This window comes from Medicago truncatula, chromosome 8 (assembly GCF_003473485.1).
Source record: "Medicago truncatula cultivar Jemalong A17 chromosome 8, MtrunA17r5.0-ANR, whole genome shotgun sequence".
In the NCBI taxonomy this organism is placed as follows: domain Eukaryota; kingdom Viridiplantae; phylum Streptophyta; class Magnoliopsida; order Fabales; family Fabaceae; genus Medicago; species Medicago truncatula.
The window spans coordinates 7,188,096-7,249,043 of record NC_053049.1 but is presented as its reverse complement, the minus strand read 5'-3'; the positions used below and the strand labels follow the sequence as shown (position 1 = coordinate 7,249,043).

The 60,948-nt window shown below is 31.5% G+C and overlaps 10 protein-coding genes across 10 annotated transcripts in view; 4 read left to right on the top strand and 6 right to left on the bottom strand.

Moving 5' to 3' along the window:
• Positions 1-1,110: 1,110 nt before the first annotated feature.
• On the top strand, positions 1,111-3,062 carry LOC11424347 (S-adenosyl-L-methionine:benzoic acid/salicylic acid carboxyl methyltransferase 3). Its single transcript, XM_003627235.4, has 4 exons — positions 1,111-1,296; positions 1,533-1,937; positions 2,048-2,305; positions 2,531-3,062. Exons 1-4 carry the CDS (start codon positions 1,222-1,224, stop codon positions 2,864-2,866), a joined length of 1,074 nt encoding a protein of 357 aa, XP_003627283.1. The 5' UTR covers positions 1,111-1,221; the 3' UTR covers positions 2,867-3,062.
• Positions 3,063-3,460: 398 nt separating this feature from the next.
• Positions 3,461-7,786, top strand: LOC11422017 (S-adenosyl-L-methionine:benzoic acid/salicylic acid carboxyl methyltransferase 2). Its single transcript, XM_003627234.4, has 4 exons — positions 3,461-3,611; positions 6,007-6,411; positions 7,083-7,340; positions 7,422-7,786. Exons 1-4 carry the CDS (start codon positions 3,537-3,539, stop codon positions 7,764-7,766), a joined length of 1,083 nt encoding a protein of 360 aa, XP_003627282.1. The 5' UTR covers positions 3,461-3,536; the 3' UTR covers positions 7,767-7,786.
• Positions 7,787-12,045: 4,259 nt separating this feature from the next.
• Positions 12,046-13,018, bottom strand: LOC11423984 (germin-like protein subfamily 3 member 1). The gene has a single exon (XM_003627232.4). The coding sequence runs from the start codon at positions 12,906-12,908 to the stop codon at positions 12,279-12,281; it is 630 nt and encodes a 209-aa protein (XP_003627280.1). The 5' UTR covers positions 12,909-13,018; the 3' UTR covers positions 12,046-12,278.
• A 3,359-nt stretch (positions 13,019-16,377) lies between these two features.
• On the bottom strand, positions 16,378-17,255 carry LOC11423983 (auxin-binding protein ABP19a). Its single transcript, XM_003627231.3, has one exon. The coding sequence runs from the start codon at positions 17,203-17,205 to the stop codon at positions 16,576-16,578; it is 630 nt and encodes a 209-aa protein (XP_003627279.1). The 5' UTR covers positions 17,206-17,255; the 3' UTR covers positions 16,378-16,575.
• An 8,268-nt stretch (positions 17,256-25,523) lies between these two features.
• On the top strand, positions 25,524-26,460 carry LOC11423982 (serine/threonine-protein kinase BRI1-like 2). Its single transcript, XM_024772840.2, has one exon. It carries the CDS (start codon positions 25,801-25,803, stop codon positions 26,458-26,460), a length of 660 nt encoding a protein of 219 aa, XP_024628608.1. The 5' UTR covers positions 25,524-25,800.
• A 1,875-nt stretch (positions 26,461-28,335) lies between these two features.
• On the bottom strand, positions 28,336-29,212 carry LOC11419922 (germin-like protein subfamily 3 member 1). Its single transcript, XM_003627229.4, has one exon. It carries the CDS (start codon positions 29,162-29,164, stop codon positions 28,535-28,537), a length of 630 nt encoding a protein of 209 aa, XP_003627277.1. The 5' UTR covers positions 29,165-29,212; the 3' UTR covers positions 28,336-28,534.
• A 4,029-nt stretch (positions 29,213-33,241) lies between these two features.
• On the bottom strand, positions 33,242-34,060 carry LOC11419921 (auxin-binding protein ABP19b). Its single transcript, XM_003627227.4, has one exon. It carries the CDS (start codon positions 33,996-33,998, stop codon positions 33,375-33,377), a length of 624 nt encoding a protein of 207 aa, XP_003627275.1. The 5' UTR covers positions 33,999-34,060; the 3' UTR covers positions 33,242-33,374.
• A 4,784-nt stretch (positions 34,061-38,844) lies between these two features.
• LOC11429465 (germin-like protein subfamily 3 member 1) lies at positions 38,845-39,895 on the bottom strand. Its single transcript, XM_003627225.3, has one exon. It carries the CDS (start codon positions 39,824-39,826, stop codon positions 39,200-39,202), a length of 627 nt encoding a protein of 208 aa, XP_003627273.1. The 5' UTR covers positions 39,827-39,895; the 3' UTR covers positions 38,845-39,199.
• Positions 39,896-52,389: 12,494 nt separating this feature from the next.
• LOC11429462 (growth-regulating factor 5) lies at positions 52,390-54,800 on the top strand. Its single transcript, XM_003627222.4, has 4 exons — positions 52,390-52,925; positions 53,057-53,558; positions 53,828-54,180; positions 54,369-54,800. The coding sequence occupies exons 1-4, from the start codon at positions 52,742-52,744 to the stop codon at positions 54,374-54,376; spliced, it is 1,047 nt and encodes a 348-aa protein (XP_003627270.3). The 5' UTR covers positions 52,390-52,741; the 3' UTR covers positions 54,377-54,800.
• Positions 54,801-60,623: 5,823 nt separating this feature from the next.
• LOC11424343 (glyceraldehyde-3-phosphate dehydrogenase, testis-specific) overlaps positions 60,624-60,948 on the bottom strand; it is a 1,367-nt gene continuing 1,042 nt past the window's right edge. Inside the window, exon 1 of the mRNA XM_003627219.3 lies at positions 60,624-60,948. This exon is cut by the window's right edge and continues 1,042 nt beyond it. The gene's annotated coding sequence lies outside the window, so the exon portion shown is untranslated.

The window sequence follows — 60,948 nt, the reverse complement described above, 5'->3', positions numbered from 1 at the left end:
AATTTACTTTAACCGTTTTTCTGTTTAGATCTGTAAGCAAAACAAATTACAATTTCAGAAACTTATAATTTTGCTAATCAAATTGCTTAGTTAATTGTAATTTACTTATCAATTCATTAATTAATTGATTAATCTTGATTTTGTTCGTTGTATATTAATAAAAAAATATAGTCAAATTATGATAAATCAACGGTGAACATTGTCAAATAGATCATCTATTATAGGACGAAGGGACTATGTGACTTTGATAAATGACTTTAATCAATTTCAATTAATATATATCTTAGCGTCCCTTCCTATATTTTGAGCAAGATTCACTTGATTATGCTCACAACAATTTAGCAAAGTAAACCAAGACCAATTTTATTAGTTCAATGTCTCCTTTATCAAACACATGACCCTAATCTCTTGGACAATTAGTGTCATCACTAAAATTTTTTCACAACTAAATAATCTAGTATCTCAAAAAACAATTATTTTGTAAACAAGTATTCTATGTCCACTATTAAAAATCTAGGGTTAAAAGTGATTTATTCCTTGAGTTCAATTCAGTATTGAGCAAGTAACGAAAATCATTAAACTTGAATGTCGATTTATTCCGTGTCGGTTGTTACAGAAGTGAGTTCAATTCAAGTTGGTTATGGAGCGATGTATGATATTTCTTTAGTAACATTTTTTTTTTTAATATGATACAAAAGCATCGATAAACTAACAAGAAATCCATTAATAAAGTAAACTGCATGTTGTTTAACAAATTGTATCGAAGTGCTAAAAAATAAGCTAAGATAGTACTATCAAATAATGAATTGAAGCAACATAAGAGACAAAAGCCTATAAAAGCATCTGATGTGAGAGAGTACTTGGATTAAAAAAGTTTGCTTTCGTCAACGAAAAAAGGAAAAAGACAATAAAAGCATGTGAGGTGACAGAATATCTTGATCAAGAGTTTAAAATTAAGGGTGTCCAAATTTTAATTGATATTTTTCAGTGTATGACCTGTGATTATGACATTATTTTTTTTTAAGTCAATGTTAGGTATTATTCTAGTATAGTTCAATTTTTATTTTTTTTTGAGGAAAGTATAGTTCAATTTTTAGTGATCACGATATCATTATAACATCACATCTATATATGTGTTAGTTGTTTGACCTATCATTAAGCACACAAGAACACTCCATCAAAAGACTTAGAAAGGAAAAACTAAAGCTAATAGAAACAAGAATGGACCTGGGGCAGGTAGTGCACATGAATGGAGGTGATGGAGAAACAAGCTATGCAAAAAACTCATTTCATCAGGTATTAGTTTTTTTTTTTTTTGTTTAACAACAAATTTTATTTAAAAACTCAATCCCTACTCAGGACGAATAGTACAAACTAAAACATAAGATGTTAGTTAATTAGTTAATGCCTATGGTTAATTTAAAATGAGTAATTTTGTTATCATTTGAATCCATACCATGAAAGATTAGTTATGAAAAATTAAAAACTATTTTTAAGTGATTTTAAATATTTTCTTTATTATGTTGTTGTAGGGAAATGCAGTTTCTTTGACAAAGCCAATAAGAGATGAAGCCATAACAAGCCTCTACTCCAAAACACTTTTCAAAAGCCTTGCAATTGCAGATTTAGGTTGTTCTTCTGGACCAAACACTTTGTTTGTGGTATCAGATATTATCATGGTTGTGGAGAAGCTTTGCCAACAATTGAACCATTCATCTCCCGAGTACAAGATATTTTTTAATGATGTTTCTGGAAATGACTTCAACAACATATTTAAGTCACTTGACAACTTTAAAGAGAAACTGCAAGATGAAATCAAAACTAAAATGAGTTCTTGCTACTTTTTTGGGGTTCCTGGTTCTTTCTATAGTAGAGTTTTTCCTAATCGAAGTTTACATTTCATTCATTCCTCTCACAGCCTTCAGTGGCTATCAAAGGTAAATATTGTTACCTGATTTTTTATATTGTGTTTCTTGTATATTTTTGTGTGCCGTTTCTTAATTTATACCTTAGGAAACACCTTGTATTTTTTATGGGGAATTATTAGGTTCCGGAGGGTATAGAGAACAATAAGAGCAACATTTACATCAACTACACAAGTCCCTCAAATGTTGTCAAAGCATACTATGATCAATTTAAAAGAGACTTCTCGGTTTTTCTCAAGTGTCGTGCAGAGGAACTAGTTGAAGGGGGTTGCATGGTTCTAACAATGCCAGGAAGAAGAAATGAAGATCCATGTGACATAAAATATTGTTGCTACTATTGGGAGCTTTTAGCTGCTGTTCTTAATGGCATGGTCTTAGAGGTATATATATATAAGCATCCTATAAATGAAAAAGAAGTCTTCCTATAAAAGATAAATAACCTATTTATCTGGCTCCTTAGAGCATAACTTCGGTTAGCAGGGATATTACATTGTTATATGCAGGGATCGGAGTTCGAACCTAAAACACTCTACTTAGATTTTTATTTAGAGTAGAAGTTGATTTGTGTTAGTCTATAATATGAATATGGTTTTTGTATGCAACAGGGGATTATAAAGGAAGATCAAGTGAATACTTTTAATGTCCCTCAATATTATCCATCACCATATGAAGTTGAGTTAGAAGTTCTCAATGAAGGATCATTTGCCATCAATCGTTTGGAGTTGTTTGAAGCGTATGTAGATGGTTCTAATCATCATGAATATGTATATAATGCTGCACGATTAATGAGAGCTATGGCTGAACCATTGGTAGTTAGCCACTTTGGTGAGGATATAATCGAAGAGATTTTTAGCCGTCACCAAAAAATCATAATTGATAAATTACCCAAAGAGAAATTGAAGGCCGTTAAAGTTATCATATCATTGACTAGAAAAGCATAATAAGCAAGAAGTTTGTTTTTTCTAGTTTGTATTATTTTGATTAAAAAAAGATATTGAAAGTCATTGTGACGGATTGTTTGTTTGTAGATACTCATATTTAAAGTGTCTTTCAATGAGATTCAAACCTTAGTTCATCATGTCCGTTCATTAAACTCAATTCGAATTGGTTGGATTGTTTTGCTTGATTTTTTTATAAGTAATTATTTCTAATAAATATTATGCCAATGAGCATTGATATTTTTTGGACAAAAATCATCTTGGAGTCATTTATCTTATTTATTTATAGCATTTTAGTCTTTTTATTTATTTTTTCTTATTTAGGTCATTCATATATATATATTTTGTTCAAATATGTTAATGTGGTTGTGACACTAAATTTCTTACGTAGATTAAGATAAAAAATAATTAAATTTATTTATAGTTTTTATTATAAAAAATATATAAATTAAAGGAGAAGAATATCTACATCTAAAACCCAGCCAATAATGGTAGGTACAATAAAGTTAATAGATATTGTTTAAAAAAGTAAAAATAACAGGGATGGCCCCATTGATGTAGCACTCGCAATAATGGTTAGTGTACACATTACTCAACATATCTTTTAAATGATAGTGCACATTACACAACATAAATTTATATCTAGAGAGAAATAAAGCTAAAAGAAGCAAGAATGGACGTGGGGAAGATAGTGCACATGAATGGAGGCGATGGGAAAACAAGTTATGCAAACAACTCATTTTTCCAGGTACATACATATATACACACACAGATTAGATCGGTTGACTCTACAATTAGACTTTTTTTTATCACTCTATATGATTAGACTTACTCTAAGTTTTACCTCTTAATTATATTACTAATTATTTAACATTTCCCTCTCTTTTATTAATCTAAATAGATCGGGTATTGATGTTATCACCAAGCTTGGGTTTTCTGGTGACTATAGTCATGGTGGTGATTTTAGCATTGAGATGATATTTATTATAGCATTTGCATAACTTGTGTTCGTATTACTTGATGATATATACAACATACCCTAAATAACATTTTTGAACTTTCAAACTTTTGTTTTTCATTTCCATAAAAAAAAAAAAAAAAATCACATATTTAGTTTCTTTTGCCAAGTCAACGTATATTTTTAAGTGATTTTTTTTATATTATGTTTAAAATATCATAAAAACATTCTACAAAAAATTAGTCTAAAATTTATTTTTATAATCCATATTTTCGTTATTATTTTTATCTTAAACTTTTGGACATTTAAAAAATTCATGTTTAATTCATCTCATATAAAAATAAAAATAAAGTACAGGGCAACATTTATAGTTTTTTAAACATGTCTCCTAAAAACCATTAAAAAATATCTATGGTGATTTATCAGTAGAGAGTAAAATTGCTCGCAAGATAGATTTGTTGAACCAAAACAAATTTTAAAATATTTCAGAGATAAAAATATATTTCACCTTATTTTGTATTTCAAAAATAGCATGAAGAACTAATTTATAATGTACAACTACTACAATGGACCACCAACCCCACCACCACCACCCATCACCATAGATTTTAGGTTTAAATATGTATTTTATCCTTGCAATTATGGATCGTTTAAAAATCGGTCCCTGTATTCGCTAATCCTTGCAAACTAGTCTTGCATTCTTTAATCGTTTAAAATTTCATCCTTTGACCCAGTCAATGACTGCCACGTCATTAATTTGATGACGTGGCTCTGGTAATTGGTCAACCCACACGTGAAATGACAATTTTACCCCTATATATCTTCATCTTTTTTTTTTTTTAGGGACCTATCTTCATCTTCTTCTCACCCGTATTCTTTCATTTCTTCTTCTTCTCCAAACACAAATCACAACTCACCCTCTTCTTCTTCTCCTAACTTTCCCATACATACCCACCAATTCATTCACGACATGAACATGATTCTTAAAACCCATCTCCAAAACATGACAATGAACAATTTTACAATGACCAACACTTCCAATTTTCGAACAAGACTTAATTATCAAAGGTAATGTAAACCCATTAGGTAAATGATATATATTAACAGCATAATTATAATACCCATGTGATACATTGGCTCTAATGATAGAATTACATACAAGATTTGAAAGGGATTAAATGGCTTTCTCTAGCTTCCATCAGACACATGTAAACTTTGTTTTCCGATTTCAATTGTTAGAGCCAGTTTTCATGTTCATTTTCGTTACTGTGTTTAAAGTTCATGCCTTCATCGATTAGAGGTTCCACTTTATTCATCTTCAATTTAACAAGTTGGCTCTACATTACTCAAATGATTGAGGTATTAGTAGCTTGCACGGTTAGTTTTATAGGCAACACTGTATTTGATATTAAATTTGATTGGTGTGGGGAAGAAACTTATTCAAGAGGCACTTATGGTGGCCCAATAATTACCAGCAAAACCTTGAATTCAAACCTCTATTTCGGTGTTGGTTTTATGTAAATGATATTGGGTATGTTTGAAAATGTTGGGTATTATTCACGTAGGAGAAATAAGATGAGGATATAGAATAACAGTGCTAGATCTACAGAAAAGAAATGAAGAGAAGAGAAGAGGGTTGAATGGTTTAAGCGTTGGAAAATTGAAGAAAATAAGAAGGATGATGAGGTTATTTTTGTCCATTCTTATGCCATTTTGCTAATTTGATGATCTGACAGTGATTAACTGGGTCAAAGGATGAAATTTTAAATGATTAAAGAATGCAAGGCTAGTTTACAAGGATTAGCGAATATAGAGATCAATTTTTAAACGACCTCTAATTGCAAGATGAAATACATATTTAAGCTTAGATTTTATTATGTATATATATACCTTACACTAACTAGGAATTAGTCGGATAAGATTTAGTTAGTTAGTTAGATAAAAATTAACTTTATCACATGATTTACTTGTTAGTCAAGTAACCTTAGTTAGTTAGCTTAAATCCTCTCTATACATAGGATTACGCCACTTTATATAATTTCATTCATATTCTCTCATTGTTATTCATCTCACACTTAGAGTTTAGCTTTTCAATCCAACAACATATCAATGATTGCATTGAAAATAATTGGTAATTTGTAATGTCTCGCGCCGTGCTAAACATTTTCTTTTTATGTCATTATAGGGAAAGGGAATTTCTTTAACAAAACATATAAGAGAGGAAGCCATAACTAGCCTCTACTCCAGCACACTTCCCAGAAGCCTTGCAATTGCAGATCTGGGTTGTTCTTGTGGACAAAACACTTTGTCTGTGGTGTCAGAAATCATCATGGTTGTGGAGAAGCTTTGCCAACAATTGAAATATGCATCTCCCGAATACAAGATCTTTTTTAACGATCTTTCAGGGAATGACTTCAACAACATTTTTAAGTCACTTGATAGCTTTAAACATAAACTACTTGATGAAATCAAAACTGAAATGAGCCCTTGCTACTTCTTTGGTGTTCCTGGTTCTTTCTATGATAGAGTTTTTCCTGATCGAAGTCTGCATTTCGTCCACTGCTCTTACAGTCTTCACTGGCTATCAAAGGTTTATATTATTATCTGAAAAAATTATATTGTGTTTCTTGTATATTTACACATGCTCTTGCTTAATTGATATCCCTGGAAACACCTTGTTTCTCTAAGAAAATTATAATATGATATAATATGTCCTGAAAATGTTCGATAGAGTTTGTAGAGTTTCCCCTCAATCGTTTTTTATCAACACTTCTAGATATAAATTATTGTCCTAAGTTGTTTTTCGCTTATGCATAATTTTCATATTGTCATTTTCCATTTGATTGTACACACAAATATACGTAGAATCTTATAAAATACTTCTTCTGAAATAAAATATAAACAAATTAAAGCGGTGGTTGAAAAATCAATGCATCTGGTTAAAAATTTGGCTCACAAAAATTAACTCATCAGGTGCCCTTGTTTGATTCATTTCAGAGGGAGTAAGTTTTTATTTAATTAAAAATAATTAGTTTGTATATCTAAATACTCATATCATCGCGTATAGACTAGCTAGTAAACAATTTAATTAGTAACATTTTCATGATTCAGTAACAATTTTCAAGTGTTATTAAATGTCAATTATGTTGTAGTGCAGTGATATACATACATGCAAGCACACGATTGAATCTATAGATGCAAACATATGATATACATATATGAACCTATGTCTAATTGATTTTTATTTGTTTGGTTAATTAGGTTCCCGAAGGTATAGATAACAATAAGGGTAACATTTACATCAGCGACACAAGTCCCTCAAATGTCGTCAAGGCTTACTACGAGCAATTTCAAAGAGACTTGTCGATTTTTCTCAAGTGTCGCGCAAAGGAATTGGTTGAAGGGGGTCGCATTGTTCTAACGATGGTTGGAAGAAGAAATGAAGATCCATGTGACGTGGAATATTGTTGCGACGATTGGGATTTTTTGGCTACTGCTCTTAATGATATGGTGTTGCAGGTATAGACATCATTTTCCTATATGAAAAATGAGTTATATAGGAAAATTATTTGTGTTTGTCCTTAATATTGTATGCTACAGGGGATTATAAGGGAAGATCAAGTGAATACTTTTAACATCCCGCACTATTATCCGTCTCCGAATGAAGTGGAATTGGAAGTTGTCAATGAAGGATCGTTTGTCATCAATCACATTGAGTTGTTTGAAACAGAATCAAATACTTCTAATGATGAAAGTGATTATGATAATGAATATGATGTTGCAGGGTGCATTAGAGCTGTGGTTGAACCTTTGCTAGTTAGTCACTTTGGTGAAGCTATCATTGAAGAAGTTTTTAGCCGTTATAAGGAATTATTGATTGATCAAATATCCAAGGAGAGAATGAATTCCGTTAATGTTACCATATCATTGACTAGAAAATCATAATAAGCAAGAAGTTTGCATTATGTTGTTTATGTTTATGGTTAAAAATAAATTGAAAGTTGATGTGGTGGTTTTGTCTGCTACTCTGCTTGATTATTCTTGTTATAATTACTTTTTAACAAGTGGAAGTCCTACAAAAAAATCCAAATTAAGAGAACCTATTTTTTCATGCATCTTCCGACCTTCTCACGCGCCTTACTTTTGGATTACAAAATCTAAAAAATAGAGGGTTTATTAAAACGCGTTTTACACTTTCATGATGTAAAATCTAAATTCCGATAAGAGAACGTGCAAGAAACAAGTAAGGTGTGATAAAAAATTATCTTTCATTAATTTTATTAGAAATCTTGGCAAGATTTGTTGAAAAGGGAACGAGTGAACGGATGCTATAAGGAGTTTCTTTTCTACTAAAAAATAAACGATGTTCATTCATTAAAATTGATAGAGTACATCGATGCATTACAAATTCAAATTTACCAATAACAAAAAAGAATGAATGTGGAACAAAATCACATCATCCATGTTAATAGCATTAACAGCAAAATATCTAAGCCTATATATATATATATATATATAGTCAATTTGTTATTGTGGTGAGATTTGAATTCTATCTTTGTCGCTTCATTTCAGAACTCTTTTGCCTCAAATACTAAAACAATTACAAACATTCAGTTTGGTTGGTAAATACGTGGGTTTGATAACCCTATTTTCCCATATAAAGTCATACACAAATATATCCTTCATTTGACGGTATATAAAAAAAAAATAAAAAAAAAGAAACTCTTTCATTCGAACTTCACATTCCAATCATATGTTCATCACCATATGCCACTGTTCCATTTCATAAATAAATAAAACTTATCTTTTGAAGCAATAGAAGATCTATTAATAACTTTTGAAGCTAGATGAAATCGGAAATAGGGAACTTCTACGGTGCAGTTAGAAAATTAACTTTTTGAAAAAATTATTTTGTTTAGGCAATAGTATAACTGTCGATGTCATATCAACTAGTGTCCTGTTTGTGAACCACTCTAAAACTAAACTTTATCTTATTACAAATCAATCCTCATACAAAATATTAAGAGGAATTTCAATCTTAGTGCACAAATGAAAATCTATGTCTAATTTTGATTTAATCAGGAATACAATTGCAATAAGTAAAGATATAATAATACATCTTATGGGAAAATGTCTAATACGCCATATAATCTGACGTGACATGAATTAAACGCACAAATGATCAATGATTCACCATTTAACGTCACCAGAAAATCATTTGCATGACTTCACCATAGAATTTTCCTATATCTATTAATCGTGTAGAATGAGAATATGCTTGTTGAATCAAGTAATCCAAGAAACATGTTAAGTTCTGTCCATTTGAATTAATAAGGATCAAATTGATTCGTGGTTTTGTTTCCTTGACATCTAGGTCGATATTTTTAAGAAAAAATCAATGGTGAAGTCCCATGTATATATATATCCTTCATTTGAACTTCCAAATCTTCACGATGTCACTCCCATATCTTGGATATTAAATAAATTTTATATATCATTTGAAATAATAAAAAATCAAGGAAGAAAGAGACTGAAAATAACACAATACGGGTTTTTTATGTCATGATGCAATTTGAAAGTAGTGTAGGTTAAAAATATTTAACTAATATAGGTAAAGCTATCTACATATATTTTTCTTTCTTTTTATTTTTTTGACAAATAGTCTAGTGAGTGTAGAGAAATGGATGATTTTAAATTTAAATTTTTGTGAGGTTGTGTTAGATCCAACCTCGATTTTTAAGATGGTATTGTAGCTGTTGTGAATCCGGTTCCAAACTCACACCAATGAAATAAACATTGATGTGTGGAGCAAGAGATAGTGGTAATCAATGAGAACAAATGGTCTCCAAACAAACAACAACAAAGCAGCCCTAGACTAGTGTATAGCAAAACCACACAAAGAGATAACAAACCATAAACAAGATAAGTGATAAAAGGAAGAACAAAACACCGAGAAGATTGTTGACCCAGTTCAGCCAATATGGCCTAATCTGGGGGAGAGAGCAGCTCTCCAATCCAATATGAGAAAGTGTTACAAAAGGTTACAAGAACTCTAGCCTTCAAGCTTTACACATGAACAAACCCTATATTCTACCCTTTGGTGTTTCCCCACTCTCACAATATGAACCCTAAAACCCAAGGTGATTACAATGTTTTTCCCAACCCAAGAGACACTCTCAACAAAGACACTCAACCCATTGGTTCCCTCCTTTGCTATCCAAGTTCTCTCTCTAAGCTCTTCCAAGCTCTCTTTCAAAAAAGCACAAGAACACAATATATACTAGTCTTCCTCTGAAGAAATCGTGCCACGATTTCCCAAGATCGTGTCACGATTTGCATCTGATCCAAGGTAGACAAGTCCTTATCAGGGATACTTAACGAGCAAGTTTCTGAATCGTGTCACGATTTTCCAAGATCGTGTCACGATTTGGCGTCCTGCAAACTAGCTCATGGCTCCCTTGAAATCGTGTCACGATGCCAAAATCGTGTCACTATTTCTCTGTTCTTCCAGACCACAAATTTGAAGTCAATATCAACAGTAGCCTTATTAAGATTCATTTGGCCACCTGCTATCAGGTTTTCGCTATCAAACCACCCACCATTTATGTCCAGGAACCAAGTTTAACAGTGCTGATTGAGAGGGGTTGTGTTAAAAGTCTCGTATCGAATAGGAGATGGTCTGACAATATATTTATAAATGGGAGCAATTATCACCTCACAAGCCAGTATCAAATATTCTTTTAGTTATCTATTAAGTTTGTTTCTTTTAAAGACTTCATAAATACTCCCTCCATCCCAAAACGTAAACAAAAAATGGTCAATAAAAATTAATGTATTTGATTGACGAAGGGAGTAATGTTTCGCCCACCACCCCACACACACAACGCCCCTGCATGCATGCCACTTTAACTTTTTCGTCCAAACGTTATCTTCAGCTTTAATTCAAAGAGCACATTTGTTAGAACAAATTTAAACCATTTCCTTTTTTAGGGAGGTTCAAAACCAACTCTCTTTTTCTTTTTTTATATGAATGAAATGAAAGGGGCAAAATCAGCTTTAATTCAATATCTTTTTGCTTTATTTCACATCAAATACGCGTCATGGGCCTACTTTGGAATAAAATAATATTTCGAATATCACATTATTGCAAATATAATAACATAAACAACTACAGTTATCCCTGTGTGTTTAAATTTTTTGACTAAATAAGTTGGTTAAACTAACTAAATAGAGAATCGCCCTGCTATGATCTTGTTTGAATCATACTCTAATCAAATTTGTTGTGAATCAAGTTGAACCTATTCAATTGGAGGGATTGTACTCCCTCCAATCACTCTTTCAAGTTCATTCATTAACTCGTGTTGTTGGACTATAGTTTAGATACATCAATTCATTAATGAACTTAAAAAATGAAAATTTGCAAATTTATTCATAACAATGATTAGAGGATAGTAATTGCATTTCGACTAATTCAATCAGATTTCATAATTTTGTATATTTATGTAGTATTTCACAATTTCTATTAGTTCTTTAGTTCAATTAAAGCATCCACAATAGAGACATCCGTTTTTTTATACTTAAATGAGTCTCATGTATAGATATCACTTATTTATAATTGTTTCATAGTAGTATCTAATAAGAACTTAATCCCTCCAACCCAGCATCTCATAGAAATTTCTTAAATGAGACTTACTAATCAACTATCGATAACTTTATATCATTATATATTAATTTTTTGGTTAATTAAGTTTTTGGTCCCTATAAATATCTGCAATTTTGTTTTTAGTCCCTATAAAATTTTCCGTCAGCATTTTTAGTCCCTATAAAAAATTTCCATCAACATTTTTAATCCCTAAAATGCTTAAGGAAAATGTCACAGGGACTAAAAAGTGTGATTTTATTTTGTAGGGACTAAAAACAAAACTGTGAATATTTATAGGGACTAAAAACTTAATTAACCCAAAAAATTTAATATTTAAAATGTGTGGATCCCACTTAAGAATGAGGGTCTTAAGCGAGACCTCAGGTCTTGTAAGACCTCGAAAAAATTCTCTTCAATAGGATACCTGATAGGCACCGGATCTTAAAAGATTAAGAGTGTATCATTAAAGATGGTCTTATAATTGAACCGATTGAACTAATTGATTCAATTTTACAAACATTAATATCGTCATCTATAGTCATTGCCCATAGCTAAAAGGATAGAAGTCAAAAAAGAGAGACATGAACCAAGAAATGTGTGACACAATTTATTGTTTCATTAATATAAGTAGCTTGCTCGCTAAATCATCCAACCGCATATCTTGACATTTGAGATAGGTATAACATAGAAATCAATAAAATAAAACACACACGTACACATACAAACAAATGCATCACTTAAAGGTGATGAATTATTGGAACAAACAATACAAGAAAGAGTTGAGTATGATCATAAGCAATAATATCCTAATATACCTAACCTCTTCCACCAAACCGAGCCTTTAGCTTCTTCACTTGAGCAAGATCAAGAAAAGTAGTTTGTGCCACTAACTCAGAAGGTAAATTATTGGAAAACAAAAGAAGATCAAGTAATTGAGCACCAGGATTTGCACTACTAAAAGTAAGAAAAGCAGTAGCTTTTCCCTTACCAGAATTAACTTGAAAATGCAACATCCCTTGGGGAAAAACCATAAGATCACCCGGTTTCAACGTTTTTGAATAAACTGCAGTAGTTGTTAGAAACCCAGCAGTTATTTCACCATGAACCATAATCAATAATTCGGTAGCGCCAGGATGAGTATGCATTGGAATAGATCCGCCTTTTGCTATGTCTAACCGCGCCGCGGAGATTCCAAGATCGTTAAGAGCTGGAAAATCGGTGACAAACGCCGAGGTAAGTGCAGCGTTGAAAGAGTTGTTAGTGTTTCCGGCTACAAAGCCGTGAAAGACGAAATCGTCCGATGTGATGTTTGCAAGAGGCATGCAGTGATAGCCTGTAGGTGTTTCTGGAGCTTTTATATCTCCTACACAAAAATCATGAACAGAAGCATAGGAAGTGGTGGATGAGAGGAGAGTGAAAAGGAAAAGTATAGGAGTAATCTTCATCTTATTATTGGATGATGATTGTTAATGATTAGATAGATGTGGTATGATGGAACGTTGGTATTGGCTAGCTATATATATATATAGAGCTGTTCTTGCAAGGATTGGAAGAAAGAATGAAAGAAAATAAATGAGACAATATAAAATATCTATTACACATTCCAGTCACTATTATAATATTATAAATAAAAATATATTTTTTAGGTTCATTCAATAAATGATATATATAATCTATTAATAGTGACCGAATGGTGTAAGATATAGGAAGTGGTGTGATAGTTTGACTAATAGTTTTCAACAAAATTTTCTTTTTTAAAAAGCAATCAAGTTAAAGAAAGAAAGCAACTATGCCTCACGAGTTTCTTAACTTCTTCAAATAATGTTAAATATGAATCATGGATGTTTCAAAAACTATTAACCTAATGAAAGGCCAGTAAAAAAACAAAATATAGAAAGATAAAGGATAAAGGATAAATTGCCGGTAAAAATGATAGTTTTTAACGTTGAAAAACAAAGAGTAAAAAATTTTATGTGTCAAAATGGCTCAAAAAATAAGAGCCAAAATCGCACGATCAGATATCAAAACAAGCTTGTAACATTTTTTTTAAGAGACTTTAAAGAGGAGCACACTCCCAGATCCCAAACCAATACCACTAGGTCAACCTAAGTGGGATACCAAGCTTTTAACATTAGTTTATATAAGCATTAATATTGATAATTAGTCCCCTAATAAATTATCAACAAGATCACAATCAACCATGAGAATCAGGAGACAAGATCACCCTACACAACCTGGTGGGCTAAAGGTGACTCTCCTTCATAAAGGTAAAGAAAGGAAGATGATGAGTCATGACACAAACACTCATGCATGCATAGATATCAATAATTGACGGTCATGCTATTCAGTATTCTCTGCTGATCTCTCGTCATTATTTAACACGTAACTTATCTAAATTATACTCCATGTAAACGGTGGTGTTTGATTACAGTGCATGACATGATCAGATCATGCAAAAATTATATGGAAATACTTACAAAAATGAGAAATGACTTACCAAATTATGTGTTCTTTATTTATATAAAATTAAACATTAAATTCTTAAATTGTTTATTTATATGAAATATAATAAAAGGGGGAAATTTTAACTTATACAAAATTGAAAAACTAAATTTCTTGTTAACTTAATTTTGGAAGGTTTAGAGTTGAGATGAGAATAGAATGTCGATTGACACAAGACTTTATTTTATTTGAGATTAAAAGACCAATATGGAAGAAAAAAAGTATTATGGAGAAGATGAAAAAGAATTATAAATGAAATTATTCTCCTCAGTCTAGCTCAGTCGGTAAAGACATTGTATTATATATCAAAAGTGGGTCTTTAGACTTAGATTTCTCACTTATTCATCTGAATATTGAAATTCTAATTAAACCTTGAATTGCTTGAAGAAAAAAAAGGTCCACTATTACCAAAACTAAAAATTAAAAAAATAATTGAAGAATATGATATTTGAACTTTGTAACTTATGTTTACAACACAAAAACTCGTAACACACAACTAACTTGTAACTTATACCTAGTATGAACCTCTAAAAAATGGTCTAATAGTAGTCTTTTACTATTTTTTTTTTTAGTGAAAAGTAAATTTTAAAACAGTACAATAATTGAGAACAAAAATAATATTTTATTAAAACCTATAAATGAAGTTCAAACTAGGCATATACAGACATATATAGACATCCGTTAGCTAGTTGACGTGTTGATACATGGGGTTTCTACAATAATTCACAATTTAATGTATTTTTTTTTCTATATTCGTATTTTAAACTAATAAGAGTCTCTTGTTATAGATTAAGATAAAAGTGATTTTTACATTGAATAATTTAAAAATTATTTTTTAGAGATTTTATAAAGAAAAAATCAGAATTTATTTTACGTTTGTTTACCGTGATAAAAATTATTTTTTTTTTATCAAAAAAAAAAAAAGTAATTTAGTTTGTTTGGACACAACTATATAAAATGGATTTTTTGCTGCAATTGGTTCAATCTTTTGACCCTTATTTTCTCTCTCTTCTCATTTGAATCTGATTGTCAAGTTTATAGTGTTGGGTTCAATTGTTAGCTATTGGAGAAGTCCTACGTCACTTAGTATGGTGAAGCATGGGAAAGACAAGATCATGTATTGGACCTAGATTTCTTTGTTTTTAGACGCACCAATTAGTACCACTTTAAACTTATATCTGACTTAGTTTAAATATTTGTTTTGTGAGAGTGATGCTGTAGTGGGGCATTGGGGTGAGAATGAGAGAAGTCTATGTGTTGTAAAAAAAATTACATAGTAATAATTCTTTGGTTGTCGGTTTAGACAACGATCATGATTTTTTCTCCAATTTTGAAGTTTCCACGTTATATTCTTGTGTTATGATTATGCTTATTTTTCTTCTTCAGCTCTGTTATTTCTTAACAGTTGTATCAAGAGCTTCTGGTTGGTGAGATATCATAAGTCTTAGTATGTTATGTGGTTGCAGCATTGTCTGATCTTCACATAAAAAAAAAAAAAGTGATATTGTGAAGGTGCTAAAGAAGGGTGGTACTGTGCAGCTGATGTGTTTTATTCATGCGCAATCAAATTTGACATAGAGAAGTTTGATGGAATAATCAACTTTGACTTGTGGAAAGCACAAGTCAAGTATGTGTTGAAACAATCAGAATTACACAAGGCGCTGAAAGGAAACACTTCCAACATGGAGGCCGATAAGTGGGAGGGACTAGATTTGAGAGTTACAAGTGCGATTCGTCTATGTTTGGCAAAGAATGTTCTTGCGAATGTGCAGAATCTGTCATCAGCCAAAGAACTCTAGAAAAAACTCGAATGTATTAATATTGATCATCTTAGTACTTTAGCAATTCCACGATTTTGCGCACTCGCAAACCAATTTATGGTTTCCACACTCTTAAGGTTGATGCACCGAAGCAATGGCAATGAGATTAGAACCAACTACCAAGTAGAGGCTGACTCAATCGTCTTACGAATAATTTTTCTTGTTGATATATAAGTAAGGTTTTAATGAATAAATTATAGCCCACTACTTTGAATTGTATTCTGATGTTATCCACATCATGTAAAATTTTCTAACTTCTAACACCCAAAAATGGTAAATAAGTCTAAGTTGCATAGTCTATTGAATTATTAGTTCAACTAGTTAAATCTAAAATAAAATGGGTTAGAAATCATAGTCGCATCGAAGTCATTTTGAATAAGGTTGAACCAATTGAATCGTAATAATTTAATAAGATTTGTTTTTGCAATTACTTTTTTTATTTATAGATTAATCATTTAGTTCAATTGTGATTCAAGTGATTGACCTAATTAAATCATAATCTCCAGGTCGTGCTCATTCAATCTTCAATTCAATTTTAAATGTTGCCATAATTCAACAAAAAATTAGGAGACAGGTTGAGAGATAGAAAGAGGAACCAAGAAATGTATCACACACAATTTATTACTTCATTATCACAAGTAACCATATATCATAACATTTGGAATAGCTAAAACATAGAATAAAATAAAATAACACACACACACAATCAAATCCACCACTAGGTGATTATTGGAATAAACATTTACACAAGGAGAGTGGGTTATGATCATGACCAAACAATATCATATCCCTACCCTCTTCCACCAAAACGTGCCTTTAGCTTCTGCACTTGTGCAAGATCAAGGAAAGTAGTTTGTGCCACCAATTCAGAAGGTAAATTATTCGAAAACAAAAGAAGATCAAGTAATTGAGCACCAGGGTTAGCACTACTAAATGTAAGAAAAGCAGTAGCTTTTCCCTTACCAGTGTTAATTTGAAAATGCAACATCCCCTGTGGAAAAACCATAAGATCACCCGGTTTCAACGTCTTAGAATAAACTGAGGTAGGTGTCAGAAATCCAGCGGTTATTTCACCTTGAACTATTATCAATAATTCGGTAGCACCGGGATGAGTATGCATTGGAATTGAACCATTTTCGGCTATGTCTAACCGCGCTGCTGAGATTCCTAGTCCGTTAAGGCCTGGAAATTCAGTGACGAATGCGGAGGTAAGTGCAGCGTTGAAAGAGTTGTTGGTGTTTCCGGCTACGAAGCCATGAAAGACAAAATCGTCTGATGTGATATTTGCTAGGGGTTTGCACTGATAGCCTGAAGGGGTATCTGGAGCCTTTAAATCTGCTACACAAAAATCATTGACAGAAGCTTGGGAAGTAGTGAATGAAAGAAAAAAGAAAAGAAAAACTATGTGAATAATCTTCATCTTATTATTGGATGATGATTTTTGATTATTGAACTTGGTATGAGGAAACGATGGAATTGGCAAGCTATTTATAGGGAGGTAGAGAGGGAGGGAAATGTAAAAAATATTATATGTGAAATAAGAAGAATTTATAAAAAATTATCCGAAAAAAACAAAGGAATGATAATGTCTAATTATAGTAACTCATGTTTGTCCTATGGAAAACGTTACCTTCTTAATGATTCAAATTTTATAAAAGTCAGCTTACCTGTAAGAAGATCCAAATATAATACAGTCTGACCATATAATATAGGCCCAAGCATATGAAATAAAAACTACATATAGCAATGATAATACAGCAATGACGGTCCCAGTTCATATGCCACCAATACGATTCCATTTTTTTAGTAATATAATGTAAATTATTTCAAAAAAAATAATATAAGATAAATCAGTACGTAAACCATATGATCTCATGGATAATAATATATTCCAACTTACTAATATAAACCAACTAAACAATATAGGTGAATGAGCAAATTAGCAAATCATAGTATTTTAATTCTGCTGACTTTTTTTAAAAAAAATAAACGATATTCATTCATTTTAATTTATAGAGTATATCGATATAATATAAATTTAAAGTCTCTAAAAACAAAAAGGATAAATCACAACATTCATGTTAACATAAAACTGCAAAGTATTTATGCCTACAAACCTGACTATATTCAAATCTCTGGAATACTCATGTCTTCGGATTTGCACCTAATCAAAGCTAATATTTCAACCTCAATCAAATAAACACGACATTAAGATGGAAAATCAAAATAAACAGAGTCATGCAAAGACGATGAAATCACAAAAACAAACGAAAGAACAATAAAAAAATATATGGAAATCACTTATTCAACTAGAAAAGAAAGAAAAACAATTCGGATGGGTGATTTTAGGTTAGAATTGACCCTAAATCATTCATCTTCAATAGACAAGAAGAAGAAATGGGTGACGACTAGGGATTCTAGTGAATTTTGTTGACACATTATCACTCATTTTTTAGTCAATTTAAATTAATAAGGTTTTATTTTTGACAAATTAAATTAATAAAATTTTTATTTAATAAATTATAACTAAAAATTTATTTAACATATCTATAGTCTTCTATTTGTTTGCATTTTTTTATATATTTCCATATTGGTTCTCTTTATTTTATCTATGTTTTACTTAGTGACACTTTTTTTTTTTAACAAATTTACTTAGAGATACCTATATCGTTATATAAATTTCTCTTTTCTTTTTCTTTCTTGTGAGCCGTCACCAAAACTCTAGTTTCTTCTCCCTCATCTATCAAGTAGAGGTGTTTTAGAGTCAGTTTTTAACCCTAAATCACCCATCTAACTCGCTTTTTTATTTTCTTTTAATTGAAATAAGTGATTTTCACATCTATTTTGTTTTTTATTTTGTGATTTCGCCGTCATAGTGCGACATTGGTTTGTTCGTCGTCTTTGTGCAACATTGTTTGTCTTATTTGTTTCATGCAGGTATTTGTTCGGTTTAGATTGTCATATCCGCTTCGACCAGTGCAGATTCAATCTATGACTTTGCGTCGTCCACGTTGCAGATCTAGAGACATGGGTATTCCGGATACTTGAATATAGTCATATAAGTATGTTTTTGTACTTTGTTGTTTTATGATATTAACATGGATGTTATGAGTTTGTTCGCAAATTCATTCTTTTTCTTTTTATCGAATTAGTATTGTATCGATGAACTCTATCAATTTGAATGAATGCATATCATTTATTTTTGTCAATATATATATATATATATATATATATATATATATATCGTGTATCAATGATTGGTTTTTGGGTCATCATGAGCTTAGCTCAGTGGGTAGGAACAATGCATAATATATACTGGGTTGAACCCCGACCACCACCAAAAATGATTAGTTTTTAGACGTCTTTCCAACAAAAAAAAAAATAATATAGGAGGTCATATTTGAATAAACAAAATAATTAATCGTTTATAATATACAAAGGATGTTTTTACTTCATAATATATATATATTATAAGCTTATCAATATAAATATTTCTATATACTTTTTTAAAACAAAAAAAAAACATTTATATTTAATATATTTTTAAGTTGTTTCTATAAACTATTCTGTAAAATTATGGAACTAAACTTAGATGTTATAAATTATTTTCATAGGTTCTAACAAACATTATCACAAATACTACCATATATTATATATAAATGAATTAAAATAAGTCAGTCTAATTTTGCATACTCTTTGTAACGAAAACATAAACAAAAGATGTTCTAAAAGTAAAAAAAATTGAGGGCAAGACTATTTGACGCTTTGATCCTCTTTATGTCTATATTTTTGTTAGAAATGGAGTATTTGTTTTTGGTTTATTTCAATGAATTTTAAAAAAAGAAAAATTTGGTCAAGAGAATTTAAAAAAAAAAATAGGGGAGTATTTCAAAATAATTTATTCTTAGCAATAATTAATCCCCATGTTTTTTTTTATCAATAATCCTCCATATATTTTGTATATTTTATATAGAGAAATGATATTTGTACATCCACTTTGTGACAACATTTTAACAACTTTTTTCTTTAAAAAAACATTTTAACAACTTTCTCTCTCATACTCACATTATCTTCTTATTCTCTATCTTCCTTTTTCTCTCTCCATTCTCTATCTTAATTTACGTAGAGTTGTATAATTTGCAAACTCAGTTTATATACCCTACGTAAATTCAGTTTATCTTCAATGTTTTTAAAACAATGCATACATATATGTTGTCTTATTTCATGTAAGGTTACAATAAGTGAGTCAACATATGTTCTTTCATTTCATGTAAACTCTAAAATTAGAATTTTAAACAACATTTAAGTGAATTCAATTTGTGTACACAAAGAGTATTAATAAAAGACCCTGTAGTCTAATCTTTCATTGAGATTGATTGCACGTCTATGGATGTTTGAGTTAGTTGTGTGTGACAGATGAAGATTTAGAGTAAAGATTTGAAAAAGAATAAAAAAAATTGTCACGGAATGATTTTATTTTTTAAGGATCAGCCACAAATCTTTTTGAAATGACGTTTTATTAATTTATTGCAATAAGATTGGTCAAGTGACGATTTGTATAAATTTAAATTATCTTCATAGTCTTTTACTTAATTTTCACTAACTAATTCAGTTTTCCTCAAAAAAAAAATTAACTAATTTTGTTATAATAAAGGCAATAATTTTTCCTCAACAAGCATGCTATTATGTCATTTTGAATTGAGGAGTGTTAGCGCACAATTAGGGATGATAACAAGTATTCTTTGAGTAGGTACTATACAGTGGCGGAGTCTGGAAATTTATGGAGATTGGGCAAAAAATTTATCGCAAATTCACATGCGACATAATATATCAACAATCATAAATTGAAACTTTTTTTTTAATTTTAATTTTAATTAAAAAAATCGAAATAAAATAGGTTTTATCATTTAGTCAACAAAAGTACAATTTAAAATAAGATTATTAATTGAAATTGATCATATAATATACGTGAAGTCTGAAAATTGGCCCTGTAATTAAATAACATGTATTCTTACCATGTAACTCAAGATTTTTATTATTTATAACTCTGTAATATATGCGAAGTCCAAAAAAGAAACCGAGAGATTCAATTTTTTTCATGATTTGTTAGAGGCGAGTTAAGAATGTTAAAATATGGCTTTACACTAAAAATATATAAATTTTCGACATACGACAAATTAATTATGAATTTTTAAAGTGTCAAAAGCTCAAAAAACAAAACAATGGAAATCTCGACCTATAAATCGAATTTTGAGCTCATTATTTGCATAGACATCTATAAAAAAATACATAAAACGGATCTGTAAAGTTTCATTGCATTTCGAAGTCGTTTAAATTTATTTTGATTTTTCAATCAAAACATGCAAAATTGAAATTTTGTTCCGCGTAAGCGTATACTCACAAGTCAAATTTAGTTCCCTAATTTTGTAGGCATGACTAGAACATGATAAGAACCTTCACAATGAAATTTTGTAGTCTTTAAACGAGATACAAATTAATTATAAATTGTTTAAGAAATTAATTAATGCAAGGTGTGTGGTGAGATGTGTCGATGGCTGAAGAACTTCCTGAAATCCAACATGGGAGTTGCACCGTAATCTTTCAGCAAGGTTTTGACGTGGAGAAATTCTTGGAAAGGTCTAGTTTCAAGTGAAGTATACTCTTTATGGTGGAGTATGATTGTCAGTATAAACAATGGAAGCGAAAGATGAAACTCGTACAATCAAGGTGGAGATTGTTGGGTTTGATTGTCAAGTTTCTTAAATAAATAAGGAGGTTAAAAAATATTTGCTATTGGAAAAGTCCTACATCGCTTAGTGTGGTGAAGCAATGGGAGGACCATGACTATATATTGGACCTAGGTTCTTTGTTTGTAGATGCACCAGTCAGTAGCACTTTAAGCTTATATCTGACTTAGTTTAAATATTTGCTTTGTGAGAGTATGATTGTACTGGAGCATTGGGGTGAGAGTGAGAGAAGTCTATGTGTTGTAAAAAAAATCCCATAGTAATCATTTTCTGGTTGTCGGTTTAGACAACGGTCGTGGTTTTTTATCCAGTTTTAAAGTTTCCACGTTATATATTAGAGATATAGATTATTAGCATATTAGTCCTAGTAGAGAGTAGTATAAATAACTTGTAACCACCCCATTAGAGGGTACTTTTCTCATTTTGTAATATTCCATTTTCATCAATAGAAAGAGTTTCTTAGTTTTCTCTCCTTCTTTCCATGGATACCATGTTTCCTAACATGGTATCAGAGCATGATTGGTATCCACCTTGAACAATTTTTCCGCTGCATTTTCTCGAGAAAAGTTCATTTTTCTCGTGTTGTTTTCCTTTTCTTCTTCGTTCTGATTTTTCTCTTTTATCACTTCATTTTCTTCATTTTCCTTTGTCTTGTACTCGAATCGTTTTTCTGTTATTGATTTGTTCGATCGATTTCTCTTTTGATCTGCATCTCAATTTCATTCGATTCTTTTACATCTTTTTGTTCGATCGATTGCTTCGTGATTCCGTTTGTGTCTTTTTCCCAAATCTTAGGGTTTGCGATTCAGTTACAATGGCGATTTCCTTTTCTCTCTCGATCAATTTTCTTTGTTCGTTCTTCTTTGTTCTGTTAGTTTTGGTTCAATTTCCCACGTGATTCAAAAGTCTTGATCGAATTCTTACTCGATCGCAATTTCCAGTTTCGATTCGAATCCGTGATTCAATTTTATTTTTTTTTGCGATTCCTCTTCATTAAAATTTTCGATTCGGCTCAGAGTCGTCTTTTTCGCATTGATTCTATGTGTCGTTGATATTTCATCTTCTTCCCTGTTTCATTATTGTATTGTATTGAGAATTCGGTTTCTCATAAGCGAGTTTTATTGTAACTGCAGTTTATGACTATTGTGCTCACAAGATGTTTGTAGCAAGTCCTCACTGCAAACATATTGATTCTTGGTTCATGATTCTTTTGATGAAGTTCTATGTTCTGCTATTTAGACAAGGCTGCAATTAGTTCATTTTCTCTGGTTGTATACAATTGTGCATGTGGTGCAGATAGAGTTGGATTCTATTACCTTGATATTTTGGTGTTTTTTGGTCCTTATTGCATATTACGTTCAGTTTGATGGTGATGGTTGTTGGTAACACTGCAATTTGTTCTGATCCAACATTGCATTGGACTTGCTTTGAGGTGCTGTTGTTGACTGCTGCATGACGTTATTGGTCTATGCGTGCATTTTCTTGTGAACCTCTTCATCACTACTACATTTTTGGAGCAGTTCATGTTAAGGTACTCTTATATGATGATTGAAGATTGGCGGTCCCAGACTTATGTGTATGGCTATGTTGTTGCAGTGTTATGTAAGGATCTTCCTTTCACGTATAGTTTTTTTGATGCATTCTTTGGGATCCAATTACAGCTTGGTTGTTTGTTCTACATTCTCTTTGGATATCATTGGTTTTGGCATACTTCTTTGTTTCTTTTATGGTGTTGCTATCACACTTGGTAGTCTTATAGATATTGCATACTGGTGGGCTAAGTTTTGTTTGGCATTTGATTGCTTATCATGGTGTTGGATCTGATATGGTCAAGCATTTTTTGAATAGTAATTGAAGAAGCCTTTAGTACACTCCAAGCTGTTCAGATGGTTTCTCTATATTCTTGTGTGTGAAAGGAACAAATGAAATTGTGAGGCTGATTAGGCATTTTGTTAGTGTTGCATGCTATTCCAACACAGTACAGTGCTTCATATTGCTACTGCATTTTGTTCATTGGCTATGGATTTATTTCTTGATGGCTTAGGATCGTTTTTGGAAGCCTTGGTTTGATATCTGAAGCATGGGATTGTTCCTGGATCGTTGATGAATTTTTGGGCAGACCGTTAAAGCATCTTCTTGAGTTCATTTTGATGTCTCTTAGCTGCATTTTGGTTTTATTTTGTGCAGCATTACTGCTGCATTTTTTTTTTTCTGGTTTTGGCTATGTTGGTATTTTCTTAAGCTTCATTGTTGGAAGTATTGATTTGTTGGCCTATGGTTTGAATGCATCAACATGGATTTGTTTTCTATGGTTTGAAGACACCTCACATGGCTATGCATCTCTATTGGCTTGCATTTGGTTTTTCTTGTCTCGGCTCGGCATTGGAGCGCATCTCTTTTTTAACTTTGGAACCTTGGTCTTGTTGCTTCATGGTACCTTTGATGTGCAGTTTGTTCAACATATGACCTCCTTCCATTGTAAACTTTGGCCCTTCCTTGCACTTTTTCTTTTGGATATCATCATTGATTTTAGATATCCTTACTCTTCTTGTCTTGTGCTTCTGTTCATGATGGTTAAGCTATGTTGATAAGCTTCTGTCATGAATGGTTAAGCGTCGTTGTGCTTCTGTCCAAGGATGGTTAAGCGTCATTTTCTTCTTCTTCTTGTGCTTCTGTCTTGAGTTATTGAGAACTCTTGATGGTTAAGCATTGTGCCTTTTAAGGCTTTGTTGATGATTGGCTTCTACCGGATGGTGGTTAAGCGTTGGTTTGCTGCTTCTTCCTCCAAGGTGATTACACCTTGAGTTGTGGTTTCCTCTTGTTGGATAAGCCTTTGATTGTTGCTATGTTCTTGGCCAATGTATTTCTGGCATCTTTCCTTGTATTTTCTCATTTCAAGTTGGAAGTGTTTTGAACACCTTCCAACTTGAGGGGGACTATTAGAGATATAGATTAGTAGCATATTAGTCCTAGTAGAGAGTAGTATAAATAACTTGTAACCACCCCATTAGAGGGTACTTTTCTCATTTTGTAATATTCCATTTTCATCAATAGAAAGAGTTTCTTAGTTTTCTCTCCTTCTTTTCATGGATACCATGTTTCCTAACATTATATTCTTATATTGTGATTGTGCTTATTTTTCTTCTTCAGCACTTTGTTTCCTAACATATAGGATTTTATTGAACACTGTTAATCTTTTGTATTGGCAGTAACACCGTTGAACGAACAGCACCATCCCTAAAGGCCTTCGAAGAAATTGGGTACAACAAGAGAGGTGTACGAAGAGAATTGGAGGAATGGAAATCTCCATCACGTTCCAACCATAATTTCACTCAATAAAATTTGACTGTGTTTTACAATTGTATGCGTATTTAGAAAATAAGTTAAAGAACAATTACTTCTGTCTTGAACGATGCAACTGCCATCAGGAATATCTCCCTAGAAATTTGTTTCAGTTTGTGTTTAGTGATATTATTTTTGCAGTGCCGCATTAATTTACGTTGTCGTCGTGACATTTTGAAGATGAACAATATATATATAAGGCTTAAATAAGAAAAAGGTCCCTGTAAGTTCGCGCATTTTTTGTTTTAGTTCCTGTATCTTTTTTTGTTGCGAAACAACCCCTGTATTTACTTAACATTTTGACATTCGTCCCCGCCGTCCGTTTCCGTCAAAAAAACGCTTCGCTGGCTAACGGACTAATATGTGGCATATGATGAGTTGGCAATTGGTTATTAGAGAGACTAAAACCAAAAATGCAAATTTACATAGGGATGAAAATAAAAAACATAATCATCAAAATTTGAATTTTAAAACTTATTATTTCCACCTTCTTCCTCACTATGTTATTTCTCTCTTCTTCATTTCTGCCATTCCCACCCTTCGATAGCTTTGCGCCCTAACACCAAAAACTCATTTCATGGAACAATGTATTCTCATTCCATTTGTCAATCATCATCAAATGAGTTGTCAATATGTGGTTGTAGAAAAATTATGAGGATGTTCATCTCCAATTCGCATGTCATGCTGCTACAACATGGAAAATTGATAAAGAGAAAGAGCCATTATGCATTAATATTGCAACATTTCAGAGGTAATTGAGAAAGCTTAAATTCTCACAGTTGATTGAAGCAACCAATGGCTTCTCAGCAGCAAGCCTCATTGGTTGTGGTGGTTTTGGTGAAGTGTTTAAGGCCACACTCAAAGACGGAACATGTGTCGCGATAAAGAAGCTCATTCGACTGAGTTGCCAAGGTGATAGAGAATTCATGGCTAAGATGGAAACCTTAGAAAAAATCAAGTATAAAAACCTTGTCCCTTTATTGGGATACTGCAAAGTAGGAGAAGAGAGGCTACTTGTTTATGAATACATGGAATATGGAAGCCTAGAAGAGATGCTCCACAGAAGAATAAAGACATGTGATCGACGAATTTTAACATGGGAAGAAAGGAAGAAGATTGCAAGAGGTGCTGCTAAAGGACTTTGTTTTCTGCATCATAATTGCATCCCTCACATCATACACAAAGACATGAAGTCAAGCAATGTATTACTTGACAATGAAATGGAGTCAAGAGTCTTGGATTTCGGAATGGCAAGACTAATAAGTGCACTTGATACACATCTCAGTGTAAGCACACTAGCAGGAACACCTGGATATGTTCCACCAAAGTATTACCAAAGTTTCAGGTGCACTGCAAAGGGTGATGTTTATTCATTTGGTGTTGTAATGATGGAACTTCTTAATGGGAAAAGGCCTGGTGATAAGGAGGATTTTGGTGACACAAACTTGGTTGGATGGGCTAAGATTAAGGTGCGCGAGGGGAAACAAATGGAAGTAATTATCACTGATTTGCTTTTGGAGACTCAAGGAGGAACAAATGAAGCAGAACTTAAAGAAGTAATTGGCACTTATAGGCAACTCATTTGATGATGAATGAGAAATGGAATGAGAAGACATCGTTGAAGGAAATGAGGTTTGAGTTTTTGGGCACAAGCAATTAAAGAACTAACAAATAGAGGAAGAAGAAGGAAAGAACAGAGAGAGGAAGAAGAAGGAAAGACTGGTTTTTAAAATTTAAAAATTGATGATTACGTTTTTTTAAATTAGTCCCTATGTTAAATTGCATTTTTGGTTTTAGTCCCTATATTAACCCCAGTCATCAACTAGTGCCAACTCACGAAGTGCCACGTATTGCTCCGTTAGCAAGGTCATCATTTTTTCACGGAATTGGACGGCAGGGACTAGATCCAAAACGTTTGGTAAATACAGGGTTTGTCTCGCAACAAAAAAACTTACAGGGACTAAAACCAAAAATGCGCCAACTTACAGAGACCTTTTACTTATTTAAGCCTATATATAATATATGACTCTTTATAATCATTGTTTTTGCATATACAAGAACCTTAATCTCTATATGACCATTTTACTATAAGCTTCTTAGCTGCCCCTGCACAACATCCAGGTTGGTAGTGGTACACACTACTATGCATTTGAATTTTGGCTAAAATATGGTTTTAGCCCCTGCAAATATGCCTCGTTTTGGTTTTAGTCCCTGTAAACAAAATTTTTTGTTTTTGGTCCCTGCAAAAAATTTCAAAAACAAAAAAAAAATTCAAGGACCTTTTTTAAAAACAAAATATTTTGCAGGGACCAAAAACTACAAAATTGGTTCAGTTATAATGTAACACGTATGCAAATCATCACAAAAGTGGGGCTAGGGACTATTTTCAAAAACAAATTATTTAGCAGGGACCAAAAACAAAATTTTCTTTTTACAGAGACTAAAACCAAAACGAGACATATTTGCAGGGACTAAAACCATATTTTAGCCTTGAATTTTCTATGACCTAATTTTACAGTTTGCACTAATGGTTGCTGCATGTTCATGGCAGATGAGCTCTTCTATCAAGTTGGTCAGATATTTATTGTGTTTGACATACAATATGTGAAATTTGAATTAAACTTGTTTGATTTGTTTTATACTTCTGTCACGTACGCACTTTGCTATGAATTGCTCACGATTTTGCGCAAACAAATTCATTAAAATACCGCGAATCAGTACTCGCAAACCAATTTACCGTTTCCACACTCTCGAGGTTGATGCACCGAAGCAATGGCAATGAGATTAGAACCAACTACCAAGTAGAGGCTGACTCAATCGTCTTACGCCTAGTTTTGCTTGTTGATATATAAGTAAGGTTTTAATGAATAAATTATGAGTTGTGTTATATGAACATCCATACATGTGACAACTTTTGTGACAATCAAAATTTTGCAAAAGAAATGAGATAGTGACACAAAAACCAAAGCAATAGAGAGAGAGTAAAAAATTAATGTGAGTATGAGAGATAAAGTTGTCACAAAAGTTGTTAAAAATTATTGTTCAAATATCATTTCTCATAAATTATAGCCCACTACTTTGAATTGTATTGTGATGTTATCCACATCATGTAAAATTTTCTAACTTCTAACACCCAAAAATGGTAAATAAGTCTAAGTTGCATATTCTATTAAATTATTAGTTCAACTAGTTAAATCTAAAATAAAATGGGTTAGAAATCATAGTCGCATCGAAGTCATTTTGAATAAGGTTGAACCGATTGAATCGTAATAATTTAATAAGATTTGTTTTTGCAATTACTTTTTTTATTTATAGATTAATCATTTAGTTCAATTGTGATTCAAGTGATTGAGCTAATTAAATCATAATCTCCAGGTCGTGCTCATTCAATCTTCAATTCAATTTTAAATGTTGCCATAATTCAACAAAAAAATTAGGAGACAGGTTGAGAGATAGAAAGAGGAACCAAGAAATGTATCACACACAATTTATTACTTCATTATCACAAGTAACCATATATCATAACATTTGGAATAGCTAAAACATAGAATAAAATAAAATAACACAGACACACAATCAAATCCACCACTAGGTGATTATTGGAATAAACATTTACACAAGGAGAGTGGGTTATGATCATGACCAAACAATATCATATCCCTACCCTCTTCCACCAAAACGTGCCTTTAGCTTCTGCACTTGTGCAAGATCAAGGAAAGTAGTTTGTGCCACCAATTGAGAAGGTAAATTATTCGAAAACAAAAGAAGATCAAGTAATTGAGCACCAGGGTTAGCACTACTAAAAGTAAGAAAAGCAGTTGCTTTTCCCTTACCAGTGTTAATTTGAAAATGCAACATCCCTTGTGGAAAAACCATAAGATCACCCGGTTTCAACGTCTTAGAATAAACTGCGGTAGGTGTCAGAAATCCAGCGGTTATTTCACCTTGAACTATTATCAATAATTCGGTAGCACCAGGATGAGTATGCATTGGAATTGAACCATTTTCCGCTATGTCTAACCGCGCTGCTGAGATTCCTAGTCCATTAAGGCCTGGAAAATCAGTGACGAATGCGGAGGTAAGTGCAGCGTTGAAAGAGTTGTTGGTGTTTCCAGCTTTGAAGCCATGAAAGACAAAATCGTCTGATGTGATATTTGCTAGGGGTTTGCAGTGATAGCCTGAAGGGGTATCTGGAGCCTTTAAATCTGCTACACAAAAATCATTGACAGAAGCTTGGGAAGTAGTGAATGAAAGAAAAGAGAAAAGAAAAACTATGTGAATAATCTTCATCTTATTATTGGATGATGATTATTGATTATTGAACTTGGTATGAGGGAACGATGGAATTGGCAAGCTATTTATAGGGAGGTAGAGAGGGAGGGAAATGTAAAAAATATAATATGTGATATAAGAAGAATTTATAAAAAAATTATCCGAAAAAAACAAAGGATTGATAATGTCTAAATTATAGTAACTCATGTTTGTCCTATGGAAAACGTTACCTTCTTGATGATTCAAATTTTATAAAATTCAGCTTACCTGTAAGAAGATCCAAATATAATACAGTCTGACCATATAATATAGGCCCAAGCATATGAAATAAAAACTACATATAGCAATGATAATAAAGCAATGACGGTCCCAGTTCATATGCCACCAATGCGTCTTCATTTTTTTAGTAATATAATGTAAATTATTTCAAAAAAAGTAATATAATATAAATCAGTACGTAAACCATATGATCTCGTGGATATTTGGATCAAATAAACACCACATTAAGACGAAAAATTAAAATAAATAGAGTCGTGTAAAGACGATGAAATCACAAAAACAAACAAAAGAAGAATAAAAAATATATGGAAATCATTTATTCAACTAGAAAAGAAGGAAAAATAATTCCGATGAATGATTTTATGTTAGAACTTAGAATAGACCCTAAACCATCCCTCTTCAATAGACAAGAAGAAGAAAGGGGTGATGGCCAGAGATTTTAGTGAATTTTGTTGACACATTATCACTCATTTTTTAGTCATTTAAATTAATAAGGTTTTATTTTTGACAAATTTAATTAATAAAAAATTTATTTAATAAATTATAACTAAAAATTAATTTAACATATCTACGGTCTTCTATTTGTTTGCATTTTTTTTATATATTTCCATATTGATTCTCTATTTTATCTATGTTTTACTTAGTGACACTTTTTTTTTTTTGACAAATTTACTTAGAGATACCTATATCGTTCTATAAACTCTCTTTTCTCTTTCTTTCTTGTGAGACGTCACTAAAACTGTAGTTTCTTCTCCCATATTTATCAAATAGAGGTGATTTAGAGTCAATTTTTGACCCTAAATCACCCTTCTAACTCGCTTTTTTCTTTCCTTTTAATTGTAATAAGTGATTTTCACATCTATTTTGTTTTTTATTTTGTGATTTTGTCGTCATAGTGCGACGTTGGTTTGTTAGTCGTCTTTGTGCAACATTGTTTGTCTTTCTTGTTTCATGCAAGTATTTGTTCGGTTTAGATTGTCATATCTGCTTCGACTAGTGCAGATTCATTCTATGACTTTGCGTCGTCCATGTTGCAGATCCGGAGACATGGGTATTCCGGATACTTGAATATAGTTACATGAGTAGGTTTTTGTACTTTGTTGTTTTATGATATTAACATGGATGCTATGAGTTTGTTCGCAAATTCATCCTTTTTATTTTTATCGAATTTGTATTGTATCGATGAACTCTATCAATTTGAATAAATGCTTATCATTTATTTTTGTCAATATATATATATATATATATATATATATATATATATATATATATATATCTTTATCGCGTATCAATGATTAGTTTTTGGGTCCTCGTGAACTTAACTCAAAGGGTAGGGACGATGCATAATATATACAGGGTTGAACCCCGACCACCACCAAAAATGATTAGTTTTTGGATGTCTTTCCAACAACAACAAAAAATATAGGAGGTGATATTTGAATAAACAAAATAATTAATCGTTTATAATATATAAAGGATTTTTTTACTTCATAATATATATATATATATATATATATATAAAGCTTATCGATATAAATATTTCTATATACTTTTTTAAAACAAAAAAAACATTTATATTTAATATATTTTTTAAGTTGTTTCTATAAACTATTCTGAAAAATTATGGAATTAAACTTAGATGTTATAAATTATTTTCATAGGTTCTAACAAACATTATCACAAATACTATTATATATTATATATAAATGAATTAAAATAAGTCAGTCTAATTTTGCATACTCTTTGTAACGAAAACATAAACAAAAGATGTTCTAAAATTAAAAAAATTGAGAGCAAAACTATTTGACGCTTTGATCCTCTTTATGTCTATATTTTGTTAGAAATGGAGTATTTGTTTTTGGTTTATTTCAATGAATTTTAAAAAAAGAAAAATTTGGTCAAGAGAATTTAAAATAAATAGGGGAGTATTTCAAAATAATTTATTCTTAGCAATAATTAATCCCCATGTATTATTTTATTTTATTTTTACCAATAAACCCCCATATATTTTGTATATTTTATATATATCATATATCCATAATATCATAATCATGTCCTTCGAGATGACCCCACACAACCTGGCGAGCGATCTCTTCTTCGTGAAGGATGTATTTCATACAAGTCCCTTGGTCCACGTGATGATCTTCTGCTAATCTCATCAAGATTTGGTACGTAATGATTATTAGGTAAATATATTTATATATATACACACGATATAAACGGTGGTGTTTAATTGCACGACATTAGATATTACAAAAATTATATTGAAATAGTAATACACCCTAAAAAAAACTTAAATAAGAAAATCAAAGATTAAAAAATATTGGGTTGTAATTTTACTAATTAAAATATTTATATTTTTTCTAGAATAACCCCTAAAATGCTGGTTACATCCGGAAATGAAAAATATACCCATAAAAAGTAATAAATTTTCAATGGTATTCAAAATCCAATCGCAAATCTAGAATGTGTCGTTCTCTCCATCTCTAGAAACCAAAAGCATTCATCTCCATTAGATTCAAACACTTGTCTTCACTATCGTTCAACCCCTTAAGTGTTCATCTCCATTTATGCAATATTTCAAGAACGCGGTGTATCAAGTTTTAAGCACTTCACTTTACATTAGCCCATGTAAACTCGATTTACATAGCCTACGTAAACTCGATTTACGTAAATTATGTGAACTCAGTTTACATATATATCAAGTATCTTAATTTACTTAGAGTTGTAATTTGCAAACTCAGTTTATATACCCTACTTAAATTCAGTTTACCTGTTAAGAGTCACACATCGGTTAGGAGTTGGCTTGACAATTTGTTTATAAGTGGGGGCAATCATCACCTCACAAGCCGGTTTTGTAGGGTTGTGTTAGACCCAACCACCATTTCTAATATTACCTTCAATGTTTTTAAAGCAATACATACACATATGTTGTCTTATTTCACGTAAGGTTACAATAAGTGAGTCAACATATGTTCTTTCAATTCATGTAAACTCTAAAATTAGAATTTTAAGCAACACTTAAGTGAATTCAGTTCGTGTACACAAAGAGTAATAATAAAAGATCCTGTAGTCTAATCTTTCATTGAGATTGATTGCACGTGGATGTTTGAGTTGTATGTGACAGAAGTGAGATGAAGGTTTAGAATAAAGATTTAAAAAAGATTAAAAAAAAATTGTCACGGAATGATTTTATTTTTTAAGGATCAGCCACAAATCTTTTTGAAATGACTTTTTATTAATTTATTGCAATAAGATTGGTCAAGTGACGATTTGTATAAATTTAAATTATCTTCATAGTCGTTTACTTAATTTTCATTAACTAATTCAGTTTTCCTCAAAAGAAAAATTAACTAATTTTGTTATAATAAAGGCAATAATTTTTCCTCAACAAGCATGCTATTATGTCATTTTGAATTGAGGAGTGTTAACGCACAATTAGGGATGACGACAAGTATTCTTTGAGTAGATACTATAGTTTTCATCTCTATACCTTTATAAATAAATTCCCACCCGAACACATACCCTCATGGGTAATAACTAATAAGTTTGGTGCTAGCCATATACGAAGGACACTTATCCACTCTTATTACCCGTACTTTAACAACAGAAAGATAATATTTACTAATTTTGCAGGTAATATTAGAACCATGGCTGGATAGAAAATTAGTAAAATGCATAGGGATTGGATAGGAATCATACTTTTAACAACCAAAGGAAAAATATAATTTGATCCAATATATATATATATATGTTAATCTGCAAACCATGGCCAAATTAATTACAAACTTGGCATTAGGGACTGAAACAGAAAAATGAAGAAAACAAACACACAACTTTTATTAGTGGAATTCAATGACAAAACAATTACCAAACCTTACTACTACTTGTCAAAACAACAAACAACATTGGTTTGGATAATAAAACAAGAAAACTAAGTACTTAAACCCTAGCCACTCCCACCAAAAATAGCCTTAAGCTTTTTAACTTGAGCAGGATCAAGCAAAGTGCTCTTTATCAAATTAGCAGAACTCAAATTATTTCCAAACAAAGCAAGATCAAGAACTTGTGAACCAGGGTTTTCACTACTAAAAGTAAGATAAGCAGAAGCTTTATTCCTTCCAGCATTATATTGAAAATGCAACAAACCTTGTGGAAGAACCAAAATTTGACCTTTTGAAAGTGTCTTGATAAAAACAGTATTATCAGAAGAAATAAAACCAGCAGTTATACGACCTTGTACTACAATCATTAACTCCGAAGCGCCGCGATGTGAATGCATTGGTATTATACCTCCAACGTCTAGGTCTAATTTTGCTGCTGATAAACCAAGACCATTAACAGCTGGAAATTGATTAACAAATGCAGGAGTTATTGAAAATTTGAAAAAATTTGTTGAAGTGTTTCCTGAATTGAAGTTGGAGTAAACAAAGTCATTGATTGTTACTGATTTTTTGCAAGGGTAGCCTGAAGGAGTTTGTGAAGAAGATAAATCTGCTACACAGAAGTCTAGTACAGAAGCATTGGTTGTGGAATGTGAGAGAAGGGTTAAGAGGAAAATAATGAAAATCATTTTGAGTTTAGATGGATTAATAATGTGTTGGTATTGGTAAGTGAATAGAAATGTGGGGTTGGTAAGGTGTTATATAGTAATGCTTGCATAATTAAGAATTAATATTGCAATGTTTGAGCCTAAAGATATGGTGATTGGTTTAATTATAATGCATGCATTAGGCCTAGTTGTGCATGTAAAAGACCTTCAACGTAACGTTAACATGAGTTAAATATTGATTTGACAAGTCAAACTAGATCTTATGACTTATGAGACTATAACTTAGAGGACAATACTTAAACTAGCACTGGGGTTATTGCATTGCATGAATTCATCATTTCATGTGAAATTTTCACGTGAGAGGGCAAAATTTGATTCCTCATCGTTCAAAATGAAAGTGAATTGGATTATGGTGGATAAAATATATAATAGCTCATGAATTTATGGTGTTTAAATGTAAAGTGTTGACAAAACTATCTATTTTTTTTAGAGAAATAAAACTATCTATTTGGTTATCTGATGAATATAAAATTACATAACCTAGCTTATGAATGTTATAATTTGTTCGACTCAAATATAAGCAAAAAGATAGTTTTTGGATTACTAACGTTAAATGTGCATAAAAAACATTTATTTGAGTCAAACAAATTTAGACACTCTTTTGCTTATAATCTAGTAAACTACAATAAACTATAAACTCAAATATTACATAGATAGCATATCAAAAAATGACATAAGTTCGTGAGAGAATAACTATTAAAAAGTTATATGAGATTATACGATATAAGTCACTCACTATAAATTAGTGGTTTGACCTTATCAAACATACACATGTTTAATTATTATCACCGTCTCTAAATATAAGAAGGGTTAAAAAAAAAATCTTTATCCATTTTTATAAGACATTCAAAATTTGACTGCACTAATTATTTCTTTATTATTGTACACCCCTAAGTTTTCTTATATTTTAGGAGAGGATTATCATACCCTTGGTTATTTGACAATTTTCAATTAATATTTTTTTTTGAACAAGCAATTTTCAATTAATATAATAAATTTAGGGTGAGGGGGTGTGGCATCAAGGTCAAGGTAAGGAAAATCTTAAGTCGTGAAGAATACTAAAAAAGATTTAGATTTACATCCCTTTAAAAATACTAAGGTTGTTCAAACCAAAAACATCTCAATACAAAGCTTGTCATTTTACCATTAGATTAAACTCTTAAGAGTTTTCATATGACATCTTTTACTGCAACTTGAAATTAATATCATGACGAATATATAAACTAATTATATCTTCTGAAAGATCAACTTGTAAAACTATATCAATTATTAACAAATTAATTTTAATATTTTTTTCTTTTGAGGAATTTTTTTTTTTCTTAATTCCCTTGATTTAATAAATAGAGTCATATACTACTTAACAATGGAGCTAGTTTTTGGTAAATTTAAGTAACTAAATTGTCAAACTTTCATTTTTTTTAAAACTAAAATATTGATTTAGTCCTAAGTACAGCCTTTAATATTGTCACACTAACGCACATGTATACCAAGGCCCAAGGGTGACCATTAAGACTTTCTAATATTTTCAACTTTTTCTAAATTTTAAGTTTAGTTTAGATCTTAAAGCTAGTGGGATGGCTACGAAGGCATTACTTTCGATTTGACGTCAATTACAGGTTGATATCCTTTTATTTTTGGTACAACAGATTGACACAGGGCCGGCCCTAGGGCATAGGCCACGAGTGCGACGGTCTAGGGCCCTTGCTGGTAGGGGGTTCAAAAAAAAATTAAGGTGAGGGTGTTTATAGAAATATTTGGATTTTAGGGGGTATATATAGTAAACTTCTCTAAAAAGGTCCAATCTTTGACATGTTATAGAAATGGACTGAAATCTATTAATGTTTTTTGCCCTATTAGTGAGATTTGCTATATATATCCCATGCAGCACAAAAATTTCTATATACACCCTCCTATAAAAAAAATTGGTTGTTCTTAATAATATGTTTGAAAATTTATTATCGAAGAAATTAGTGATATTTTATTGGGCCCTTTGTTCTTAATAATGTGCTTCGCTAATATTAAAAATATCGACGATATTTATTATCCAAGAAATTGAGATAATTTTCATTACAAAGTAAATTCTATTTTATTTGATAATGGGGTGCTAAAATTTCAGTCTGCTTCGGATGTGCTATTTTTCTCTACTTGTACGATATTTCATTTTGTTTTGGTGTATATATAGTATTTAATTTATTTTCAGATGTTATCTAAAAAAACATTTATTTGGTAGTGAAAAGTGAAATAAAAAAACACAACAATGACCTAAAAAAAATTATAATGTATTATGTAAGGGCCCTATTTTTATATTATGCATAAGGCCCGTAAAACGCTAGGAACGGCCCTGGATTAACATACCCTTTATCTTTTATTAAAAGGGTGTTTAAGGAGCATTACTCATCTTTTATTACTTTAGATTTGTTGGGAAAAATATACATGGAGAAAAATAAAAGAACATAAAAACAACAGATAAGACTATAACGTTAAAACTTTAAGAGAAAAATCATGGTTGTTGTCTAACGTTAGACAACTAGATAATAACACTGTGTGCAAATTGTTACAACACAATTGGGAAAAATTAGAATTTTGAAGGCTACTTTAATGCTTTTTTAACTTATATCCGATCTCAAAGTGATTTTTCACAAGAGCTTACTTGTTGGTGTGTCAGTGTAGAGGAATCTTAGTTGGTTAAAGTGACTGTGTTTTGAATTGTAAAATTAGGCAATTTTCTTTTGTTTATTTGGGTCTTCCAATTAGTGGGGATGAGGAAAATCATATTAGGATATGTGTGTCATTAGAGAGGGGGTGGAGGGAGGGGAAGCGAGTTGGTCTAAGGAAGGGGTGAGTCGCAGAATTGATGATGGAGAAAGTACACCTTTTAGGTGTGATCCTTGATTGCATGGAGCGTGTTTGAGGTCTAGATTTATGCGTCTATTTTATTTATGTATTGATAGGTGTGTTAGTGTTACGGAGATGAGGAGGCAAGGATGAGGGGTTGATGGACAAGCGTGGCGGTCGAGAAGGCAATTCCTTACGTGAGTGGAAGAACAGTTGTCATTGTCTTTCTCTTTTAGATGACATTTTCTTGCTAGATGAAGTTTTGGATAAATGGGTTTGGACTCATAATCATCTTGATGGTTACTCGATGAAGGATATATCATCTTGGTGTGCTGCATGCCGAATATTTACTATGTTCATGAGGGTGCGAGAAGGAGAAACAATTATTCATCTTGTCCTTGATTGTGATTTCTTCAAAGGCATTTGGCACCCTTTCCTAAAGTGGCTGCGAATTTCTACGGTAAATCACTCTAATGTTGACAAGCATGCTCTACAATTTGGTGGTTCTCGTGGGTTTAGGAAAGATATTTAGTGTTGTTTTTAGGTATTTTGGTTGGCTTTTATCTGAATTATTTGAAAGGAGCGCAATGACTGTATTTTTCACAATAAAGAATTAATGTTGAAGCGGCTTCTGGATTGTGTTAATCTTCACTCTTGGTGGTGGCTAAAGACGCACATATTATTGATTTTGTTGACTTTCATTCATGGTGGTCTAAACCATTGGTTTGTATGGGTCATAATATGAGCTAGGGTCTTGTTAACGAGTGCCCCCAGGGCACTCTTTAAGGATTACAAAATAAGGTTATCAAAATCGAGACTTCCAGTCGAAAGGAAGTAGCAAAATCGGGACTCGTAAAATCGCAATCAAAATTAAAGGATTTTACTCAAGGACTTTTGTAGAATCAGGACCATTTAAATGCCTTAACCAGTGTCCCGGAGGCACCGGTTAACATTTCTCTAGGAGCTAAGTTTCATTTTAATTTCAAACAGAAAAATCCAAGACAGTTTGGTCTTTAACATAAAAATAAATTGAAGTTGCACTTACAGACGGCATGTATTGTTATTGTGCTAACATCAACTAAGATAGAGGATTCTTTGTTTGTACCATCAAATATCAAATGGGTGCTCTGTTCTAGATATTTTGCTCCAGCATTTTAGTTTCTGCGACCGTTTGGCGTCCTACACACAATTTTAGTTCTTATAAATTACGTTATATCATTTGCAAATTGGTGCATGCATATCAGTTAAATAATTGTGCTGTCAGTTAAGAAAGTGTGTGGCCTAGTTTTGGATCAAATTACAATTTGCATGTCACGCATTTATCAGTCGTATTCCAATTTATGGCAGTGGTCAAATGAATTGCTAATTCTCAAAAACAATGATAATGCAAGTGATCATCATGTTTTTAAATCAAGAAAATTAAAGTAAACAAACTATTCAAAAATTGGTGTATATTTTGAATAGTTTACTTTACTTTACTATTCAAAGTAAAGTTTTTTTACTTTGAAATGTTCGCTATAAAACCAATCATCAAGTTAACGGTAGAACATTTGTTTTTATATTTATCTGATTGCTTCTCAAATAAGCGACTTAGGGAATAAAAAAAAAAAATAGGGGGAGATTGAATTTACCAACTCTCCCAATCATATTGGTAAATTAAGTTCAAATTTTAACACTCATGAAAATTTCATAAAATATATATATATATATATATATATATATATATTTGTCATTTTATATAAATATTAGCTGTTAATTTATATACAACATGTTGCACCCATTGTTGGAGTGGGGCCAAATTGAATTAGGACAACTATCATCTTTAGAAAAGAGAAATCAATAAGATAAAACTTTATCTCAACATAACAGTGACATGCAGGTTATATATCAACATGGGAAATTGGATCAAATTGTCCTTCAAAATATATAGCTACACAAATTAATCTCAACATATAGTTGTGGAACAGACAAATGGAAAAAATAAAACCATACTCACAAATTTATTACTTCACATTGATACAAGGAATTCAATTACATACAAGGAACTAATGAACTCAAAAAAAGAAAGAAAAAAAAAAAATAAGAAAATTGGTTGAATCAAATAACAACTATCAATGAACATAAAATATAAGCATACTGTTCCGGTACACCAAAAAATTCCACATTACTTCAGAATCAAGGTCAATGGTAGTTTATAAAAACATCTACACTTCTTAGTCCACTCAGATGCCTTTTACAAAGAGCAAAACCGTGCGGACTTACACAGTACCTCAAACCAGAAGATACCTCGGAAATGTGACTTGAGGTCGGAACACATATATAGTTACTTAACCACTGCCACCAAGAATACTCTTAAGCTTCTTGACAAGAACAGGATCAAGGAAAGTGGTCTTAGTGATCAAAGGAGTAGAGAAGTTACTTGCAAAAAGTGCAAAATCAAGAATCTGAAGTCCAGGACTAGCACTACTAAAAACAGCAAAAGCAACAGCATTTCTCTTACCAGCAGTAGCTTGAAAATGCAACAAACCTTGTGGAAAAACCATAAGCTCACCTTTCTTCAATGTCTTGATATAAACAGTGTTAGCTGATGAAACAAATCCAGCAGTGATGTGACCTTGTGTCACAACAAGAAGTTCACTGGCACCAGGGTGAGTGTGAAGTGGGATAACACCAGCAGGACCAAGGTCTAACCTTGCTGCAGAGAGACCAAGACCATTAACAGCTGGAAATTGAGCAACAAATGCAGGTGTAACGGCGGCGTTGATAATGTTTGTTATGTTTCCAGGTGCAATTAAGCCTTCAAATGCAAAGTCATCTGAGGTTACTGTTGAAGCTGGCTTGCAAGGGTAGCCTGAAGGAGTGTCTGAGCCTTTGATATCTGCTACACAGAAATCTTGAACAGAAGCATTGGAAATGGATAGGAAAAGTGAAAGGAGGAAAATGATTTGAATCATGTTTGGGTTTGTTTGATGATGAATTTGGTTTGAATGTGAATGTGGGATTGAAGATTTCTTGCTATAGAATGGCGTTATATATAAGAAATTTTGTTGCAAGTTGGAGGGTAAGCATATTCCAATGCAGCACTAAATGACAAATGCTATAAAATATGGGACATTCCAGCTGACAAAGGTCCCCTACCCCTCCCTTTTCTTTCATAATTAATAAATCATTTGATCAGTAAAAGGAAAAACTTGTTTGCTATTGCCATTTTGGGTCTTGAAACTGAAAAGGTCAATAGGATAGAAAATATATTTAAGGTTGGACAAAGTGTTAACCAATCAATGTTAACTTTGATTAAGATTTTCCCCTAAAAAAAGCTAGATTAAGATTTTAAGTTGAAGTCATAATTTGTTGAGGAGTTTGGAGAAGGAACACTAGGCTAAAGATTAACACTACACTTTTATCAAAAACTCTCAAGGCAGTTAGAGTATTATGAGTCGTCTCTTTTACATGTTTAGTTGAAGTGGAACTAATTACTCACACTTGAATTCCAACAAACTCTTCCTCAAGTGTGAATCAGCTACATCACTATATTTAATCAATCACACCCGAGTTCACTCCCGCTCTCCCATCAAATCAAATCAAGAACCTGGAGAAGCATCAGGAGCAACAACAAACTAAAGATGAGGATTCCTACTAAAGCGTTTTACTTTCGAAAGACATATTTGTTTTCATTTTCTAAAATTTATGTTTATTTTATTTTAAATTGTTTGCAAGGAGAGAGATAGAAGACTTATGTAATAAACAATTGTGATTAAGAGAAGATAGGAAAACTAGCAGGAATGCATTTTGAAAATTTCTCAAAATACTAAATGTTGGATCTATATTCTCTTATTTTTTATTAGTTGAAAAATGAAAATGAAAACAAGTAATATGAAAAGTGAACGGACTCTATGAGTTATGCACGTTATATTTCCACCCAAAATCTTAAAGTATTTAGTATTTACTTTACATCTCTTATGTATCATTTAATGAAGTTATTCTTAGTTCGAGGTGAGACTAACTCACACTTAAATTTCAACATAATCAATGGTTGAACGGTTGTTATTAAAATCATGAGTTCTAACTATAATCCTAATAACCATAACTATAATCCTAGCTAATAACATATATTGAAGTTGAAAAATTAGTCATGTTTATCGGTGTTCCGGGACACCAGTTAAGGAAACAAAAAAGATATATCCTCCGGTCACTATTATAAGTAAAATTTTACATTTTAGATTCATTCAATTAATGATGCATATGGTCTTTATTATAGACCACATACATTATTTAATGAATGAATCTAAAATTTAAAGTTTTTATAATAGTGACCAGAGGGTGTAAGTTTTATACTCCCTCCGTCTCATAATAACTGATCCTTTTGTCAAAATATTGTCCTAAAATAACTGACATATTCACTTTTTAATGCAATATTAATTCCTTTTTCCAATTATAACTCTAATTAATACTACTTTCATCACTCCCAATTCAATATATTCTAGTTTGCATTTATGATAATGATAAATGCACCAATACTTGACAAGAGCGCTTAAAACCATTTTTCTCTTTCCTTCATTAATATATTTTTTTTAATAAGTGTGAAATAAGCAAAGAACTCAGTTAAATTGCGACGGAGGGAGTATTGAAGTCAGTATTTTCTCCACTTTTAAATACTTGATTACATAAGTTCCAAGAAATTCCTATTATACTTATTTCCTTAACTAGTCCTTCAGAGACACATGTTAGCATTTTCCTTAAAATATATATATGTCATCAATCTACATCATTTTGAATATAACAACCCACAAATACGTCATGTCAAGAAGTTAATTAAGAAAAACAGTTTACAGACAAAGCAATTATTTTCCTTAATTTTAGAGAACCAGGTAATGTTTTTCATGGTGAAACAAAACAATAACAGAATGAAAACAAAAAGGAAAAAGGGAAGTAATTAGATGTGGTCCAACATCACATGGGCAGAAGAAGAGGGTCATGAACAGACATTTTAATGACAGCTAGAAGATTTATTGTTGTGTCAACAAGAACCATATGTATATTTGTGGACAAGAGAACAGTCCTTCATGCTAAGATTTCTTATCAGCATCATTTGGTATAGAACACCTCGTTGCATTAAGGGTACAAAAGTATATAGCTAGCATATATAACAAATTTATTGTCGATTGAGTTAGGTTTTGTCATTTACTATGCAAGTAGAAGAAAGAGGCTTTACTTACAATTTTCCAATTAAAGTAGCAATGCATAATTACTATTGTGACAATGTTGAAGATAATAAGGGATCTTTTACATGTGTGGCTGAAAATTTTAGTGGTTCAAGGAGAACTAGTTATTGAATTTAAACTATTAATTAAAAAGCCTAATTGAAAGACAAGGTGGAAATTAACAGTAACGCTCAAAAAAAGTACTGTAAAATTATGATGTTTTTCTGAAGTTTTTTGTTCACAGTTTTTCACTTTAACTAGTTAACTAGAACAAGATTTTTGCAGGGATTCCTTTAGATATTTATTGGACAACGACTAGGCAAAATATCTGCAAATATAAATGATGATTCTGCCTGATATTTATCTTCATTTTATCAATATCTTCTACCATATTCTGTGGTTATAACTTATGTATGATACTGCTATTCTAACATTTTGTGGTTAATTTTCTTGTTAAGTGTTAAATAGACTTGAATCTCACTCTAAAAAGTTACTTCATAAGATGTATAATAGTGTTAAATGTCTGATGGGGCAATATATTGTATAATAGAGTAATAAGACTGAAAAATTGCAATAAAAAGTACTTTTAGATTTTGATGTTATACTAAAATAAAGAACTTGATATGAATTAACTTGCTAGATTAAAGACGCTGGGGACAAGTTTCGATTGATAGTTACTCCCTCTGTTTCAAAATATAAGTAAATTTTACTTTTTAAGTTCATTCAATTAATGATGTATGTCGTTCATAATATGGACCACATACATTATTAATTGAATGAATCTAAAAAGTAAAATTTGTTTATATTTCAAAACGGAGGGAGTCCTTATTATGCTATAGCGTGTGATTAAACATATGTTGGTTTTTTAAGCAAGCACATATTTTTAGTTTTTTTTTCATTTGTTTTGTAATTTCGTCGTCTTATCGTGATTTTGTTTGTTTTGATTTTCCGTTTTTGTGCGTTGTTTATTTGATTCAAGTTGAAATAGTAGTTTTTATCAAGTGTAGATCCAATCAATGACTTTTGCATCGTCAACTTGAAGATCCGAGACATGAGTATTCCAAAGACTTAAATATAGTCATATGTGTAGGCATACGTCCTCTATCATATTATATGTTGTTAATATAGATGTTGTGAATTTGTTCGCAGATTCATTCTTTTTGTTTTAGCGACTTTGAATTTGTTTTGCATCAATGTACACGATCAATTTGAATGAATAAATATCGTTTATGTTTTTAGCGCTTTGAATTTGTTTTACATCAATGTACACGATCAATTTAAATGAATAAATATCGTTTCTTTTTGCAAAAAAGTCCACCAACATCTACTAATCCACAACAAACAAAGGGGGTGTATCTAAACATATTTTCGTATACAGCATTACCACTATAACAGTGGATGCAGTTAGCTAAATTATCTTTGGGCCTTGTTGTTTCTCCTTGCTCAGCCTTTTGGGAGGTTTCTTTTTAGGCCCCCTCCATATCTCTTTAGGCCCTTCAAAATTACAAAATTGTCCTTGATAACACTTCCGGTAGTTAACTACCGGAGGTTTATTTTTAAAAATTCGATTTTGTTCTTCCAGTAAATAACTCCTGGAAGTGTTTTGTATTTGATGGTTGTTCTTTTGTCTCCCATAAATGCGGAGACCGTTCAAGAGATAAATTTCGAAGGACATTTTTTTTATGTTTTTAAAAGCTTTAAGAGATAACCTAACAATTTTTTTCCAAGATAAATAGCAAATAGGGGAAACAACCATTTTGTATTTGGGTTTGGGGCTTATCCATTTTATCTTTTTGAATCCGTATTATTTGACTAAAAAAAAATTGACAAAACAAGAGTATGTTTATTTTTATTTTTATTTAAAGAACCAAACAAGAGTTTATATTTTGTTTCACTCGGTCATGGACCAATCCTATACATTATATTTAATTTTAAGTGTGCACTTAAGTGTTTGTCAAAAAAAAATATATGCACTTAAGTGAATGAGTCATATTCTCTACTTGTTTAAAAGAGAACAAAATTACATCTTGTTGGGAAATAGTTCAAATTTCCAAGGAAATGCAGATGAGTGAAAATTTAAGAGGTGAAAGCAGGGTCAATCTTAAGATTTTTGTTGTCTTTGGTGAATCAATAAAGCTTTGTCCTTTTAATTATATAAATGTCTTTCTTCTTGTTTTTTCTTTTTGTAAAATATTCATTTATAATCATGTTCTCTAAAAACATATTTTCAATAATATCAACTAAAGCAATTTAAAAAAAAAAACATATTTATATAATACTAACCACTAAGTAAAAATATTAATTTTAATGCCCTTAAAAATATGGTGCTTTTGACGGTCGTCCCTCTCGCCCATGCTAAGAGCCACCCTTAGGTGAACGAATGTATTTTGACACTTGAGAATCCCACATTGATAAAGAGAGAGAGATAGGATTATTAATGTTCACTTCTCTCATATTCATGGATGGAAATCACTTATAAATATATAGATTTATGAAGAGGTGAAGTATCCTCGTTACTGGATGATCAAGTGGAGAGTTGATACATTTGTAGGTGATAATTTGGTATGTGGGAAATGAGTGTTATAATTTTATTTTATTTTTAATAGTATACTGGATAGAAATTTACCTTTAAGGTTAATAAGTGAGGAATTTATGGTTTGAACTCCATTCCTGCATATATAATGCGATGTCTTTATTAATTGAACTATATTTACTGAGATATGTAACCATTCTTTTTTATCTTGAGTAGGAGTTTTACATTAGGAATTTAAGATGTTTATTTATACTATCTAATGGTATGCCAAGTGTGATTTATACTAGCTAATGACATGTTAATGTGGCGTTCAATCCCATTGTCAGTTGCTATTAGCTCGAATAGTGGTATTAGAGTCAATTATTTAACTAAAGTTGAGCGACTACTTGTATCGAATGTCTTTCGGCAATGGTGACCAAGCGGCATATCTTAGTTGATATCATGAGTCAACGATGGTAAAAATGTATGTGGATAAAAAAATTTAAAAAAAAAGAAACTTCCATTTAAGGGGAAACGGTCCTAACTGAATGGATAGATAGACCTATACTTAAGAAAAAGTTTGATGATAGATCAAATGTATGTCTCATGTTGAATGTAAAAGTGGATGTAAGCAATTCACTCCACAAAATTAAGCGAGAAATATCATTTGTTTACAAGCAAATCAATTATTTTTATTCTTTTTTTTTAGGAAAGTGTAAATCATAAATCATGTTTGACTCGTTATTTCTAATAAATAGTCACTTTATAGGAGTCGATCCAAAGTTTAAGATGTATATGGTCGTAGTTTTTGTTTTTTTTATGGAATGTCCTTATTTAATTGTGATGTCATATAAAAAAAGTGTCCCCTAAATTCATGACTGAATGATATTCGTAGTACTTTCCTGTCTATAATTTATCTCGTAATTTATTCGTCCTGACTTGCCATGAATATTTTGCAACAATAATTTATATTTTATACTGTATTGTTGAAAGTACTTTTTTTTTATTGGTTAGTATTGTTGAAATTGAAAGTACTTGAGGGAGCAATTGTTTTATCAACCTGGATTTTTTAGTATAATTTTTATTTTTATTTTCGCTCTGATTATTGTTATTAATTGTTTACTGTTTTGACTGTCTTGCATTAAAAATTGTCACGTCTATGATGAATACATATTTATGCCACCTAAGGCTATTGGTTGGGTAAATAATAGTAACAACAACTATTTACAAAAAACAAAAGAGAACAACTCTGAGTGATAAACTACGTAGCATCTATAATAAAAGCTCCCCTCCCCTGTGTCTGGATGTTTAAGAATGTCTCGTGTATATATCATTCAAAAAAAAAAATGTTAAATAGGTTTTATCAATAATTTTGTATCATTGTATTTCACGTAATAAATTTTATTAAAAAAAAGTGTATTGGTAGTTTATTTTAATAAAATTTGTTACGTGGAAGCCACAAATACAGAAGAAAAAGAGGATTTTTCTATAGATATTCATGTCCTATGAAGCAAAGACACTCCTTGAATAAGGCGTGTTCCGGTGTCGAACATGAGTCGCGTCCGACACTGATACTTATAAATTATACTAAATTATATGATTTTCTCATATTATTAAAGGCGTCGGTGTGTCGATATCTGTATCGTTTCCAATATCTATGTACATATCCGTGTTTCATAGAAATTCCCAATTTAGCTTTAATTTGTGTTAAATAACTAAAATATCCATCATTATAAATGCACTAAGAAAGAAGATAAGTTTTAAATATAATTATGAGAATATGATATTTGATAATCTACATTCTGAGCAAGTGACTAATCTCACATGGAATATATAATTATAATATTGGGCGACTGTTATTCTCAGTGTTAGTTAGTAGTAATCTAAAGAAGATAAGTTTTAAAACTTTTGAAAGAGTGTTAGTAACATATTCACGTTACATAATCACGTATGTCCTTTATAACATACATTTATATTCGACTGAAGGCAAAGGCTACGGTAGGCGATCTCTTTAGGTCTCCTACCGTAGGAGACTTGACTTTTTTTATTTTGTTTTTGTAAAATAGATGTTAATCATTGGATATATTTGAAAACTTTTGATGACCATGATATTATTATACTCTCTCAACACTAGATACTTTTTACACTATTCCATCATATATCCTTCTCTAACCCTCTCCATGTCTCTGCTTATTCCCTACTCGCTCACCACCACCCCATCATCCTTCTTTTAACACCGTACACTTCCACTCTTTGGTCAATCCCTCTCATATTTTAATTGCTGTTGTTGTTAAAAACATCAATTATTTTTTATGAACAGGAATACCACAAACATCAATTGAACAAGAAAATCATTAAAATATAATTCAATTAAACAAAACAATATTGAGGCTTTGTTGAGAGAGTTCAGTGGGTAGGTTGTCTTCTTGATTAAGAGAATGATGGGGTTTGGTGTTTGTGTAATGGGTGGAAAGCAACGACATGTCTTAAGGATGTATAAATTTTATTTGTGTAGTGGGTTTGCTTCCTTCATGTTGTTGGTGTCGTGAGCCTTTGTTAATGTTGTGTGGCGCTAGTTCAATTTCATTGATAAAAGTCCAATCCTATCCTGCTGTGCCAGTTTCATCATATTGGTGGGTCTTCTTTCTTATTAATTAAAGTTGCATCGTTAACAGGTTTTAAATTCCTTAAGGAAAGATTGGTTATTGATTTTAGATCTGGATTTTTAAGAACAAATTGGTGAAGATGAAAGAAGATTGGATTTGGGAAGAACACATGAAGATAAATTTGGATAAAAGTAATTAGGAAGAATATGAAGTATATAATTTGACGATGATGGAGAATACGGTGGTGGGGAAGGAGGATGTCGGCGGCGGCGGAAGAGATGAGAGAACGGAAAGAGGAAGAAAATGTTTTTTTCCTATGGTTGTTTTGGCTGAGGTTGAAGAAAGTGGGAAGAAAATTCAATGTTAAGGGAATACAGTAAGTTCAGTGTTCTTCAACCATCTAATGTTTACACATGTTATCTTTATTGTAAAATAAAAAAAAAAAAATAATTAGTTTTTTATAAAGTCATCCACCATAGGAGACTATTTAAATCTCCTATCGAAAACGGCACCCTCGACTGAATTATAACTCAACAATAGAGTGTATTGAAAATGTTACTCTAGCATTAGCATTATTCAACCTCTTACTTGAAAGATTCAAACCATCTTACATCTTACCCGCATGTTATTTATTTTTATTTTTTTTAAGAAATCTTACCCACATGTTATTGGTACGTTTAAATTTAGTTTTTGTATGAGTGTCTTTTTTTTAAAAGAAAGAAGTTTTTTTATGAGTTAAAAGTGCTTATAAAGACAGGTAACATTGATTTCATATATTTGGCCCTAATTTGGAGCTGCATAGACTAGATCCCACCACACATTTACCCATCTTTCTATGGCATTGGCATATTTTTACTATAGCGCATGACGTTTCAATAAATAATTAAAATAAAATAAAAACACACTTTAACTCATGGTGGGAGTGTGGAGATGCGGATAACACTTTGGTGATATTGATCAATCACAATATCATAAGTGTACAAAATGATAAAAAATTATGACTTTCTTCTTACTCACTAACAAGCATTTTTTGTCATTTTGCACACTTGTGACATTGTGGTTGGCCATGACATTGGCACCTCAATATCACCAAAGTGATGTCCGTGGAGATACTAATTTTCGAACACACTCTTTAAAATATTTGAGTATTTTTTTCATAAAATTGTCTCCTTTACAATAATTGGTTTTGCTATAAAAAAAAAAAAGCTTAGTGGTGTATTGCTCGATTGTCTAATATTTATGTGTAACTTGAAGTTAACTTGTAAGTGTGATTTTGAGTTTTGAATTTATCATACAAACTTACTTAATGTTTTTTTTAAAGGAGAAATTCATTGCTTCTTATTATCAATCAAAAAAGAAATACATGACGGTACATTATCATAATCATGGAAGCTAGCATGAGATGGGGCTACCTTAGTTAATGCATGAGTGATCCCATTGGTTTGCCTCCTATTGAACTCGACATAAGAGTTCTGAAAACTAATCTGAAACAATTGTTTACAAGCATGCATAATACATCCAAACTCATTGTCATTCTCTAAAGAAGACCGAAAATGATCAACCACTATGTTAGAATCTAAAGCAAAGTCGACATTATCATAGTGAAGTTCCGCCATCCATTTCAACGCCGTATGAAAGCCTACGGCCTCACCCACAACAACATTACAAAGAGGGGAAAAACAATATGTTTTAGCACTAACAAATTCGCTCCTGTCATCACGAAGACAAATCCTGATACTCACATATTCATGGAAGAAGAAAAGGAGGAATCAATGTTACATTTATACCTACCATAAGCCGGCTTCGACCATTCCACCACCATACTATCGCTAGAATTGCCTTGGTGCGTCAAAGGTACATCTTCTCTTTGCAACCATATTTGTTGGGCTGATCGCCAATCATCCAGGGTATGCTTTGCACGCTCCAATACATGCATGATCGTTTCATTTTGCTGCTGCCACAATTTCAAATTCCTACGCTTCCACATACTCCACATAATCGTCACAAATAACTCTCTTTGGACCAAAGGCAGCTGATCAAGAAGAGTAAAAATAAGTGCATCCATATTATAATTTTTTCGGAGAGTTCTGTCAATTGTGTTCCATAATTGAACCACACGCCAAGCTTGCCTTGCAGTGAACATTCCAACAACACATCAATATTATCCTCATAGTTAACTTACTTTAATGTTAATAACTAGCTAGCATAAATCATTGTATATTCAACTAAATTTTAATCAAAATAATGTGTGTTTGAATTAGTCTTTAATTTAGTATAATTAATCGCAATATGTCACCATGACTTTGATAAAATTTAAATTTTGGATGCTAAAAGAAAAGCATCATAATGAGCAAATGAAAAATGTGCAAGAAATCCAAAACTAGTTTAATATATTAATGTATATGATGCTAAAAATATTATATTATATTATAATTACAAGTGGAGAAGTCCTGTGCATAGTCTCTGATGATTCCAGTCAAAGAAAAAAACAAAAGGCACTCAGGTGATCTTTTTAAGCCTGCAATGTAACAGCACAGAATCAGCCAGCAAATAACAAAAAAAAGAAAGAGAAAAGCTGAAAGGAAAATGTTATTGAGGAAATTTTTGGGTTAATCAATATGAAAGGTTCAGTTAGGTGTGTGAAAAATAAAAATAAAGCATGTGTTTTGGGACAGAGAAACAGTGTCTGTGAATAGTTTTAACCCTCAGAGTGCACTTTCCTGACACCTTCTGTAGAAGAAAAAAAAAAAAAAAAGACAAGTGCTTTCAATTGCAAAACAACAAGAAGCACGAACCAGCTAGATAGTCTTTTACTTCCACTGTACCAACCAGCATCAGTGAACTTCAAAAGTTACATCATCATGATGATGATAAATAATGCTTATAACTCTGAAACACTGTGTGTGTGAGGGAGCAAAAATAAATAAATATAAAGACCTTTCACTTTGCTGCTATATTGATATTTGTTTGACATTCAAATTTGTCATGTATCTTGTATTTTTATATGATATGATTAGTTACCACAAATTAGGAGTTTATGAAGCTTGAACGACTGAATTAAACAGCATGTATTCCTAATAAGAAGATATAATATAGCATGTAAAAAGAGAAGAGGTATTTATATTAGTAGTTTTCAAATCATAATTTTTAAAAGTAATAAAAGTTGTAATCTTCAAGTTGATTGGTTATGAGGAAATTGTTGGTAATATAAGAGATTTGACTTATATACTCAATCTTTAAATTTTGGATAGAGATGTGGTGTTCAGTCTCTTACGGATCCTTGATCATTGACTCGTTGTTTTTCTCAGCTCTCCTCTAGAATCCCCAAAAACTGGTATGGTAGCCTTGATTCAACTTGATGGGGAGAGTGGAGGTGGAATCCTAGTGTTGGATCCTTGTATTGAAAGTCCTCATAGAAAACGTGTTATGTTGGAATTATGTAGTGCAAATATAGAATGTGGGAGACTTGCATTTAAGAGAAGATTGTTGGATTCGAGTGTGAGTGGTTTCCCACATCCAATGTAGTTGAGTTAAATATTAGATATATAATAGGTGTGACTCATATACCAAACGTCTTAAGATTTCTAATAGAGATTAGTTGTTTCTCTACCGTGGTCATGGATCATTGGTTCTATTGCTCTTGACGCTCCATCAAACACCTCAACAAATGGTATTAGAGTCTTAGTTCGACTTAATTGTGGAGTTGGAGTGGATCATGATGTTGGATTCTTGTATTTGAACTCTTTCTCGCATTGTAGTAAGGGCGTGTTCTATTGGTTAATAGATGTGCAAGTATAGGATGTAGAAAACTCACACTTGAGAAGGAGATGGTTGGACTCAAGTGTCTCACATTTATTATATAAATGAGTTACATATTAAATTTATACGAGAGGTAAACCATAATATATACTTTATGCGTTGAGTTTTTAGTAGAGATTTGGTGTCTTGGCATTCCTTGATCATTTGCTCGTTGTTGTTATTGGTGGGGAATGGATCCTCTCCGGTGACTGGAGGGTCCAATGAAATCTTCTCCATTAAAAAATAAATGCATTTGAGAAATTAAATGTTAAAATCAAGAGAGAAAAAATATTTAATGACTTAAATGCATTTGAGAAATTAAATGTTTAATGACTTAAATTAAATGTGAAATTCCTTATTGGAATTATTGTATGTGTTGATATTATAAAATTACAAGTAATTTAGAAAGAAGTTGTATCAAACTTGATATTTCTATTCAATCTGAAATTTAGAAACTACAAAATATAATCCAGACATGTACTTATAACATCTTGTTTAATTCATCTTATACCGTATTAGAAAAGCCTCAAACAATGATTTGGCCAAAGCCTATTTTTGGTAACCAAGCTATAACTTTAATATTTAAAAAAGGAGAAGTGAAACACACACTTACTGTTATTCCTATATGGCCCAAAAAGATGATGTATTCATCTTGTGGTTGAAGAAATCATATTAACAGCCAAACATGTAAAGGATTATCATGACATGACTGTACCCAATGAAACATAAGAGTCCAAAATTGACTGTAACCTAATTTCTATCCTTGAAAGTAAGATGCCTAATGGTGAGAAAATGTAACAAAAGATAACACATCATTCCGTACCTAAAAAAAAAAAAAAAAAGGATTCAGCTTTAGCCAATGACCTCCCATATCTATGAATAAGATCATGCCAGGCATGCTTAAACCAAAAAAGATTATAAATGACACGTACTAGACTTTCTTATATTCAAAAGCTATACCATATCCTAAGATTGTTAAAAGAGATTTATACCACCGACTACAATTGCGATTGGTATGGTTAGACTTTTTGCTCACATTCGTCGTGTGACTCAAGCTTGAGTCTAAACTTCTATAATTTCTTATAGATTAAGGACTTTTTGACCTCTAATAAACACTCCAAAATATCTTACTTTAGGTTTAGATCTTTTGATCGTGCTATATAACCAATTCATAAGTTGATAATAGGATGTCCTTATTGTTTATGCGAGGTTGGAATGTCTCTCAAATATTAAACTTCAGGAATCAAATTTATATTCTTAATCTAAAAATTATAAAGAAAAAAGGAAGAGAAAAAAAAAATTGATGCTATATCATGATATATGATAAAATAGGCAGTATAGGTAGCTAAGCAGCTTACACTTGACATAATCTGATGGCACTGTTTTCAAAGAATGATGTGGAGACAGCAAAACCAAAGGTGCATGGACTAACATGCATTTGCATTTAATTTTTTCTTTGTACATTAGTTTATGAATTTGTGTAAAAGATGTCAGAGACAAGGGCAGCAGCAGCAACAACAAAGGCAGGTGCAGAGAAAAAAACAGAAGCATCACAGGTTCAGTCATTATAAGTTCAGACTCACTATCTCACCCATCCACCACATAGCAAAAATTAGTGAAGAGGTGGCAGAACACAATTTTCATATTCATTAACTATTATCCATCCATGCACAGTACAATAATCTCCAACCCCTCTTAACCCTCTTAAATAAAAGCATCTTCAAGAAAATCCTTATTTTTGTTTCTCAAAAAATGATGAGTGCAAGTTCAAGAAATAGGTCACTTTTCACACCAAATCAATGGCAAGAACTTGAACAACAAGCCCTAGTTTTTAAATACATGGTTACTGGAACACCTATTCCACCAGATCTCATATACTCTATTAAGAGAAGTTTAGACACTTCAATATCTTCAAGAATCTTTCCTCATCCACCAAGTAAGTATTGTTATAACTCTTTTTATTATATTTTATGATAAAAGAAATACTATATACTTTATGTTGTTGTTGTTATTATATATATGTGTATACTTTATATTTGTTTGTTGTCATAACTGTGAATGGTGCAGTTGGGTGGGGATGTTTTGAAATGGGATTTGGCAGAAAAGTAGACCCAGAGCCAGGGAGGTGCAGAAGAACAGATGGCAAGAAATGGAGATGCTCAAAGGAAGCATATCCAGACTCAAAGTACTGTGAAAGACACATGCACAGAGGTAGAAACCGTTCAAGAAAGCCTGTGGAACTAGTAGTTTCTTCTTCAACAACAACACCAACAAATAACACAAACACAGCATCTTCTTACAGCAACAGAAACATCTCCTTGAACAACAACAGCAGCAGCATAAACTCACCTTCTTCTTTCCCTTTCTCTACTTCATCCATGGCTTGTCATGATCAGTCACAATCTTTTTCACAATCCTACCAAAACTCTTCTTTAAACCCTTACTATTACTCTCAATCAATTACCTCTACTAAACCACTTGATCATTCTCATTTTCAAACTCAAGATGCTACTACTCATCACCTCTTTTTGGACTCAACATCTTATTCTCAGGATGACAAGGACTTTAGGTATGTATAAAACCAATAAATTCTAAATTGTTTTTTCAGTTACGCTGCCAACTTTTATATTTATATCTAATGCGGTTGAAATTGCAGTTGTCATACCGTTATAGAGACCTCTAAATATATTTATATTACGATTGCAGACTACAATTTAAAATCATAATAAACATATATATATATATATATATATATATATATATATATATATATATATAAAATTGCTAGGTTTTGATATTTTGTTGTGTATGTGTTATTGTACTTGATTGTTGATAAAGGAGGCAAGTTCAAGGAATAAGAGATGGTACTGTGGATGAGAGAACTTTCTTTCCAGAAGCTACAGGTTCATCTAGGAGCTGTTATCATGATTCATATCAACAACAACTATCAATGAATCCCTTTAAGTCTTACTCAAGCTCACAGTTTCAGAATATCAATGATGATAATTCAAGACAACAACAAGAACAACACTGTTTTGTTTTAGGCACTGACATCAAGTCAACAAGAACAACAAACAAGGACAAAGAAAGTGAGACAACTCAGAAACCACTTCATCATTTCTTTGGTGAGTGGACACCAAAGAACACAGATTCCTGGCTAGATCTTGCTTCTAACTCCAGAATTCCAACAGGTTGATTATCATTTATCATCATTCCTATGTTTTTGTTTTTTTTTTGTTATTATTAATATAAATATTATTATCCATAAAGTTATTTAATATTATCACACTTTACTAGCGTCTAGATAGGCACTTCTGTCTATGTCTGTCCGCTTTTTCTACTACGCTAACAAATTTATATACTTTATTATCCTTGGCAGATGAGTGAAGTTATTATTTGATTAAGAATTGCTGGTGGATACTGCCAAGAGAGAGTTAAAGATCAAAATGTTATGTGTGGCTGGGGTGAATTTTCTTTAGCAAAAGGTGTGATCTTTATTGTGTTATGTAGGGGACCACATTAGGATTTTTTTGTGTGTCTTGATGATATATTTTATTATTATTATAATATGCTTTGTTTCTTCAACATGAAGAAAAGTTAAAAAAAACATGTCTCAGATTTTCACACTTAAGATGTTTGACTGGAAAGCATATTAAGTTGCTTATGCAGTCTACTTTTTTAAATGGGTGGTAGTAGCAATAGCAATCAATCAAGGACAAATTTAAATTAACTTTCTGATGCTTGTGCTTGTATGTTGTGATGTATGGACCCAACAGCCAGAAAACATGTGCAATGAATATTTTGCAATATATTTACTACTGTTTTAAGATTAGGTGGGGAGAGACTGAGAGAGACACTTCCCCCACATCAAAATTCTCTATAACATATATCCAATTGATTGTAACTAGAGTGGTTGTAAGGTTTCAAACTTTGCATCAACACCTTATATTGTTTCATTCATTCACCACCCTTAGGATATAGAAATCAATGTGGTGTAACTAGGTACATGTTTAGCTTTATAATTTGCATCCTTCACTTTGGTTCCACTTCTAGAGGAACTAGAATTGATTCTGAATTGTTTAGTTATTGTCGACTAGAATTGATTCTACTTGAAACTAAGATATGTAGTTTTTGATTCTAGAATTGATTTTCACGCACAATTTTATAATTTGATTCATTTTTACATAAATTTGACTCATTTTTACATGAATGTATTCAAACACAAATCACTTTTGGTCAAGTTATTTTTAACCAAAATCAATTCTTTCCACACACAACCAAACTTCTATAACATCTTACTTTATAAACTTTATTAATTATTTGGTTACTAGCATATCCTTAATTAGTGGTAACAATAATCAATTCTAAGATAAATTTGTAACAATATCAATGGTTAACTAATTTAATGCTACGTACTACTAGTTTTCTTATGTCTTGTGATTTAGTCGACAAAGTTCTATACTTAGGGACAAGGGAGAACACATTATTAATGTGTTTTTTCAAAGTTCTTCTAACAGAAAAATGGCATAGCATAAGGGTATCATGTGCCAATTGTACTATATAGTACTATTCTACAAAATTACTTCATACCCTCTTGGACATATTTATTTTGTAAATTACAATTTTCTCCTACCCCACGTTTTATATCTGAATTCTGAAGTAAATCTATCATTTGGTGGTTGGGAGTTTCGGATACATATCAATAATTAATTGCTTTGTTTTTTTGGTTGGACAATAGTTCATTTTGTTTTAAATGAAAGAAAACATTATTCAAATTATTGCATGCTAAGAGAGTAGGAGGGACAAAAACATCCGGATTAGGATTCTCTCTATTGAAAATTTTCTTAAATTTTCTCATGTGAAATCTCAACCATCAATCATGAGAAAGAAAGTGAAAATTAAATTATAACGAATAGTAGTTGTTGTATTTTAATAGTGAAGATTGAAAATGGAGAAAATTGAAGAAAATTTTCAACGGAGAGGATCCAAATCCAAAACATCAATAGTTTCCTCACTCACAGTTAATATAGCAATAAATGAAGGATATTAGCTGAGATTGTTAAACTCAAAGACCATAATGCCCCACGTTAGCATTAGCATTTCCTTCTAAACAAGGTTTTTCTTTGATGAACGTGTGAAAACTACCAAATAAAATGCATCCCAAGCCGAAATATCACAAGTACCACCTTGTCTCGGACCATCGCAAGAAAAATTATAATCATAAATCTTTTTATCCGGCATTAACTTGGAACTGTGTGCATCCAAAGCACCGTTTACTAATATCAATGTAGTTGTATGTAAAGTTTTGATAAATTCCCACCAATACCCGCGCCATGAGATTAAGAACATAAATTCAGAAGCCCTGGAAGAATCGAACTTGAGACTTAAAGGAGGAGCACGCTTTCAAATCCCAAGCCAGTATCACAAGGCCAACCCAATACCTCATTGTTCAGCAAGTATAGAATTTTTCACTCCTAATTTGCAATTATATTCTTTCTAAGTTACTCCAATAGAGGGTGTCCTTCTAGAGAATAAAATACATATCTTAAGAAAAAAGTTTCTATCTCCAAAATGATACTCTCTGCTTTGGCACCAGAGAGGATTCCAATTGACATAAGATGCCTGTGCATGCTGACACACACTAATCACTTTCATGCGAACTATCTATATGTAACTTTTTCCTTTTTCCAAGTAACAAAGAAGAGAGAGTAGGAAGAAGATGATGGTTCATCTTAAAGACTTGCTCCATTGTAGAAAGAGCACAAAAAAATTCAATATGATGAGGACTCCAAGTTCATACTATATAAGTTAGAAACATAGAGTTGTCTAGAATATTAATTTTTCTCGTTAAAACTCATTGATTCAAATCATTTCCTAGCAACCAGCGTTCCAAATAATAATTGAATCTAGAGATTGCTACCTGATTCCACATCCAATGATTCCAAGCTAAAAAATTTGGTCAGTTGTATTTTTCACCACATTGGTTCAGAGTTGAGAAACCACATCATCACTGGCGGAGCCCTTCATGGCTCACCCAGAAAAATTAAAAAATCAACGATTATAGGTTTATTTTGCGAGATTTTATGCAATTTTGTGTTGGTTTTATGTTTTGGTTGATCCAAATTCCTGCAAAATGGTATAGTGGCCCACCCGAAATTTAAATAATTCAATTATATGTCTATTTTGCGAGATTTTATACAATTTTATGTCGGTTTTAGGTTTTGGTTGATCCAAATTCCCGCAAATTGGTGTAGTGGCCCACCCGAAAAATTTAAATAATTCAATTATAGGTCTAATTTGCGAGACTTTAAACAATTTTTCAATAGTTAATTTTAGTGGCCCACCCTGACATTTTTTTTGAGCCACTGCACATCATAGTCACATATTGCATGCATGAGAGTTTCTGGCTAATCATTACTTATAGGGCACAAATTAGAGGTTATTCTCCTGCTATATTGTTCTGTACCTGGCCATAGGCAAGGATTTTAAGAAGTGAAGATTTTTCTAGTTTCAAGTCAAACATGATATGCAATAATGCAGTATAAAAATTGATAGGAGTATATCCATAACAAAAATATTTTTGGAAAAGAAAATCCTTTTTAACATAAATTATAACTGCGTAAAGTATTATAAAATCAATTGACAAAAGAGAATACAGCATGATTACCTTTTGATTATTGAAAAATGCTAACGAGTATCCTTAGAGCATTTGTTAAGAAGTCTATAGAGAAAATGTTGTCTTGGAAATTATATATTTAACATGTTGAAACTTTAAAAATAAAAAAATAAATTTTTCTACAAAATTTGAAAACCATTTCTATTTTTTAATTCTTTAGAACACTTGTACAAAACCCTTAATTATTTTATCTTATAAAAAACTTTTCTGTTAGTTTTTTATTTCTTTTCCATCTCTGCAACTAGTGTCTTTTATAGGGTTAGCTAGCTAACATTATTATGACTTATCAGTGTGCAAGTAATCCTCCCTACATGTATTGCTTTCTTTTATTTTCAACATTGGCTGCTTAGTTTTAAAAAAAAAAAATGTATTTCTTAAAAGAAAATGCTAGCATGTGACCTAAGAGCGCATCTCAAGGAACTTAATGTGAAAAAAATTTCTTAAAAATTGTGACAATTTATTGCTCAAAAAGTTAGAAATTTTTATCAATAAATATTTTCTATTTGTAGAAACCTTAACTTAGCGCTTGCTTAAATTGGAACATTATGCTTAATTTTTTGGCCAAGAAAATTTTACTTCTAGACATACCAAACCATCAATCAATTATGGGATTATTGTCCCATTAGTTAGAATAAGCTTGTTCCGCAGACGCTATATTAAGAGAACTGGTAGTTAATAGAAGTTAGTTACTAACTGTCAAATAATAACTGTACATAACAGAAGTTTTTTCTGTTTTAGGAACTTCATCACTGAGTATATATTTGATGAAGTACCACTTTGTAATTCATTTAGCACATTCATTTCAATAATGAGAATTGTTTCTACTCATCATAGTGTTAACTGCAGTACGCTAGAACTAGAAGGTTGGTTCTGTTATTTATTTATTTTTAAATAGAGAAGATTGGTTTGCATTAATCCTTTTCTAAACAACTTTTTTTCACCCCTTGTTTCTTAAAAACTACACATGTATGTATCTGAGGTATACTCTTTGACGGAAAAAGTTGTGTTTTTTTGTTGGAGATAGAAAAAGAAACTCCCCTTTTCTCTATGCAATACTCAAACGTATTGTTGCTGAAGACTAAAGTGTGTTGAGGCTTACATGTTTCCTTATCTCTATTTTATGGAGGAATGTTTTTTGAAACAAAATTGAACAGAGACATTGAGTATTTATATGGTTTCACATTGTGTAATTTTATGGTTTATGAGCTTTAAATCATTTTTCTTTCTACTCGGATACTTTTTTTTTTTTACAAGTCTCTACTTGGAAGCTTATTCTCTCTCCTTCGAACTAATGTCCACACTCAATGATATACGATGTCTGTCAAGAAACGTATCGGAAACCGTATCTCGAAACATCCCAACCATTTTTTTCCAATTTGGAAAATTGAGTGCTACACATGTAATTATTAAACTAAAATTATTAAAATCTCAACAAAAAATGTGAGCAAGAATGTATTTACATATCCTTCGTTTTAAAAGAAAAATTCTTACACGCAGCATTCCACATGACTGGCCAGAACAAACTCAGCAAGAAATTTATTGCATTGCTAGTTTCTGTACATAAATACGTGAGAAAGGAAATACTAACTATATACAAAATCAATTTTTGAGGGCACTAATTAGAAAAATTGTCAACATTTGTATAACTGGATCCCAACTACTATCATAAAAAATCCATACCAACTATTGTTCAAATCCTTTAAACTTTATTCTAATTATATCCATGCATTTATTCCATAAATATGGTCGGCTGGTTGATCAAGAAAAGGAATAAATGGGATGTAAAACTCTACCAGTCAATATTTTCAACAGCAATGAACCTACTCAATTTAAGTCATATGAACAACAAACTAAATCCCTAGCCATTATAATATCTGGAAATGACAAACAAATTGAATTGGAAATTTTTGCTACTATTATATAATTGTATTTCATTCGGACAGCAGAATTATAAACTATGAAGCCACTTTTTCTTTTGTAAGAATTTTGGCAATTCAGGTCATTTTCAACTAATCTTCATCTTATCTTCCATTATAGCACTTGCTACTTAATTGTCACTTATTCATCAGAAAAAGAGAAGTAAACTAAAAAATTTATGTGTACTAAAAAAGTTTTACTACAATACATTTACATAAGTTGCACAATTTTACTAAATCATGCATTAACCTATCAACATAGAGGACTTTCTTTAGATTAAAACATAAGAAGACTTAATATCCAAAATCCTAAATAACAAATGGGTTATGCTAACCAGTGAAACTCAACGCATTATGTGCGGAGAATAGGTGTATTGCGATTTCAAATCCGCACCCTAACATTTTAGATGTCCCCGCAACTTTTTACTATCTGAGATGCACTAACGGGACAAATAACAAATATGTTTGATGATGTCTAAACTCAACTCAAACAGATATAACTCTATGGACAAGATACAGAATGTGGCAATCAAATGCCACATGATTAACCATGCAAGTTAATCATGTGCCTTTTATCAGCTTATGAATGCATAACTCTACAACACACCTGTGTTTCCAAAGTCCTTATTTTTCTTCGTTTTGATAAAACTATTCCTAATTAAAATGTAACCTAAATAAACATATTAGCTCAAACAAACAAGGTTCCTTCAAAAACACAGAGAAACACAATCCTATAGGTAGGCACAGCTCAAATATCAAATAGTGACCTGAATACCCTTGAGACAACATATTAGCTCAAACAAACAAGGTTCCTATAAAAGTTTCCACTTTCCACCCAATTATTAACCTTGGCAGCCACTCAAGACAATTCACTACTTTTAGCATGACAAGGCAGAACACCATCTCTATCTATAACTCAATGTTTGACAAAAAAAAATGTTGTCATTTAAGAGTGTGCTACACATTAAGAAAACCACATAACAGTTGAAACATCATAATCACTACAGATTAGAAATCTATACACACAAGGTTCATGACATCATTGGAGGAGGAAAAACAAAAAGTACTGTCATTAATCAATCAAATATTCCTAACATCATCATTGTACATCTAACAAGTTAGAGAACAACAAACAAAAAAACCAAACAAGTACAAAAGGGTTTCTTCTGTTTTTCATTATAACCCAACGTAATAATGTATCTAAAGGGGTTACATAAAATGTGAAAGGGAAACGTAAACTAACAATATCAATATCAAATATACAAAGAGTAACGTTTGTTCCAATGACTTCACAAATTCATACATTTTCCATTTCCCTGCTTGAAAATCTCAACATTTCTTTTCTCCCCCACAACAAAGAATTTCAA

What these genes read in the sequence shown, in the direction of transcription:
- LOC11424347 (XM_003627235.4), top strand. Translation starts at nt 1,222, where the DNA reads ATGGACCTGGGGCAGGTAGTGCACATGAATGGAGGTGATGGAGAAACA. An exon ending in CAAAAAACTCATTTCATCAG is followed by an intron (nt 1,297 to 1,532) that starts GTATTAGTTTTT and finishes ATGTTGTTGTAG; the next exon opens with GGAAATGCAGTTTCTTTGAC. An exon ending in TTAATGGCATGGTCTTAGAG is followed by an intron (nt 2,306 to 2,530) that starts GTATATATATAT and finishes TGTATGCAACAG; the next exon opens with GGGATTATAAAGGAAGATCA.
- LOC11422017 (XM_003627234.4), top strand. Translation starts at nt 3,537, where the DNA reads ATGGACGTGGGGAAGATAGTGCACATGAATGGAGGCGATGGGAAAACA. An exon ending in GTCTTCACTGGCTATCAAAG is followed by an intron (nt 6,412 to 7,082) that starts GTTTATATTATT and finishes TTGGTTAATTAG; the next exon opens with GTTCCCGAAGGTATAGATAA. An exon ending in TTAATGATATGGTGTTGCAG is followed by an intron (nt 7,341 to 7,421) that starts GTATAGACATCA and finishes TGTATGCTACAG; the next exon opens with GGGATTATAAGGGAAGATCA.
- LOC11423984 (XM_003627232.4), bottom strand. Translation starts at nt 12,908, where the DNA reads ATGAAGATTACTCCTATACTTTTCCTTTTCACTCTCCTCTCATCCACC.
- LOC11423983 (XM_003627231.3), bottom strand. Translation starts at nt 17,205, where the DNA reads ATGAAGATTATTCACATAGTTTTTCTTTTCTTTTTTCTTTCATTCACT.
- LOC11423982 (XM_024772840.2), top strand. Translation starts at nt 25,801, where the DNA reads ATGGCTAAGATGGAAACCTTAGAAAAAATCAAGTATAAAAACCTTGTC.
- LOC11419922 (XM_003627229.4), bottom strand. Translation starts at nt 29,164, where the DNA reads ATGAAGATTATTCACATAGTTTTTCTTTTCTCTTTTCTTTCATTCACT.
- LOC11419921 (XM_003627227.4), bottom strand. Translation starts at nt 33,998, where the DNA reads ATGATTTTCATTATTTTCCTCTTAACCCTTCTCTCACATTCCACAACC.
- LOC11429465 (XM_003627225.3), bottom strand. Translation starts at nt 39,826, where the DNA reads ATGATTCAAATCATTTTCCTCCTTTCACTTTTCCTATCCATTTCCAAT.
- LOC11429462 (XM_003627222.4), top strand. Translation starts at nt 52,742, where the DNA reads ATGATGAGTGCAAGTTCAAGAAATAGGTCACTTTTCACACCAAATCAA. An exon ending in AATCTTTCCTCATCCACCAA is followed by an intron (nt 52,926 to 53,056) that starts GTAAGTATTGTT and finishes TGAATGGTGCAG; the next exon opens with TTGGGTGGGGATGTTTTGAA. An exon ending in CAGGATGACAAGGACTTTAG is followed by an intron (nt 53,559 to 53,827) that starts GTATGTATAAAA and finishes TTGTTGATAAAG; the next exon opens with GAGGCAAGTTCAAGGAATAA.